The 72,089-nt window shown below is 45.9% G+C and overlaps 1 protein-coding gene and 2 pseudogenes across 1 annotated transcript in view; 1 reads left to right on the top strand and 2 right to left on the bottom strand.

Annotated features, from left to right (window-relative positions):
- Positions 1–33,123: 33,123 nt before the first annotated feature.
- Positions 33,124–51,751, top strand: LOC114690492 (annotated as a pseudogene).
- Positions 51,752–64,880: 13,129 nt separating this feature from the next.
- Positions 64,881–65,684, bottom strand: LOC114690493 (annotated as a pseudogene).
- Positions 65,685–65,736: 52 nt separating this feature from the next.
- Kpna2 (karyopherin subunit alpha 2) overlaps positions 65,737–72,089 on the bottom strand; it is a 13,410-nt gene continuing 7,057 nt past the window's right edge. The window contains exons 4-11 of the mRNA XM_028865207.2: positions 71,708–71,796; positions 70,822–71,090; positions 70,377–70,471; positions 70,012–70,275; positions 69,624–69,857; positions 68,703–68,885; positions 66,566–66,715; positions 65,737–66,074 (exon numbers count right to left, since the gene is read on the bottom strand). Coding sequence (XP_028721040.1) covers positions 65,982–66,074; positions 66,566–66,715; positions 68,703–68,885; positions 69,624–69,857; positions 70,012–70,275; positions 70,377–70,471; positions 70,822–71,090; positions 71,708–71,796 — 1,377 coding nt within the window. The 3' untranslated portion in view covers positions 65,737–65,981. The remainder of the gene's footprint in view (positions 66,075–66,565; positions 66,716–68,702; positions 68,886–69,623; positions 69,858–70,011; positions 70,276–70,376; positions 70,472–70,821; positions 71,091–71,707; positions 71,797–72,089) is intronic.

The following is a 72,089-nucleotide window of genomic DNA, read 5'->3' as shown; positions in this document are numbered from 1 at the left end:
GGCTGAGCTTCCCATCTCAGCTGGGCACACTCAGATCTCTCCGGTCAACTGAAAGGTCAACTGGGGACTACCTGGCCTAAGAAGGCCTCCGTTGGAATGGTCTGCCCATTGTTCTAAGAGGTCCCTCATCTTCTAACAGGCTAGCCTGGGCTTGTTCACATGCAGGCTGGGCAAGCTACCAAGACTAGAGGTGGAAAATACACATGTGGTCTAGACAGGCTCTAAGAAGAATGGCGAAAAAGAATTAAACTGAATAGTGGTTTTCTCCTTTCCCCTCCCTCCTAGAAAGACTGATGCTCTGACATACTACTGTGCAGTAGTAGCAAGTACCCCGCTCCCTTGGTGGCTAGGAAGACGGCTCAGTGGATAAAAGGGTTGATTACATAAGCATGGAGACTGGAGCTCAGATCCCCAGCAGTCACCAGAAAAGATGGTGGCTGTGGTGGCCAACCTCTAATGCCAGCAGTGGGCAAACAGAGGCAACAGATCCCCAGGACAAGCTGAAAAAGCCATCAGCGAGCTTCCAGGTTCAGGGAGAGACCCTGCCTCAACAAATAAAGAGACATCAAGGAAGGCATCTGAAGCCAGCCTCTGGCACACATGTGCACACACACATATACCTACATATGTACAACATTTATACGCACTTGTACGTACTACACATGAATTAAGAAAAAAAAAAGAACAGAAAACATTCCCACGTTTGCAGTTTAAGGCATATTCATCTGTCTAACCTAATTCACGGCCAACATCACCTCCACTCCTCCTTGAGGACAAGGACACTTAGCCAGAGCTGCGGACGAGGCCAAGTAGTGGTAGGGTTTGGATTCAATCCAGAGAGTTACAAAAACAGCACCATGATCAACAGATCAAGGCTGGGAACAGGCCACCAGAGAAGAGCATCTAAAAACCAAATATTTAGGACCAAAGACAAAATTCCACCCACTCTATTTGTGCCCTCCCCAAAATATGCTCCATATGGCAACCAACCAGGGCCATCCTTTCTTCTATGCTGGCAAAATAAACATAAGGTCCACATTCATTCAACAAATAGTTATTGAACAAACCCTGTAAACTTCAAAGAATGGGATTCCCTCTTAATTATCTAGTGGGTCTCTGTTAAAATACACTTCAGGGGGGCCTGGGGATGTAGCTCAGTTAGTAGAATGCCAGCCTAGTATGCAGGACACCTTGGGTTTGATTCCTAGTACTATGTAAACTGAGCAGAGTGGTACAGTTCTGTAATCTAAGCACTTGGGAGGTGGTGCCTAGAGGATCAGAAATTCGAAGATATCCTGGGCTACCTAACAAGTTGGAGGCCAGCCTGGGCTACACAAGACCCTGGATAAGAAAGAAAGAAAGAGCCGGGCGGTGGTGGCGCACGCCTTTAATTCCAGCACTTGGGAGGCAGAGGCAGGCGGATCTCTGTGAGTTCAAGGCCAGCCTGGTCTACCAAGTGAGTTCCAGGAAAGGCGCAAAGCTACACAAAGAAACCCTGTCTCGAAAAACCAAAAAAAAAAAAAAAAAAAAAAAAAGGAAGGAAGGAGGGGAAAGGAAAAACTCCTCCTTCAGAATGACTTATGATATCTTTATAGGGGCCAAGGGAGTTTCCTTTTAATATTCTTTACTTATACAATTATTAAAACAAATCTATAGGGGAGGATATAATTCAGTTGGCAGAGTGCTTGCCTAGCATGCTTGAAGCCCTGAGTTTTATCCCTAGTACCAACCACATAAACTAGGTATTGTGGGACACAGTAGGCAGAAGGATCAAGAGTTCAAGGCCATCTTCAGCTACATGTAAGTTTGAGCTACATGAAAACCTATTTAAAAAAAGAAAAAAGGGGGGGGGTATTGCTAGTTGTGGTAGCACACTCCTTCAGTCCCATCACTCGGGAGGCAGAGGCAGGTGAATTTCTCTGTGAGTTCAAGGCCAGCCTGGTCTATAAAGTGAGTTCCAGGACAGTGAGGACTGTTATACAGAGTGTTATACAGAGAAACCCTGTGTGTGTGTGTGTGTGTGTGTGTGTGTGTGTGTGTGTGCGCGTGTGCGTGTGCGTGTGCGCGTGCGTGTGCGCGCGCGCATGCGCGCACGCGCGTCTGCGTCTGCGTCTGTGTGCATGCCCACACACATGCATGCTAAAAAGATGACTCAGTAGTTAAAGTATGTACCGATCTTGGAGAGGACCCAAGATTGGTTCCCAGCACTCACTCTGGGCACATCAAAACAATCTATAACTCCAACTCTAGGGAAATCTGACACCCTCTTCTGGGTACAGCACTCAGGTACACAAACTCACATACAAACATACACATATACACATAGTTAAAAATAAAAATAAGGGACCGGAGAGATGGCTCAGAGGCCTCTGCTGCTCTTCCCAGCACCCATATGGCAGCTAACAACTGTCTGTAACTCCAAGATTTGACACCCTCACACAGACATATATGCAGGCAAAACACCAATGCACATAAAAATAAATAAATTATTGAAAAATTAAAATAAAATAAATCCAGAACTCTCGAGGCAAAGGCAGGTAGATACCTGTGAGTTTGAGAACACCCTGTTCTACACAGTGAGTTCCAGGGCAGCCAGGACTTCATAGTGAGGTCCTATTCAAAATATAAATCAATAAATAAATTTAAAAATCTCTTAAAATTATATTATTCTAATAAATCTGAAAAACCCTGATCAGTCTATTTTCATGAATTGATCTAAGCTTATTCAGTGCTATCACTCACACTTTACAGCTTTGTAGTTAGATGTTTGGAACATTCTGGAACTGATGTCTAACAAAAGCACAACGGAGCTGCATTCTATCTGATGAGCCCATTCAGAATTTACAGACTGTGGGTCTGAGCTTGAGCAGTGTAAAGCCTGCCCATAGCATTTCAGGACGTGGCATCTGGTTCCCGAGAATTCTCATAACAAATGAGGGTTGCCAACATAAGCAGCTCCCTCCAAATACAGGTGAAATAATAGTCTTGCTGAGCAAACTCTCGCGACAGGAAAACATACAGAGTTAGTTCACCCAGTGTTCTCAAAAAGCACTCTCCATAGGACCAAAGCCACAGAAAGCCAGCCAGCCAGTCAAGAATGTGGAGGGACTTCCCCTCCTGCTGAGCTGGCCAGGGACCCCATGTTTCTGGATAAACTAAAGTGACTGCCCACCCCAAGGGCAGAGTACCCAAAAAAAGCCAAGCTTCTGCAGTTTCCCTCGGCTTGTTCTTGGGAAGAGGCATGAGTATAGAGAATATGCATTGGATATGAATATAGAAAATATATAGACTGTAGAAGCTGGAGAGAAGGCTCCACAGTTAAGAGCACCCACATGACAGCTGACAACTGTCTGTAATACCAGTTCTAGGATATCTGAAACCTTCTTCTTCACGAACCAAGCCTGCAGGCGGTATACAGATATATGTGCAAGGGGAACACCCATACACACACACACACACACACACACACACACATACATACATATATACATACATGAAATAATACAACATAAAACGCAGAACTATCAGCTGCATTGCTTAGTGTTCACTGTGAATTCTTTTGTTGAAAAGAACAATTTCTAATATGCCATCTATGATGACATTAGAGCTAAGTAATCTCTATTTAATTTTCAGACTGTCATAGGGCTACTAAAAATACCATGCAGATAAACTATTAAGAATTAGCCTTAGCGGGCTGGCTGCAGACATGCTCACTGAGTCTGATGCCCAAGACCTGAATTCAAATCCCCAGGATCCACGCAAAATGCCAGGTACAGTGTGGCACACACACAGCTGTAATTGTTAGATTGGGAGGGAGTTAGAGACACATGGGTTCCTGGAGCTCACTGGCTAGCCAGACTAGCCAATCAGTGAGCTCCGGATTGCAAAGAAAAATAAGGTCAAGTAATGAAGGAAGATATCTGACATAGACCTCTGGTCTCTATATACATGTGCACACAATTGTACACACTCACTCGAACATTACAGATAACACATGGAGACAGAGATTAATACCAAGGGCTGAGGATAGAGCACAGCTGATAAAGGGCTTGCCTAGCAGGCGCTTCATGAACCCGGGCATCATGAGGCACACCTATATTCCAGCACTGAGAGGCAGGAGCAGGAGGATCAGGAGTTTATGATCATATTTGACTACATAGAAAGTACATGCTTGGGAGATGTATATGTCGGAATTGGGAGTTTAGGTCATCCTCAGCTATACAGCAAGTTCAAGGCCAACCTGGGCAATATAAACTCAGACACAGAGAGCAGAAATGGAGGCAGGACCATCAAGGAGCACAGTACAACCAAGGGCATACAACTGGTGGTAGAGGTGTGACATCTGCTCCTCCGGCCTCCAGCTCCCAAGGTTTGTAATTACATGCATGCACCCCATGCCTGCCTTACATGGTGCTGAAGAAAATAGAACTCGGGGCTTCATACATGCTAGGCAAAGCACTCTACTAACATAGCTATCTCCCCTGTTGCCTAGCATGCACAGGGCCCTGAGTTAGATATCCAGAATGAGGTAGGAACTAATTGAATGAAAAGCTACGTTATTACATTATCAGCAGTTTCTATAGTTTTTTTTTTTTTCTTTAAAAAAAATTGCCAGTGGCAGGATTCTAAATGAAGGAGAGAAAAGTATGATTTACAAGTTTCACTGACACCTTCCTCCAAGGTCCAAACGGTGAGGAGAAGATCCCTAACTCCACCCTCCCTCCCTGTGCCTCTCGGTTAATCAGGGAAATCCTTCCTCCAGCCCCTCACCATGGCAAATTGAGAGAGCCAGATCAACAGGGTCCAGAGAGTCTGCTGCTTGGGTAGAAGTCGAGGGAAACCTTCGTCAGCAGCAGCCGCAGTGGAAATGACTTCAGGCGTTCAGTTGACAGCGGGCTCAAGTCTGAATCATTCCAGTGGCATGGACCCCTGGCTGAAATCAGAGTATTCCAGGGAGGATAACGGACGTGGCATCGCCCCGCTATACTCACGGGTTCTGTGCAGAACCAACCCAGGACAGTATCGGTCCAAGCAACACGAAAATACTTTCAGGTCTGGGTACTGTAAAAGAGACACTGGGAGAGGAATCAGAACGCTGAGGGACTGAAGTCTCAGGTGCTATGAGGAGAGTTTGCAGATGCTGAGAACTAAGAACGCTTGAAAGGGAAGCCTTGAGATGAATCGCCCCTCCCATCCCAGCACCTGGGAGGAGGCAGGAGAACCCTGGAGTCAAGGTTATCCTCATTGTTAGCTACACAGTGAGTTCCAGGCGAGATGGGAAATTGCATTAAAAGAGTGGAGGGGCCGAAGAACTGGCTCAGTGGTTAGGAGTACTTGCTGCTCTTGCACAGGGTGGAAGTTGGGTTCCCAGCACTGACATCGGGCAGCTCACAGCCACCTATAGTTCCAGCTCCAGGGGGATCTGACATCTTCTTCTGCCTTCTGGGAGGGGAACCGATACACACGTGGCATACACGCACAGACTCAGACACATGAATAAAAAGGTGGAGAGGCTAGGTAGATAGCAGAGTCGGTAAGACGTTTGCTGTGTAAGTGGAAGGGCATGAGTTCAAGCCCAAGTTCCCATGTGAACATGGTGGGAGATATGTACTTGTCATCCCAGAGCCAGGTTATACCTGGGGCTTACTAGTGAGCCATCCTAGACTAATTGGAAAGCTCCTGATGAAAGACGCTGTTATTTTTAAATTAAAAGTTATAATACTAATGAAAAATTCAAGTGTTACAAATATTATGGAGATTGCTTTTGTAAATGTTTATCATCAAGTAGAGCTGGTGGTAGAGCAAGCCTTTAAATCCCAGCAGTCCCGTGGCAGAGAGGCAGGTGGATCTCTGTGAGTTCAAGGTCAGCCTGGTCTACAAAGCAAGTTCCAGGACAGTCAGGGGTACACAGAGATACCTGCTGTGGAACAACCTTTGTACACTGTAAATATGTATTGCTCTCATTGTTAATAAAAAGCTGATTGGCAATAGCTAGGAGGAAGAGATTGGGCGAGACAGCCTGACACAGAGAATGCTGGGAGGAGGAAGGGCAGGATTGAGAGAGTCGCAAGAGACAAAGATGGGCGTGGCATACTGAGAAAAGATACCAAGCTGCATGGCAAAGCATAGACAAGAAATATGGGTTAACATAAATGTAACAAGCCTGAGCTATTGACCAAACATTTATAATTAATGTTAAGTTTCCGAATTGGTTATTTGAGAAGAGGTGGGACAGAACCTTGTCTCAAAAAAAAAAAAAAAAATGTATTTTCTACCATTCCTAATGAGTTCTTATGGCTTTTTTTTTTTTTTTTTTTTTTTTTTTTTTTTTTTTTTTTTTTTTTGGTTTTTTCGAGACAGGGTTTCTCTGCATAGCTTTGCGCCTTTCCTGGAGCTCACTTGGTAGCCCAGGCTGGCCTCGAACTCACAGAGATCCGCCTGGCTCTGCCTCCCGAGTACTGGGATTAAAGGCGTGCGCCACCACCGCCCGGCGAGTTCTTATGGCTTTTATACATGTCCATTTGAATCTTATGTTATGCAAACTTACCTCTTTTAGTAATGTTTTTCTGATCAATGAGTAATACATGTCCAATTTAGGAAATCAGTAAAGTACAGAGGAGAAAATTTGAAATGCTCAAATACGACCACTGTTATATGTGCTCTCTACCCAACTTGTTTTAATGTCACATGTAAAAAATGACATCATTCATGATTATCCTGTAACATCAGTTTAATATCCAGATTTTTTCATTTAGCACAGGACTCTTCATTATCATTAAATAGTATGCAAATGTAAATGAGGCATGTATCCTATGTTATTCTATAAATGTGCATTTTATTGATCCCATTTAAATTGTTCAAAAGTTTTCACCAGCATATGTCTGTAATGATTATTCCTGCTCAAAACCGTTGGTTATTTGTTAGACTGAGCACTGGGACTGGGGTTGCCTGAGGTCAAAGGCATGAACTCTGTCAAAGTATAACCTTTTCAGGAGAAGAAGGATCTTTCCTCAGTGTATGCCCTCCAGCCTTCCCAGTATCCTTCTTGAAAGCCAACAGAACAGAATGGAAAATTCTCCAGACACAGATTTTCTCTGAACTAATTTTTTTAAAGACACCTTCAATTTCTTCCTCTGTGTGTGTGTGTGTGTGTGTGTGTGTGTGTGTGTGTATACAAACATTGGTAATTTAGATTTTCCCAGAAATTTTTCCATTTCTCAAAAAATCTGCAATTCATTAGAAGGAAATTTATTTTTAGTTCTGTTACTGTATATTTATTTATTTATTTATTTATTTATTTATTTATTTATGGCAAGCTCTCACCATGTTGCCCAGGTTTGCCCTGAACTCCTGGACTCAATACTCTTGCCTTGGCTTTCTCATATTTGCCAGAGTTTCATAAAATTAATTACCTCTTATTTAAAAAGAAAAGTAATGGTTTTATTGAGATATATCCCACACATCATTAAACATCCTTTTACATGTACAATTCAGGCCTGCAGGTGAGACTGAATGGTACAATGCTTGTTTAACATGCGTGAGATCCTAGGTTCAATTCCAGGTAACATAAAAATAAATAAACAGATGCCAGCAAGATGGTTAAATGGGTAGACTAACTTGCCACGTGGCTTGATGACTGAGTTCAGTACATGGAGCCTATGGCGAGAGAGGAGAACTGATGCCCTAAAGTTGCCCTCTGACCTACACGTGAGTACTGTGGCATGTATGTCATCTCCCATTTACATCATCCACACCCACACAATAATAAATAAATACAGTATGCAAGGGCTGGAGAGAAGGCTCAGCAGTTAAGAGCACTGGCTGCTTTTCCAGAGGACGCAGGTTCAATTCCCAATTACAACCAGGTATAACTGCACTTCCAGGTGATCTGATGCCTTCTTCTGGGCAACATAGGTGTTAAGCACACACATGGTACACAGATATGTATCAGGCAAAACATCCATACATAGAAAACAAATTAAAATGTACAAAATTCCATAGTTATAGTATTTGCAGTTATATAGCCATGTCACACTCTAATTTTATTCATATTTATTTATTTATTTTGAGACAGATTCTCACTCTGTAACTCTGGCTAGCATGGAACCTGATATATAGACCAGGAACCTGATATGACAGAGCACTTACCTATCATGTGTGAGACCCTAGGTCAAATCCCCAAGACCCAACTGTAGATGTAACCAACCATCTTATAAGAAACACAGAACCAATGTAAAGAAGAAAGCCAAGAGGTCAGAGCTCAGAGCTAAAACCTTACCCTTCCTCCTGCGGTGGTCCTACCTCTCCGAAAGAGACCTACTTCCTGTGTGTTTGTCTTCATATAGTCTTTCTGTTCTGCCTTCTCATTGGTTGTAAACCCAAACACATGACTGCCTGGTCACTGCCTGTATGTACAGCCCTCCAGGTCTTAAAGGCATGTGTCTCCAACGCTGGCTGTATCCCTGAACACACAGAGACTTACCTAGCTCTGCCTACCAAGTGCTAGGATTATAAGCGTACACCACCACCCCACCACCGCCCTGCTTTCCTATGGCTTGCTAATAGCTCTGACCCCCGGGCAACTTTATTTATTAACATACAATTAAAATCACATTTCAGTACAAATAAAATACCACCATACCTGACACAAAAAACAATATTTTAGCATTTTATGTACAGCTTTGTAATCATATTCATCTATTTATCCAGCAATGGGTAAAGCAGTTCTTCCTCATGAAAACATGTACACATGTCCATAGCAGCATTATTCAAAATAGCTAGAGATCAAAACAACTCAAAAATCCATTAACTGACAAGTCGATGAACAAAATATGCCAACTCCATTGGAATGATAGAGAATGTTCTTCTCAGCCATAAGAAGTGGAGGAGTACTGATTGGTGCTACAATATGGAAGGGCCTTGAAAACATGATGCTGAATGAAAGAAGCCATGCATAAAAGCCCACACTTGGCTGGATGTGGCGATGCATGCCTGTAATCTCAGTGTTTAGTGTGCTGAGGCAGAGGGATTGCAAGTTCTAGGCCAGGCTGAGATGCATTGCAACAATGTGTCTTCAAACAAAACAGCCGTATGTTGCATCATCCCACTCATGTAAATTGTTCAGAATCAGCAAATCCATAGAGCAGTGATTGTCAACCTTGCTAATGCAGTGACCCTTTAATACAGTTCCTCATGGTGTGGTAACCCCCACCATAATAATAAAAATAAATTTATTTTCTTTTTTTTTCCCCTGGAGGTGAGGATTGAACCCAGGGTCTTGCGCTTGCTAGGCAAGCGCTCTACCACTGAGCTAAATCCCAAACCCCAATTAAATTATTTTCATTGCTACTTCATAACTGTAATTTTGCTACTGTTATGAATCGTAGCCGGGTGGTGGTGGCGCAGGCCTTTAATCCCAGCACTCGGGAGGCAGAGGCAGATGGATCTCTGGGAGTTTTAGGCCAGCCTGGTCTACAGAGTGAGTTCCAGGAAAGGTGCAAAGCTACACAGAGAAACCCTGTTTCAAAAAACCAAAAAAATAAATAAATAAATAAATAAAAATAAACAACATAAAGATGGAAAATACACAGAGAATCTGAATACTCTATGTTATTGTGCTGTCTTTAAATTTTTGACTACTAATGAACAAATGATAACTGATAAGAGACATTTGATTATGAAAACTGCTAAGTTAAACCAACCAATATATTTTTAAAATATCTTAACTTCAAAATTTAAGCAAAAGATATGTTACTTTGGGAAAGAGGTTCTGCATTTATTTCCACAGGAAATAAGAGGCTGTGGATTCATTCTAGGTTAAGAAAAATCAGGTTTGATCAAGGAAGACTCCCTGAAAATCTCCAATGGGAACAGATGGTCCAGATGATCAAATGTTTCAAAGCACCTTTGTTGCAGTTTCCTCTGAGTTCTTCAGAAGAAGAAACTGTTTCAGAACAGCTTCAAAGCTAAGATGAGCCAGCCTCACAGAATACTACAGTCAGGACTTGACCATAATCCTAATTTTCTCAGGATCCTCCAAGGATTACCAGCACCCCAATCAACAAGAAGTAGTCTAAAGAACTATGCCCACATTCCCAAAAATAAATTATGGATATTTGTCATTATTTAGGGGGCTTGATTACAAATTATTATTGGTTATAATAAAAAAAAGCTAAACAAAATAGTTAAATTCAAAGATCTCTTTCTTTTTTCTTTTTTCTTTCTTTTTTTTTTCTTTTTTGAGACAGGGTTTCTCTGTGTAGCTTTGCGCCTTTCCTGGGACTCGCTTTGTAGACCAGGCTGGCCTCGAACTCACAGAGATCCGCCTGGCTCTGCCTCCCGAGCACTGGGATTAAAGGCGTGAGCCACCACCGCCCGGCCAAACATCTCTTTCTAAAGGAAAAAAGGGGGATAGGACATAGAAATGATAACATAAAAGAATAGAATATTGAATCTACTTTAGTCCAAAAAACAGCTATTAATCTCGGGATATTTTACATCGGTATGGATTTTAGTTTATTGATACAAATTTAAGGTTATTTCTGTTATGCTGTATGTATGTTTCTACTCTTATTTGGGATATTGTGCTTATATAGCTTGTATTAAAATATAATGTATAATTAAAAATACAGATTAATAATCAAACTTATAGTCATGTTTGATATGTTTCCAAGGTCATACAAAGATATATTTCATATAGATAGATAATCTTCAAACACTTCAAAGACCTATAGAATATGGCATTTAATATGTTTAATAACCTAAGGCTTTTCATGATAGTGAGACATGTCTTCTCCTGGCAGCATCAATCTACTTCAGAGAAGATGATGGGCATTAAAAAAACTCAATATGGATTTTGTTTTCTTTATGGCAAAAGTTAGTATGTGGGTAAAGAAACTGCCCTTGCCTCAATTGCTTACAATATATATATCCAAACTGGACCAGCAGGATGCAAGAAAGGTAACTGCTGAAATTTTCCAAGATAAGGTAGGACAGTCCTTCAGAATTTTCTGCTTCACAGGAAAGTCTGTCAGATATGCTAGGCCTGTAGGCCAGAGTTGGATGCCCCAACATTACAGAGGAACTTTGGGTGACTGTCCAGGCAGCCTGATGTCCCTGTCATTAGGTAACATTTCTTCCTTCTGGAGTCTTTGATGGAGCTGAAGATTAGATAGTTATAATTATAGTTTTCCTTAGTTATGATAAAAAAGGTAAATTAGATATAAAACTTTAGACTCACCAAGACAAGATAGACAGTAGAGTATTTTCTCTAATTTTGCCAAATACAAATGGACTGGATATTGTAACTATAATTCTTACTTAATAACTGTTTTGTTGTATTTAACCTTATGTTAAAGTTAAAACCTTCCCTTTTAATTAGACAAAAAGGGGGAAATGCTGTGAAATAATCCTGTACACTGTGAAGATTTGTCTTTGTGATTAGTTTAATAGAGAAGCTGACTTACCAATAGCTGAACAGGATAAAGTTAGGGAGGAAGGCCAAATTGAGAATGATGGGAAGGAGATGCCAGCCAGCCACCAAACAAGCAGGGCATGTAGAAGGAGGTAACAAGTCATGAGCCACACGGCAAAGCATAGACAGAAATATGTGTTAATTTAAGTGTAAGAGTTAGCTAATAACAAGCCTGAGCTATTGACTGAGCATTTATAATTCAGATTCAGCCTCTGAGTTGATTATTTGGACCCAGTGGTTGAGACAGGAAAACTCTGCTTACATATGCCTGTACACCAAATGTGTGCCTGGTGCCCACAGTGGCCATAAGAGGACATCATATCCTTTGAGGCTGGAGTTACAGCCAGTTGTGAGCCACCATGTGGGTGCTGGAAATCAAACTCAGGTCCTCTGGAAGAACAGCCAGTGCTCTTTACCAGAAATTGCTCAAAAACAGCCAGGCAGTGGTGGACCTTTAGTCCCAGCACTTGGTAGGCAGAGCCAAGTAGATCTCTGTTGGTTTGAGGCCAGCCTGGTCTACAGAATGAGATCCAGGACAGGCACCAAAACTACACAGAGAAACCCTGTCTCAGAAAAAAAAAAAAAAAGAAAGAAAGAAAGAAAGAAAAGAAAAAGAAGTTGCTCAAAAACAACTTGACCCATCTCTCCAGTCCCTGTGGCTTTTGTTGCTGAGACAAGATCTCTAGCCCAGGATGTCCCTAGTCTCATTATGTACCTGAGGTTGACTGTGAACTTATTCCCCACCCCCGCACCTGCCAAATGCTGCAATTATGAGCATCCAGCACCATATCAAATTTTTTTCAAGCCTCATATTTTTTTTAGCTCCATCTTCCCATTTCTCAAAATCTGACTCAAATAAATAAATAATATATAATGCAGGAAATCATTAAGCAGACAGTGGCTAATCCTATTATTTAAGCTTCTTTTTTTTTTTTTTTTTTCTGGTTTCTCCATTGAAAGAGGCAGAATAAGGACCAGGTTCCTTCATCATTAAAATTTCTCTAGAGACACCTTGCTATCTTTCTTTTCTCCGAAGAGAAAACCAGCCAGTCTCCAAAGGGGCCAGCGGGGTGACAGTTGCTGGGTGGTTCTCCCATCAGGTCACATTGGAAGGAGGCTGTCAGGCACCTGGCCACCTCTGCTCATTTCTCCAAAAAGGCAGGTGCAGGAGGCACTCGGGTGGTGCACAGCTGTATATGCAAGTAGAAACTCAAATACATGAGGTGAATTTAGAATCAGTAAAATAGCAAATACACTAAAATAAACAACACAGGTGGTACACAGAGAGCAGGGTTCCTCCCAAACTTATCCCAGGCCACTGTTAGAGACTAACCAGTATTGCTCTAAGGAAATGAATAGCATAGCATCTTACTATTATTTCTTTTTTAAGTTGTCATTCAATATCAGTACATAACATTCAATATCAGTAAGCATAAACATATAGCTGGGATATAGGATAACTCACTTTACATTTGTTTACATTTAATTATTTGTTGGTGTACATGCATGTATATGCCATGGAGTCTGGAGGTCAGAAGACAACTTCTGAGAGTTAGTTTTCTCTTTCCACTGTGAGTCTCAGGGATTCCTCAGGCTTGCGCAGCAGGTCACTGCGCATCGAGCCATCTTGTTGGCCCCAGGATAACTTAGGCATTTTTTTTTTTTAAACTATGCGTGACACTTCATTCGGTCATTGTGTTTACAACGGAAACTCCGGGAATTCAAAATTAACATCCTTCCCCGGGAGCTTCTTATACACATAACCAGGAAAGGTTTCGATCTTGTGGGCTTCGGTGTTCGGCTACACTCTGCCTAAATGAACGCCAGCTGCCATCCGGTTTCACCGTTATGCTCTAGAACCCACAGTTTCACTTGGGAGGACCAAGTCCTCAAGGATGGCCCGGCACCCCCGTCGGTCAGGGTGGGGCTACTGGGGCTCTTTCTGCTTAGGTTTTGTACAGGTTTTTCGGAGCTGGCTTCGGCAGAACCCTCCTCTGAGCTTTCTCCGATTCACAAACTAGCCAGGCCTGCTTGATAGCATCGTGACCACTACCAGCTTCAGTCACCTTGGCTGCGGTGATGCTGAGTCCAGCCTGAGAGATGCCGAACTCCAGGATGCAGCTTCTCCCCAATGGGCTTCACAATCTTGTCTTTTCAGAGCGCCTGCTTAGAAAGAGGCCCAGCTCTTGGGAGAACTGCTCGTATCATCTGGGGGGCCTAGTCAATCTTTCTCTTTAAGTCTTTTGCCAATTCATCAAGAATGTAATATATACACATTACAGGACTTGAAGGCAGGAGGCATACTGAATGAAATGGTATATAATATATACACTTTTTACATTTGGACAGTTTGGTCTCCACGGAGACTGACTTAGACTAGGGACCCACCCAGCGTATAGGAAATAGATCTGTGGTTCAAATCCAGGCAGGTCTTCTAGCCCCAAGTCCAGGATCTTAGCCACTAAAGCTAAACTGCTTTCTGTGGATTTGCTTTGGTTTTCTGACACAGGGTCTCACTATGTGGTCCCAGCTGGTCTGGGGCTAGATATAGAAAGTAGGCTGGCCTCTGGCGTGGGTCAGTCCTTCGGCCTCTGCCTCCCGGGGACTGGAATGACAGGTTTAAAGTACTGTTTGAACTTTGCCAGTCAGGGATATAATGGCTAAAACTGGCCAGTAGTTTTCATATGAATGCCCCTTATTATGACAGTGGGCACTTCCCATATGTTTACAGTGGTTTGTGTTTCCTTTTGGGGCTGGTCTGGCATAGTTTGGCCATTTCCCAGTGATTGGCTTGATTCCCTATCACTTTATGGGAGCCTTGTGTACATCAGTGAACCAGGTCCTTTCTGTGTTCAGAATTGAAAATATATTTCCCCATACTATTTTCTAACTTCACTTACTGTGATATCCACCATAAAGAAGTTACATTTGAATGTAATCATAATTTACCCATTTTTATTTTATGGATTCTGGCCTTAGTTACACACTTGGATGAAATCTCCATTTATTAAATAATAGGATATTCTCCGATTAATTTTTCAAGTATCTTTATAGGCTTCCTTTTTCTTTTCTCTCTTGTGATATCCAATTTATTTGGAATTCATGCCAAAGATAAAAATTGAAGTTTTCCCCCAGACAGTGACTCAGTTGTCCCTACACTATTCTTTAAAATTATCAATATTTTCCCATTAACTTATGATCTGTTAAATTCCACTGTCGATTTTCAAATGATATTTCTTTACAAAAACCAAAATGCACTGAATGTAGAATTCTATTTCATTTCATTTCCATACTGCATGTGTGAGCCAATACCAGGAACATTTTGACTATGCAGTAAGAGAGGCCAACTGTACAGTTCTGGTTAAAGTCTATTCTTGGTTTTTTCCCTTGATGGATATTGCACAGTAGAAGCTACAATTATAGGACCAGAGAGATGGTTCAGCCAGGAAAGGTGCTCGCTGCCAAACATTAGGACTCACACGGTGGAAAGAGAGAACCCATTCCTGAAGTTACTCTCTGCCCTCCACACAGACACAGTAGCGCACACACTGCAAATAAAGAAATGCAATCAAAACTTTCAAGCTACAGTTATGAAGAATATGTCAGGGCTGGAGAGGGGGCTCAGCTGTTAAGAGCACTGGCTGCTCTTCCAGAGGACCTGGGTTCAGGTCCCAGCACCCACATGGTGTGGTTCAAAACCATCCGTAACTCCAGTTCTAGGGCATCTGACTTCCTCCATCATCAGATGCGCACACAGTGTGCGTACATACCTGTAGGCAAAACACTCATTCACATAAAATAAATAAATCTAAAAACATTGTTTAGAGTTTGTCAAAACATGGAGGAAATACTTCCAGTGAAGTTTGGCCAGTGAAACAGGAAGGGTTTGAACTTCACGCAAACCAAGTCTATGACAACATTCGGCAAACATGCACAGAGGAGAGTCACATGGCCATACCCCAGAAGGCAGAGCGATTTTTCTGGAATGTGGGATGACTGATTCCTCCCACCTTCCCCCTTCCCCGACTTCTCTGTGGAATGGTGACATCAGCATAATTTTCAAATTTTTGCTTTTTAATAACGGCATTTTGCTCGTGTGTGTGTTTTTCTTTTCTGCCTCAGGAGACTTTTTGAAAATGATGGTCGAGAAATAAAAGCTTGTAAACCCACAAATATGGGGGAGGGGGACAAAGAAAAATATCTCATGGTTGGAAAATTCCAGACTGTTTTGGGAGGGAATGAGCAGTGGAGAAGTGGCAGCAGACACCACAGAGCTGTGAAGGGAAAGACCAGGAAGCCCAGGCGGGGTTGTGATTATGTGAAGTATGTCCCTTGTGGACAGGACAGGAGACTCTTCTTCTGGGAGACGGGGCTGACTCACTGTGTGTGCCCTTGGGCTGAGACACCTAAACATGCTCTTGCCTTCTTTTCTCCCAACAGAACAAGGGCCACTCTGTTTAACATCTCTAGCTACTACGCTGGAGGCTGTGGGAGAGTTGATAGCTGTTTGAGAAGGTATGTGAACGGCTGGAATACAAGATACAGCAGGATGGGAGAGGGTCATTGCCAGTCAAGAAACCCTTTAAAGCACCCAGGTACCAGTGTATGGCTGCAGGTGAACCTCAGGCAGGCGTGAGCCAAATGTTCCTGTCCCTATTCCCAAAACCAAAGAGACAACTATAGAGATAGCGCCATTTCCAATATTAAAAAAAAAAAGAAAAAAGAAAAGAAAAAGAAAGGAAGGAAGGGAGGGAGGAAGGAAGGAAGGAAGGAAGAGAAGAGAAGAGAAGAGAAGAGAAGAGAAGAGAAGAGAAGAGAAGAGAAGAGAAGAGAAGAGAAGTTTTTAACTGGAGCAGCGATGGCCCACTGTGTAGACAGGACTGGGGTCAGACTCCCAGACTCCCAGGTAGGTGTCTACCTGGGCAGCTACTTCCTCTGCCCCCCCTCACTAACTCCATTTTTCCTTAGTTCTGAAGCCCTATCTTAAGTGCTCACCCAGTGTCCCTCCCCACTCCATCTTGCTCCTATATGTGAAGTCCAGCTGCTGTTAAAAAAAAAAAAAAAAAAAAAAAAAAAAAAAGGAGCTCCAAGCCAGGCGGTGGTGGTGCACACCTTTATTCCCAGCACTTGGGAGGCCGAGGCAGGCAGGTCTCTGAGTTCAAGGCCAGGCTGGTCTACAGAGTGAGTTCCAGGACAGCCAGAGCTACAGAGAAAACCTGTCTTAGAAAGAAAAGGAGGAGAGAAAGAGAGAAAAGAGAGGGGGGGAGAGAGGAATTCCAGTGCCCTTAGCTCCTACTTGAATGAAATAAAGAGCTTCCCAAAACATAGAGTGGTGGGTCATTCCACAATCTCACCTGATCTGCTTGCTGGGTGTTCTCCGATTGGCTTTCAGGTTTGGTTTTTTCAGATCAAGTTTCATGTTGTCTAGTCTGGCCTCGGACTCGTAATGTAGCTGAGGATAACCCTTAATTACTGATCCCCTAGTCTCGAGTTCTCCAGTCCTGGGATTACAGGTGTGCACCACCACACCCAGTTTATGCCATGGTGGGGATTGACCCTGGGACTTTGTGTGTGCTCAGCTACCATTCCACCCACTGAACCGAATCCCCAGGCCCCAACTTCATGCATTTTGTTCTAGTTATGGGAAGCTGGCAACTAGTTTGCAATGTTCTTGTTGTTTGTGATACTGGGACATGAACCCAGGCACTCACATGTGGTAGGTAAACGCTCTACTATTGAACTACATTCCCAGCCCTCTTTATTTTTATATTACTTTATTTGCTGATTGTCTCTTTCATTTTGTTATATGTATTTATATACTTGTTATGTTTATTTATATTTATATATTTGCTATATGTTTATATGAATTCAGGAAGAGGGTGTGTGTGCCATGGTGTAAATGTGGAGGTCAGAAGACAGCTTTGGGAAACAGGTACTCTCCTCCCACCATGTGGGTCCTAAGGATCAAATTCAGGTCGCCAAGCTTGGCAGCAAGCAATTTTACCCCTGAGTCATCTCTCTTGCCCTTATTTACTGTTTCGGGGGACAGGGTCTCACTGCATCGCTTAAACTGGTCTGGGGCTCTCTATATAGCTTAGAATGGCTTCCACCATGTGATCCTCCTGCCTTGCCCTCCTAGGTGCTAAGATTACAGGCACGTGCCACCACACCTGGCCAAAACATTGGCGTTTATCTTCGCATCCTTGTACTTTCATGCACCCCACATTTCAACCTCTCAGCAGATCCTGTGACCCCTCCAATCCGCTGCCTGTCACTCCAGCCACCAATCTCTCCCTAGACACTAGAGTCTCCTCCTAAGTGGCCCCCAGCTTCCACATGCTGTCCTTACCCTCTTCAGGTAACTCACTGCAGCTCCCCAAGAACGCCTTTAAAGACATAAATCATATCCTCCCCTATGAAGAGCCAGTGGCTTCCTGTGTAATGTGGAATAAAAACCCAAGTCCGCACTACTGTGTCGAAGGCTCTCCGATTTCAATCCCTGCAACTTTCCCTCTTCAGTTAATCCACTCCAGCTCACTATCCTTCCTCTCATTCCTCAGCCTGTCCACACAGGACCATTTCCAACCTCAGGACCTTTGCACTTACTCTTCCCTTCACCCAGGAGGCTCTTGGCCTCCCAACCTCCCCACCTCCTCCAAATGTTGGTTCAAAATTCCCTTTAGCAGCAAAAGTGTCCCCAGCCACCTCATTTAATAATTTACACTCCCCTTGGACCCAGAATTCGTATTTGCTTTTCCAGCTTTGTCTTCTCTGCTTGGCATTTATCACCGTCTTGCATGCTATAATGTTTTATATTTGTATCTAGACTGCCAATTGTCCCTCCCAGTGGGACATAGTTGCTAGGAGGACACTGATGTCTAGGCTTTGTTTACACGGCCCAGCATCTTGAATAGGGCTTGGCACACAGTAGGCATTCAATAAATATTTATGAAATCAATGAATGAATGGACCCTTGCCCTAGATCTTTTCCTGATTACCTGTGCCCAAGAAGCCAGTGATCAAGAATGGTTGCTAAGCACCTGCCAAAGGTCAGAGTTGCAGATGGAAATATCTTCCTCTCTGCTCTCTGCCCCTGCTGGCATGCAGGGACCTGGGCAAAGCCGAGAAACGAGATGGCTATCTCTGACAGGGAAGGAAGATGGGATTAAGTACTAGGAGTAAGAGGAAGGATGTCTCCGCCCGTCTGCTCAGAGGCTGAGCTATGCCTGGCTGGCTGCCTGCTCCCAGAAACAGGAAGTATCCACAAGGGAAGTGACTGCAGACATGGAGAGGGATAAAATGCCCTGTGCCTGAGACAGAACACTTGAAGCTAGTCATTCTGGAGCCTTCCAAGAGTCCATTCCTGGGGGATGAGTAAAATCCGCTCCATGGTGCCTTCATGACTCATTTTGGATGGAGCAAACTGCAGCTCCAAGTCAGGGCGAGCAGGTGTTTCCTCTGCTGGGGTTCCCAGCTGGGGTGACTGGATGCTGAATGGGGGAGATGCGTGGTACCACTGGCCTGCTTCTGTGCCAGCATCTCCCACAGTGGAAAATATGCTCCCTGACAGGCCAGTCCTTATTGGTGCTGCACTGACCACGGCTTCTAGACACAGTTATGCAAGAAAGTATAGCTGTGATTAAGATCTAAGGACTTAATGGCAGACTTGAGGCAGACTGATAGCGCTGAGGCAAGTCACCTCACCAATGTTGTCTTCCTTGAGGCCAGAGATAACCTACGAAGCCATTGCCTGTCCCTTTGAAAACCTATTTTCTCTTTGTTCAACTACGCATTTTGAGACAGGCTCTTACTACTTAGCGCAAGCTATTCTGGAACATGGATCCCTTGCCTCAGCCTATGAAGTGTTGGGGTCACCAGGCAAGCGGCACCGTGCTTTTCTGGTATCATACTTTTCATTACCTGACAGTATGATAAAACACCCGGATAAAAGAGACTTAGGAAAGAAAGGGCTCATTTTTTTTAGCTCACAGTTCCAGATTACAGTCCATCATAGCAGAGAAGTTTGGGAAAACTGGTCAGTCACATATCTGTAGTCAGAAGACAGTGGTAAAGGCAGGCACAGCTACACTCAGCTTTCTTTCTCCTCTACACAGTTCAGGATCCCCTGTCTAGGGAAGGGTTCCACTGGCAGTGGAACCCCTTCTCACCTCCATTAACATAATCACGGGGCTGGAGCAATGGCTCCGCAGCCATTAAGAGCACTTGTCGCCCTTGAAGAGGACTGGGATTCAGTTCCTAACACCATACAGTGGCGCTCTGCTCCTGGTCCCGGGGAGTCGCTGTAGCTCTGATGGTTGGCCAAAGGGCAGTGAGGTCATAAAACACATACCAGGAAACCTGTGATGAAAACGAAGTCGGCCGGTTAAGGACAGAGCTCCAAACACAGTGCTCAGGTGGAAACAGGCAGAGACATCAATTCATTTCCAGAAGAGCAGAAAAACCACCCAGTGTAACCACAGTGATCTACCTCCAGACGAGCCCTGGGCTTTATGTTTATGATGAAGGGCAGTGGGCAGCTCAAAGCTGAGGATGTTATTATGAGCGGTTAAGTCATGCTAATAAAAGCTGAAGTTGTTTTTAATCACTCCCTGAAAACTAAAGCAGGCCATCTTTAAGCCTGCCCTTTGATAAAAGTTTAAAGATAGCAGGAGATGTCGTTCCCACGTGTGGCTTCTAACTTGCTTGTTTACAGAGCAGAGCTCACATGTTAAGAATTTCGGATTTCTCAGCCTGCTTTTTTCTTTTGTTTTGTTTTGCCTAAGCATTTGGTCTTGAACATCTCCCCAGTGGTCAGTGTATCTGTTTCTACATATTCTGGGTGCTTCCTGTCAGGCCATTTGGGGCTCCTCTGCAATGAAGTGGCCCCCAGATGGGTGTAGCCATAGGGACCCCTACAGCCAAAGCAGGTATCTGCTCTTTTCCTCCAGACGTTGCTGAGCAAGCCTGTCATAACCAGCTCTACTTCTTCATAGTCAGCACAAACTGATCCACCTTATAGGCACAGAACCCCACTTCTGGGGACCTGGGAAAATAGCTCGGTTAGTAGAGTACTTGTCTAGCATGCATGAGGCCCTGGGTTCAATCCCCAACACTGCATAAACCTGATGTGGTGGTGCACACCTGTAATCCCAGCATTTGGTAGGTAGAGGCAGGACGATGAGTTCAAGGTCATCCTCGGCTACATAGTGAATTCGGAGTCCAGACTCTGTCTCAAGGGAGGAGGGCAGGCACCCAGAAAAGTGGGGATGGAGTGCCGACTCTTGGCTGCCTTGAGCTCCCTCAGTTACTCCGGTTTCTCCTCATGTATCCCACAACTCACATCTTACTTTCTGGAACCTGGAGACATTCTCCCTCAGAGAGCCAACAATGCTCCCTATTTCCCTGGGACTAATGGTTTTCCCAGGAGGTGGACCTCAAGTTTAAAAAACAAGTCAGGACACTGTAGGAAACCCTGGACAGCTAGTTCCCAGTCAATCCTGACTGGGTTGCTGGGTACCCCCTTCTCAAAGTTTCACTGTGATCAGATTGGAAATTTCTAGAATGCATTTCTTCAGAGACTCCCATTGACTGGGCCTACTTAGGTAGTGGAAAGGCCGATGAGACCCCTCCACCTGGAAAACAGCTGGCTGAAAGCAGCAAGCGGCTTCCTCTGCAAACCCACCCCAAGCCCCAGAGCGGCCACAACCTCCTCCCAACGTTCTCCAGTTCATCCTCAAAAGATGTTCCCAGGCCCTTCTCATCTTTAGAGTCAGAGGGGGAGTCACTCTCACTCCCACCCGAGGGTCAGCATCCTCAGAGGATGGAAAGAAGACAGCCACCCTGAAAGGAGCCATGGCCGACGCCCAGGCTGGCTGAAACAAAAGCCACAGACCTTATTCCACTGCTGTGGGAGCCGCCATTGAGGAGCCTGAGACACAGTCAGCCAGGATCAGCACATGCCGAATAACACAGCAGTGACCTCCTCACATACCTGACTCGGGGCTGGAGAGACGGCACACACCGCTCTTTGCTTCCCGCACCCACATCGGGCAGCTCACAAGCACCCATGACTACAGCTCCAGGGGCTTCAGCATCTATGCTGTGTGAGAGCAGCGGCAAGCTCATGCACCATATCATTTTTAAAGATGTATTTATTTTTAGTTTCTCTGCGTGGGTGATTGTGTGTGTGTGTGTGTGTGTGTGTGTGTGTGTGTGTGCACCACCTGTGCGCCTGGTGTCTTCTAGGGCCAGAAGAGGATGTTGGATTCCCTGGAACTGGAGTTACAGATGGCAGTGAGCCACTGTGCGGTTGCTAGGAACTGAACCTAGTTAAGAGCTGCCAGTGCTCTTAAGCGCTGAGCCATCTCTCCAGTCCCCAACAGCACAGATTTTGAGAGGATAGATGGTTGAGGGCCTGCGGATGTAGTTCAATGGTAGAGTGTCTAAGGTTTGGCCCCCAGGTCATACAAAAACAAGATCAAACAAAGCAGAGGACGAAGGTCCCCTGTGGCAGAATTCTGAGCAATCTTCATATACGTGCTCCTCTCTGATCAGATCTCTGCACGGCCTTCTGGTGGAGAAACCTGCCAAACATCATCTTAGCCAGGTAATTTAAAAAGAGAGGCAGGCAAAGGTGCTTGCCACCAAGCCTGATGACCTGAGTTCCATCCCCAGAATCCACATGGCGGAAGGAGAGAACTGACTCCCACAAGATGTCCTCTCTCCCTCTCTCTCTCTCACTCTCTGTCACACACAACAAGTTTGTCCCATGCCTCCAGACTTTGTTGAAGTCCTACAGTAAGGCAAGAAGAAGGGATTGGCTCTGTCATGTTCAGTCCTATCTCTGTGTATTCTTGGGGCAGTCACTTGAACCTCACTGGGCCTCAGTTTTTCCACCTGCGAAGTGGCTACAATGCGGTGCCATTTCTCAGGACTCAGTGAGTACTGGCCAAATCTCCGTGGCATTTGAGAGAGCTGGACTGAAGGACAGAATAGCCCCGCAGAAGGAATCTGTGGTCACTGCCCCCTCGCCCTCCCCCACTCGTGTCCATCGGCCCTTCATCCAGTCTCTGCTAAAAGCAGCAGTTTCAAGGGCCTTTTAGACCCTCTTGGTCAGCTTGATTTTGTTAGCTTTCTGCAGCCCAGAGGGCATACTCTCTAGAACACAATGTTCATAGCAGCGCCTCTAACCGCAAACCCCAAGAGTCTGAACACTGAGACACTCAGGAAGTCTGAGGGTCCTCTCGGCTTCAGAGGCCCCGCCCGGCGCACATAGCATGGGAATTGCATGCATCAAAGGCAGGAAGTCCCTGACAAGCCTGTCCCATAAGCCACCAGACGCTGGTTACCTTCATGTGGCTGAGCAAGAAGAGGTCGTTCTCAGGGTGGGGCGAAGTGGTCTGGGGCCTTCGCAGCCAGGGTGGAGCCCAAGCCTGGGGAACTAGACCTGAGAAGCGAGGCCTGAGCTCCCCACCCCAGGAAGCCTGCCTCCTGGGGGCTAAAGAGAGGTTCACAGTTCGGCTCCCTCCTGGGATAAGTGGTATTTGAATTCCTGTTTCCTTTCCTGTTTTTCTTTTTTTTCCTATACATTCCCCCAAGGAAATATTAAGTATGTGCTGCAAATCCTAAGGATAAGATCCTAGAGAAACATGGAGAAGAGTGGGTGGCCTTCCCCGAAGATCCCATTTATCAAAGGTCTGGACAGTCCTGGCTAGCTCAGTGGCCCAGGGTGCCAGCTCCCGATCCTGGAGAGGAGAGGGAGGGTAGAGGAGGAGGAGGGGGCGGCGCGTTGAAGGGCTAGCCTGGCAGATCACAGAAGCCTGGCATAGTTGCCCGTGGAGATGTCCCTGACCCCAAAGGAGAGGAAAGGGGAGGATTGTTGGGGGCCAAAGGTTTGGGGGGGGGCGAGGAAGAAGAGTAAACACACCGTGGAGCCCTGGTAGCCTCCTGGAGGCAGCTGTATATTAAAACACCGAAGTCACACGGGTCAGGTTTAAAGAGCAAGCCGAGAAGAAAGCGAAAGTAAAGGACCGACTGTAAGAGATGGAGGAACAGAGGAAGAGAGGCAGAGGGTAGGGGGCAGTGGAGCGGAGGGAGCCGGCATGCCAGTTCCTGCTGGCGAGGCCAGGTTGTGGGCTACACAGCCCTTCTACACGATTTACTTATGATGCTCACCGCCTTCCGCAGCAAAGGAAGTTCGCAGCCCACCCTAGCTAATCATTGTAAATCAGAACCCGAACCCAGAGCAGCCTGATCCAACCCGCAAGGTTTTGTTTTGGTTTTGTTTTTTGTTTTTTTTTCCAATTTTATTTTATGTGTATGGTGGTTTGCCTGTATGTATGTCTGCGTACCACATGCATGCAGTGCTCTCAGAGGATGTCAGAACTGGGTTTACAGAAGTTGTGAGCTTCCATTTAGGTGCTGGGAATAGAACCAGATCCTCTGGAAGAGCAGCCAGTGCTCTAACCACTGGGCCATCTCTCCAGCCCCAACATATAAATTTGCGGGCTTGGTTTGGTTTTTCAAGACAGGCTGGTGTCTCACTCAAAGGTCCATCTGCCTCTGCCTTTTGAGTGTTGGGCCTACCACCTGGTCAACATGCAAGGTTTCAATGCAACTCTGTATATAGTTCATTAGCCATTTCCACAGAACTACAGGCCTTGGGCCATGTGCGACCATAACCGCTTTTCTTTGCCTGCAATTTTCTTTCTTTCTTTCTTTCTTTCTTTTTTTTTTGGGGGGGGGAGCGGTTTCGAGACAGGGTTTCTCTGTGCAGCTTTACACCTTTCATGGAATTCACTTTGTAGAGCAGGCTGGCCTCGAACTCAGAGAGATCCGCCTGCCTCTGCCTCCCAAATGCTGGGATCAAAGGCGTGCACCACCACTGCCCGGCTCTTTTTTGTTTTTTGTTTTTTGTTTTTTTTGTTTGTTTGTTTTTTTGTTTTTTTTTTTGTTTTTTGTTTTTTTTGTTTTTTTTGTTTTTTTTTGGTTTTTCGAGACAGGGTTTCTCTGCGTAGCTTTGCGCCTTTCCTGGAGCTCACTTGGTAGCCCAGGCTGGCCTCGAACTCACAGAGATCCGCCTGCCTCTGCCTCCCGAGTGCTGGGATTAAAGGCGTGCGCCACCACCACCTGGCTCTTTTTTGTTTTTTATGTGCATCTTTACAAGTGTGTGTGTGTGTGTGAGTGTGAGTGTGTGTGTTTATGTATGTGTGTGTGTGAGTGTGTGTGAGTGTGTGTGTGTTTATGTATGTGTATGTGTGTGTGTGTGTGTGTGTGTGTGTGTGTGTGTCTATCTGAGCATCTAGAATCCAGATGACAATCTCATCTGTCACCTCAGGCACTGTCTGCCTTGTGTTTTGAGACAAAGTCTCTCACTGGCCTAGAACAGAGTAGCCTGGGCTGACCAGACGGCAAGCCCCAGGACCTGCTGGTCCCTGCTGGTCCCTGCTGCCTCCAGCCCTAAGATTCCAATCAGGCCCCACCACTCCCCGCTCTTTTTTAAGCATGGGTTCTGAGGATCAAACCCAAGACCTCAGGTTGTGAGGCAAGCACTCTACCAACTGAGCCGCTGACTATCCAGCCCTTTCTTTTCAGATAGGGTCTCATGTAGCCCAGGCTCACCTGGAACTTCGTGAAGAGACAAAGATGACCTTGAACTCCCCCTTCCTCCCCCGCCCAAGGGCTGGCATTACAGGTATGTGTGTGCACCCACACCGAGAGTTTGCCTATAATTTTCAAAATGATTGTGTAGTTGGGTATGGTAGCATATACCTACAATCTTACCACGGCAGGGGTTGAAGTAGGAGAATTGTGAGTTGGGGGCCAACCTTGACTACTCCTAGGGCTTAAAAATCATGTAAAATAATATTTTAAGAGGGCTAGAGAGATGGCTCAGCATTTAAGAGCACTGGCTGCTCTTCCAGAGGTCCTGAGTTCAATTCCCAGCACCTACATGGCAGCTCACAACTGTCTGTAACTCCATTTCCAGGGGACCAAACACCCTCACACAGACATACACGCAGGCAAAACACTAATTGTACATGAAATAAAACTAAATAATTTTTTTAAAAAAAGAAAGCTAAATCAAAATGTGGTGGCATGAGGTATTAAATAGGAAATGGTTTGGGCTGCTAAACAGACTGGGTGTCATCAGTCCTAAGTGGCTGGCAGTGAATTTCCTTCTACTTTACTGCTTACCCATCCCAAAGTACAGCTCAGCCCTGCAGGGTCAGTGGCAGCCAGAAAGAAGGAGATAAAAGCGAGTGGCAGGAAAAGCGGCAAGGCCTGGAGGTGAACTCATCCTCTCCCCTTGAATTTTTACAAACCAGAGTACCATGATATTAGCCACATCCAGAGGCAGCTGGGTTGTTTAGTGAGCCGGAGAAGGTAACCCCATGGCTCTTCAGGCAGCAGGTGACTCTAAGCTGGGATTTCCAATGTAGAAGTCTCACTCCCCCAGCACATATGCTCAAGTGGCACCTTCTGTGTGTGCTTACGATGCCCCCAAGGTGGCATGCACAGCCTTGCAAAACTGTGGCCAGTTGGCCTAGAGGTCAGAAAACAGTGGGACTATGGCCAGATGTGCTGGCACACACCTGTAACCCCAACACTCTGGAGGTGGGGGCAGGAGGATCAAAAGTTCAAGGTCATCTTGGCTATATAGGGAGCTTGAGGCCAGCCTGGGCTTCATAAGACATTGTCATTTAAAAAAAAAATAGAAAAAGGAATGGGGGGGGTGTTGTCAAGGCCAAGAAAATTAGAACTCTCTCTCTCCCTCCTTCCTCCTTTAAAAACAATAAAATAAATCTTAAAACAAAATGAAATGAGCCAGGTGGTGGTGGTGCATGCCTTTAATTCCAGCCCTTGGGAGGCAGAGGCAAGAGGATCTCTGTAAATTTAAGGCCAGCCTGGTCTACAAAGTGAGTTCCAGGACAGCCAGGGCTACACAGAGGAAACCCTGGCTCAAAAAAATAACAACAACAAAATGATTGTCATGATATTTTCCTCAAAACTAATTAGAAATTGGGAAGCCCTTTGTAGTTAGCTAAAAGCAAAAAACAGAAAAATTTAGATCTTTATATAGGTATGTATTTATAAAGAGAGATCAGTACAGATATACAGATTGTTTTATTGTGTGTATTTCACTGTGTGTATGCATCTGTGTGTGGATATGTGCACCTGAGTGCAGGTGCCCTTGGAGGCCAGAAGGGGGGATTAGCTCCCCTGGAGCTGAAGTTACACGAGGTTGTGAGCCAGCTGATGAGGATTCTAGGAACTATAATCAGGTCCTCTGCAAGAGCAAAACATGCTCTTAACCACTGGGCCATCTCTCCAGCCTCAGATGTCTAGAATTTTAAGGTCCAAACAACATGTGATAACCCTAAGCACTTGTAATGAACATATGGCAAGTGACTTCATGGGGGAATAAAACAATAAAGTGATTACAAAGATTGATCTCAGAAATTCAAGGATTGCTAAATATCCAGAATTGGAATGATAATAAAAAAATAGCTTCCCTGGACATCCTGCCAGGATGTTCAGGTTGAGTTGCTGAAAATTCCCTGGCACATTAAGTGTGGAGGGAGAATTTGAAAGCTCAAAGAAATAGGAATGTTTAAATGGATCACATACTTATGACCTCTCAGCCAAACAAAACCTCCATCTCTCCTGGTCTTTTCCCTAAGGCCTAGAGGACATTGCCTTTACCAAGACTTTAAGAAAGCTAGGCATAGTGGCACACACATCTTTAATCCTAGCACTTGGGAGGCAGAAGCAGGTGGATGTCTATGAGTTCGAGGCCATCTTGGTCTACATAGTGAGTTCCAGGACAGCTAGAACTATGTAGTGAGACCCTGTCTTGGAAACAACAACAAAAGACTTTGAGAAAGGCACTGTGATGAGGGCATCAGTATCTGTGGTGGTTTGAATAGGTATGGTCCCCCATGGACTCATGTTTGAATGCGTGGCCCATAGGGAGTGGCACTGTTAGGAGGTGTGACCTTGTTGGAGTGGGTGCGTTCTTATTGGAGGAAATGTGTCTCTTATTGGAGGAAATGTGTCATTGTGAGGGTGAGCTTTGTGGTCTTATATGTTCAAGTTATGCCCAGTGTGGTACATAGTTTCTTTCTGTTCTGGCCTGTAAGGACACATGCAGGTAGAACAGAATACATAATAAATAAATCAATCTAAAAAAAAAGAGAAAGAATTAAATGTTTTCCTTTATAAGAGTTGCTGTGGTCATGGTGTCTCTTCACAGCAACAGAAACCCTAAGACAGTATACTTCAGCATCTCTGCCATGGCTGTTGGGAGTTAGAGATGAGGTCAGGGATGCTGCAAAGAGTTTGGGGCCCTTGTTATTTTTTCATGTGTGTGTATGTAGTAAGAGTGTGTGTGTGTGTGTGTGTGTGTGTGTGTTACTCTATGGGGGGTGTGAGTGTTTGAGTCTATGGGGCATGTGAGTGTTTGAGTGTGTGAGTGTGTGAGTGCGTGCGTGCGTGCGTGCGTGTGTGTACAGTGTGGAGACCAGAAGTTGATGTCAGGTGTTTTCTTCTGTCACTCTCCACCTTTTATTTCCCCCCTACTGTTTTGTTTTTTATTTTTAAGATTTATTTACATATTTTATATATGAATGCTCAATCTCCATGTATGCCTTTGTGCCAGAAGAGGGCATCAGATCCCACTTGAGGTGGTTGTGAGCCACCATGTGGTTGCTGGGAATTGAACTCAGGACCTCTGGAAGAGCAGCTGGTGCTCTTAACCTCTGAGCCATCTCTCTAGCCCTCCCCCTTTTCTGTATATTTTAAAGAACTATTTCAAGGGCTGGAGAGATGCTCAGAGCATGTACTTCCCTTCCAGAGGACCTGAGTTCAGTTCTCAGCACCCATGTCAGATGGCTCACAACCACCTGTGACTCCAGCTTCAGGGAACCTGATGCCTCTGGCCTCCTTAAACACCTGCACCCATTGTATATCCCCCAGCACACATATGCATACACCTAATTAAAAATTAATAAATAAATCTTTTCTTAAAGACTATTTCATGTATTTATTTTGTGTGTGTATGTTGGGGTGGGGGGAACTTACAGGTGTCATGGTTTGCATGTAGAGTTCAGAGCACAACTTGTGGGAGTCGGTTCTCTCTCTCAACTCTGTTGACCTAGGGATTGTCTTTAGGGCTGGCTGGCTCTCCACTCTCGTTTTTGAGGGAGGGTCTCTTACTGACTGGACCTGGAGCTCACAGGTTTGTGTGGGCTTAGGCTGGCTGGCCCATCATATACAAGGTATTCACCTCCTGATCCCCAGGACCTGTGGCCACATTGTGTCATGTGGCAAAGAGGAATGAATGGAGGATGCTAGCAGAATTGAGTTTGCTGCTCAGTACCTTAAAATAAAGAGATAAGCCAGGGGTGTTTAGTCCCATAACTATCCTTAAACACAGCCAAGAAAGGCAAGAGCTGTGTCCAAGCAGAGCCATAGAGAGATTCACACAATTATGGCTGACTTGGAGAGGAAGGGGTCATGAGCAGAGGAATACATGAAGCCTCTAAAAGCTGGAGAAGAAAAGGCCTTCTCCCCCAGAACCCCAGGAAGAGACACAGCCCTGTGGGTTCTTTGATTAGCTTAGTAGGTCCCACTTCAAAGTGATTGCCTTAATAGTAAGATTGTGTGTGTGTGTGTGTGTGTGTGTGTGTATGTGTGTGTGTGTATATGTGTGTATGTGTGTGTATGTGTGTGTATGTGTGTTATGTGTGTGTGTATGTGTGTGTGTGTATGTGTGTATGTGTATGTGTGTGTATGTGTGTGTATGTGTGTGTATGTGTGTGTGTGTGTGTGTGTGTGTGTGTGTGTGTGTGTGTGTGGCGTTTTGTGGCCCTGGATGGTCTGGAGCCCATAACGTAGTCCAGTATTTGCTACAATCCTCCTGCCCATGCCCCCGAATGCTGGATTTACCAGCACACACCATCACGGCTGTGAGGAATATGTTGTTAAAGGTACTAAGTCTGACAGTTTGTCACAGCAGCCCATAGAACATTAATGCACCCCACGGTGGAGTTCCAAACCAAGGAGTGAGAAGATGGCAGGAATGACTGAGAAGAAACGAAAGAACTCCTCCAACCCCCAGGAAACCCAAACAGCAAACCAACCCGGCATGGGGGCTACAGAGCAATCCCAGGGCGGAAGGCTGCAGGAGGAAGACGGCTATGAGTTTTAGGCTAACTCAGAGAGTTCCAGGCCAACCTGAGCTACAGCCTAGGACTCTGTCTCAAAAACAAAACAAACAAACCAACTCTCAGGGAACCTTTTGAGAGTCCTGTGACCATCAAACCTGAAAGATGCAGGGGAATCCATTCCTATTTGAAAGATGTAAGCCCCAGATATGAGATATAAAAATGACAAGAGGGGCTGGGGAATTGGCTCAGCGGGTGAGAGCTTGCTGCATGAATCTGAATCCTCAGCACCCACCTGAGAAGCTAGGTGTGGCTGCATACGTGCCCAGAATCCCAGCCATTCTGGAAGACAGAGACAAGAGAATCCCTGGGCTTGCTGTCCACCAGCCCAGCTCTAGGTTCAGTGAGAGACTCTGTCCCAAGAGAATGAGGTGGAAACTGATGGAGCAGGACACCCGATGTCCCCTCCATGAGTGCAGGGGTGGACATTCACACATACCAGAGAACCAGGGTTGGTTCTAAGCACCCACATGGCAGCTCACAATCATCTGTATCTCCAGTTCCAGGGGATCTGATGACTTTTTTTTGGCTTCTGTGGGCATCAGGCGTGCACATGGTGAATACACATACATGCAAGCAAAACACCCATACACACAAAGGAAAAATGAATGGAAGAAAATTAAATACACAAACACACATGAATAATAATAATAAATATTTTTTTAAAGTACCATGTGGTAACACATGCTTGAAGTCCCAGTGCGGGGAAGACAGAGACAGGTGAGTCCCTGGGGATTGCTGGCCAGCCAGCCTAGAATAATTGGTGAGCCTCAGGTCCCAAGAAGAAACCCTGTCTCAAAAAACAAGGTGAATGGCTTGTGAGGAATGATACCCAAGATTGACCTCCGGTCTACACACACACACACACACACACACACACACACACACACACACACACAACTTGTTGGCTAGGATGGAATCTATGCATGGACCAGACTGCACAGACTGTTCCCTGTGTAGGCTGATCTGGGCACAGACATTGCTAAGGACCTTTCTTCCCTGCAAAGGCTGTCAGTACTGGAATTTCAATACGGTATTACTTCCAGTGAAACCAGCCAGCCACCTGGTCAGCTGTTAGTGCCATAGGACTTCTTCCAACATAGAGATTTGCCTCAGTGTCACGAAAAAGATGTAGTTCCTTATTTCCACTTTTGAGTTCTCCAGCCAAACATTTGCAGGGCTGGGGATGTAGCTCAGTTGGTAGAGCATTCCCCTATTGTGCATGGGATGCTGGGTGGATCCCCAGCACTGCATAAACCAGGGATGGTGGCACGTGGGAGTAGAAGCCAGAGGATCAGAAGTTCAAGGTCATCCTTAGCTATATAACAAATTCGAGGCCATCCTGGAGTACACAAGACTCTCTCAATATCCCACCCTCTTGCCCATCACTGGATAATTCATACAGCACCAACTCCAGCCAATGAACACAGTGAGGGTTGTTTGTTGTTGCTCTCATTTTTCTTTTTGTTTTGTTTGAGACAGGGTTTCTCTGTGTAGTCCTGGCTGTCCTGGGTCTCACTCTGTAGACCAGGCTGGCCTTGAACTCAGAGATCTGCCTGCCTCTGCCTCCCAGGTGCCGGGATTAAGATGTGCATGCCACCACCCCGCTAGACACATCTTTTTGTTTGTTTGTTTGTTTTGCTTTGTTTTAATCAAAGTTTCACCCAGTTCAGGCTGATCTCTAACTCACTATGTAGCCAAAGATGACCCTGAACTTGTGATCTTTCTGCTCTTATCTCCTGAGTTATGGGTGCACTACAACACTGTTTTATATGATGCTGGAAGATTGAACCCAGACCCTTGCAAGCACTCTAAGTGCTCTAACTAAGCAATTCCCAGGCCAAGGATCCAGCTTCTCAAGTCAACTCTTCCCAGTCAAGCCAAAAGAGCAATGTACAAGAAACTGATGAAGGCAACCTGGATAGCAACAGTGACCTGATGATGACCCGTCACCACAGCTCAGTCTGGAGCATCACAGCTCTCTCCCTGGCTTGAACAAAGGACACTGGTGCTGGCTAATGTTTTAGGACTCAACAGTGCTGTGGGTCTGTATGTCAAATTGCTCTGATTGGTCAATAAATAAAACACTGATTGGCCAGGGGCCAGGCAGGAAGTATAGGTGGGACTAATAGAGAGGAGAATTGAGGGAACAGGAAGAGAGAGAGAGACACTGCCAGCCGCCACCATGACAAGCAGCATGTGAAGATGCTAGTAAGCCATGAGCTGCTGTGGGATGGTCTATATGTCAAATTGCTCTGATTGGTCAATAAAAAAAACACCGATTGGCCAGTGGCCAGGCAGGAAGTAGGTGGGACAAGGAGAGAGGAGAATTCTGGGAAGCGGAAGGCTGAGGCAGGGAGACACTGCCAGCCGCCGCCATGACCAGCAGCATGTGAAGATGCCGGTAAGCCACCAGCCACGTGGCAAGGTATAGATTTGTGGAAATGGATTAATTTAAGCTATAAGAACAGTTAGCAAGAAGCCTGCCACGGCCATACAGTTTGGAAGCAATATAAGTCTCTGTGTTTACTTGGTTGGGTCTGAGCGGCTGTGGGACTGGCGGGTGACAGATTTGTCCTGACCGTGGGCCAGGCAGGAGAACTCTAGCTATACCACAGGAAGTGGTAAACTGCCCTTACTGTGCAATGACGTCACATGAGCCTCTGTGATCCCTCCCACCAAGCTATGCATCGGCAGTGGTTGAAGGGAGCTTCTCTGCTGAAAGTCAAGTGTCTGCCTGAGTTTCGCATCTCACCCCCTCATGCCCTGCCCTGTGTCACTGGTGCAGAGACTGTGAGACCAAAATAAAGGGGGCTTTTTGCCTCTGGGTCCCAGTTAGGTGGGAATATGGTACCCACAAGAGACAGGACAGTAAATTCACAAGCTCGTTCCCTTTGTGCATCCCTGCAAGGTCACCACAGTTTAGGCTTATCTCTTAACTAAATGGCCCACTAAGGAGCTCTCTCTACAGAGCCTTCTCTAGGCCTAGATCCTACTGATAGCCTCTCCTGCTCTTTCCAGTCTATGGGAGGGGCTCCCTGCTGTTACTAACCCTGGGGTACTCCGCGATTGATCCACACCTTTGCAAATGAGCCCAGTATAAACCCAGAACCCCCATTTGAGCACCATCTATTTCCTGGGAGGGTCCTAATATGTGACCCCTAAAAACACTGTGCTAAATGAAATGAACCAGACACAAAGATCATGTCTATGATTTCATGTGTGAATATCAAACGTCCAGATAGCCTGGTGGTGGTGGTGCATGTCTTTAATCCCAGCACAAAGGAGGCAGAGGCAGGAGAATCTCTGTGAGTTTGAGGTCAGCTTGGGCTACAGAGTGAGTTCTAGACAGTAGGGCTACACACAAAGAAACCCTGTCTCAAAAAGCTGCAAGGGGCTTCTTCTTCTTCGGGAAGACACCAAATGGCGGACAACGCCGGTGCAGCGGGAGGGCCCAGAGGACCCGGGGACCCAGGACTAGGAGGCCGCGGCGGCTTCCGCGAAGGATTCGGCAGCGGTCTTAGGGGCCGCGGTCGTGGTTGAGGCCGTGGCCGTGGTCGAGGCCGCGGGGCTTGTGGAGGTAAAGCTGAAGACAAGGAGTGGATCCCCGTCACCAAGCTGGGCTGCCTGGTTAAGGACATGAAGATCAAGTCCCTGGAGGCGATCTACCTGTTCTCCCTTCCCATTAAGGAATCCGAGATCATTGAATTTTTCCTGGGCGCATCCCTAAAGGATGAGGTTCTAAAGATCATGCCAGTGCAGAAGCAGACTCTGGCTGGCCAGCGGACCAGGTTCAAGGCTTTTGTCGCTATTGGGGACTACAATGGTCATGTTGGTCTTGGTGTTAAGTGCTCCAAGGAAGTAGCCACTGCCATCCGAGGGATGATGGAGAGATGGTGGGAAGTGACTTCTAATGGATGCAGAGTCTGTGTGTATGTGTGTATGAGTCTGTACATATGAGCATGTATGTACGTATACATATGAAGGCCAGAGGTCAACACTCTGTGCCGTCCTCTATTTCTTTCGTATATGACACACGTGTATAGGCACCCACAGAGGCCAGAAGAGGGTGTCAATTCCCCCGGAGCTGGAGTTACAGATGATTATGAGCTGCCTGATGTGGATACCGGAAAGTAAACTCTGGCCCTCTGGAAGAGCAGCAAGCGCTCTTACCCACGGAGCCATCTCTCCAGTCTCCCACTTCTTTTTTGAAATAGGGTCTCTCACTGAAGCTGGAGCTTTCCATTTTGACTAGATTGGCTGGCTAGCGAGCTTTCTCCCCTTTACCCAGCGCCAGGATTATAGGTCCATGCTGCTGTGTCTGGCTTTCACGTGGCTGCTGGAGAATCCAAACTCAGGTCCTCATTCTTGTGTGGCAAGTACTGTGCTCACTGAGTCATCTCCTGGGCCCCCGAGTTTCTTGGCACTGACTAAAGGCTCTGAACTCATATATAGTCATGGTAGCTGCAAAACTGTGAATTTACTAAAGGTATATATGACCTATATGCTTGTGAAGACTCAACTCAATGATCCATGAATTACACACCTCCATTTAAAACCTTGAAGAACCAAGTGGTGATGGTACATGCCTTTAATTCCAGCACTCCAGAGGCAGGGGGGAATCTCTGAGTTCAAGGCCAGCCTGGTCTACAAGGTGAGTTCCAGAACTGCCAGGATTGTTATACAGAGAAACCCTGCCTCGAAAAACCTAGATAGATAGATAGATAGATAGATAGATAGATAGATAAGACCTTGAAGAACCTACAGTAGAGTTTGTGACCTGTTCTGCTCATCCTCATCCTTTCCAGACTCACCCATGGGAGGAGATTCAGGGCAGCTGAATGATGGAAGCTCCATCATGCCCTCCTACAAAGACCCTGAGGAAGTGAGACTGAAACCCTGTACTGGAAATCCAGTTTTTTACGCTGTAGTACAGTCATCCAAGGTGATACCACCTGATCCCAGAACCCAGCAAACTGTAGGAAAGAAATGAGCTCTAAGCAAACGACGACTTAAAATGCAGCTCCATGTCTTAGCCCTACATCATGATCTTGGAGGTATTTATAAGACTGAAGTCCTTAGGTCGGCACAGAGCATGCTCATTCTTTGGTAGGTAGTCATATTTCAAACGTTGAAAGGGTTTGTAAATGGTAAATAAAAATGCACAGGGTTCATGTGTGTGTGTTTATTTTTCTATCCAACACACAGAAGCTCCTGAGTGAACCCCTCTGACTGCCAGGCACTATTCTGGTCACCGTGACAAGATGAATGTGATAGAAAGAAATACGTTGGGAACACAGAGGTCCTTGTGCTCACAGATAACACTAGGAAAGCCAGGGATTTTAAACACCCTGGGGTCTCTTCAAGGGAAAAGATAGATAACATGTCTTCTGCTCAGAGGCTGGAACTGGACGTGGCTAACTGCCTCGGTGATCTGTGTGTTATCTGTAGGGCCAGGCCATACCTGGCTCCCCATGCTCCCACAACCAGGATGGTGCTAGCTACATGACAGAGACCACACCAGATCCTTCCCCTGGGGCCTTAAGGTAACATCTGTAGCCTATCTTTACAACCCATCCTCATGGAAGAGGTGACATGTAGTGTGAGAAGAGTTTCGATGTCATTATACCTCCTTGTGCACATGGGATTATGTTACACCAGGAAACTCTTTCCCAAATTGTATTCTACTTAAATATGCCTAAAAGAAACTGCCCAGTGTCAGACTCCAGAAGTTTGAACCAGTACCAGCAATTGAGGTTGTGTTGAACCAGACTTCCTTCTTGCCTCATGTGGATCGTTAACTTTGCTGGCCATGGCATCTGCAGAGACCCCTACAGAAGCAGTCTTATTCAGATGGAGAGCTAAGGAGACCAAAAATGAGCAGGCTGCAAACAAGGGCCAGGGATGGCATTTATACTATACTGACAAAGAAAGCTGGAATAGTGAATCAGATCCTTGGATAAGCCTCTAGGACAGCATTTCTCAACCTGTGGGTCATGACCCCTTTGGGGGTGAAACAACCCCTTCACAGGGGTCACCTAAAACCATCGGAAAACACAAATATTTACAATTCATTACAGTTATGAGGTAGCAATGAAAATAATTTATGGTTGGGGGTCACCACAACCTGAGGAACTCTATTTAAAGGTTGAGAGCCATTGCTCTAGGACATCCTTGGGAAGCTTTTCTGAGAAGGTGCTGTTGGCCCAGGGATCTGATGGAGGCAGGGATAAGGAGTGAGATACATCCAGACCTGCAGATGCACCACACACAAACAACCTCTCTCTCTCTCTCTCTCTCTCTCTCTCTCTCTCTCTCTCTCTGTGTGTGTGTGTGTGTGTGTGTGTGTGTGTGTGTGTGTGTGTGTGTGTGTGTGTGAGAACATGACTGCAGTGTCTGAAGAGTCCTGAAGAGGGTATCAGATTCAATGGAGCTGGAGTTACAGGGTAGTTGTGAGTGGCCTGACCTGGGTGTTGGGAACAAAACTCAGTTCTTCTGCAAGAACAGTATTTGTTCTTAACTCAGAAGGGCTGAGCTATCTCTCCAGCCTCAAACTTGGTTTTGTTTGTTTGTATGATTTTTTTTAAGTCATTACTTTTTTACATTGATTTATTTGGTGTGTGTGTGTGTGTGTGTGTGTGTGTGTGTGTGTGTGTGTGTGTGTGCCCACACATGCTACAGTGGACATGTGGAGGTCAGAGGACAGCTTGTGGGAGTCAGTTCTCTCATTTCACCAAGTGGGTCCTGGAGATCGAACTCAGTTCATCAGGCTTGAGAGCAATCTTTACCTGCTGAGCCATCTTGACAACATGTTTGGTGTTTTTTTGAGACAGGATTTCATGCAGCCCAGAGTGACTGAACACTCCTTCTGTAGCAGAGGATGGCCTTGAACTCTCAATCTTTCTACCTCTGCCTCCCCAGTGCTGGGATTACAGGCCTGTTCTGCCACACCCAGTTACTAGTTATTGAACTTGGGGCCTCATGCATACTAAGCAGGCACTCTATTAACTGAGCCACATCCGTGGCCATGGCCCAGCTTAGTCGGTTTGAACACTATCAAGGAAGCTTGTGTGGCTGTGTAAGAACAACTGAGGATGGGGAAGGGAGAGATGCAGTCTAGGAAGTGACATCCAGTCTACTGTCTGAACTTGGCATTGATACAAGGGAAAAAATGGGAGGTCCTAGGCAGGTTCCAGTCAAGGAAGCAGAGTTCTGCTTTGTATCAAGAAGCCCACTATGGCCGGGCGGTAGTGGCGCACGCCTTTCATCCCAGCACTCGGGAGGCAGAGCCAGGCAGATCATTGTGAGTTCGAGGCCAGCCTGGTCTACAGAGCGAGATCCAGGAAAGGCACCAAAGCTACACAGAGAAACCCCGTCTCAGGGAAAAAAGAAGCAGCAGCAGCAGCCCACTGTGACGGGGGCCCACAGAGGATGGGGCATAGCAGCAAGAATGAAAGCTGGAAGACACAACCTGCTTGTACAAGAACAGAAAACCATCAAACAGACATAGCCAGTGCTCAGTAGAGTTGCCTCCAACTAACTTCAGATTCTTTGGTACCATTTTTTGTGTTTGATGTAAGGGGTATGCATTCGCTTGGCACGCAGATGTTTCAAAGGATAACTGAAGTGAAGATAACTGATCATTCAGAACACACGTACACTGCCAGGAGGCATGTCAATGGTACAGGCACTCTGGTTCCCAAAAGTAAGGCATAAAATTACCATACGGTCCAGCAAGTCTGCAGCTGGTACAATAGAGGCCTAAGAATTGAAAGGAAGGGGCGGGCAGAATGGCTCATCAGCTAAAAATGCTTTACACAGAACCCTCAAAACCATGCGTGGTGGTGCATGCTGTAATCCCAGCACTCAGGAAGCAGAGCCAGGTGGATCTCTGTGAGTTCGAGGCCAGCCTGGTCTACAGAGTGAGTTCCAGGATAGGCTCCAAAGCTACACAGAGAAACTCTGTCTCGAAAAACCAAGAACCTGAGTTGGATCCCAAGACCCACACAAAAAGAGACAGATGTGGTGGCTCGCATTTATAATCCCAGCCTGCATGTGATGGCGGTGGAAGATGGGAGGCTTGGCACTCGGAGCTTGCGCAGTGCAGCAGCAGAAATGACAAGAGACATAAGCAGAGAGACCCTGCCTCAGAAACCAGGAGGAGGGAGAAAACTGACTCCCAGAAAAGTCCTCGGCAGATATCTATACATCCATATTCATAGCAGCACTTTTCCCAACAGCCAAAGGTGGAATCAACATAAATATCTTCCAACAGATGACCAAGTAAACAAAATGGAGTCTAGACATGCATTGGAATATTATTTAACCTTTAAGAGGAATGAGCTTTTTATGTATTCATTTTTTTTGTATATATGTGTGTGTGTGTGTGTGTGTGTGTGTGTGTGTGTGTGTGTGTGTGTGTGTGTGAAATTGCTGGATGTGTGGTGCATGCACAATCATGTGTACCAATGTGCATGCCCATGTATGTGGAAGCCAGAGGAGGCTTCACGTGTTGTAGAATGTTATTTTACGGTGTGTTACTTTTGTTGGTTGCATTTGTTTAACTCTGTGAAGCTGTGTTACTTTGCCTGTCTAAAACACCTAAATGGCCAATAGCGAGGCAGGAGAAAGGATAGGGGGGCTGGCAGGCAGAGAGAATATATAGAAGGAGAAAAGAGAAAGAGATGGAAGAGAAAAAGGAAGTAGTCAGAGGAGGAGGAAGACTCCAGGAGCCAGCCACACAGCCAGCCACGGAGTAAGAGTAAGATTTACAGAAGTAAGAAAAAGGGAAATGCCCAGAGGCAAAAGGTAGATGGGATAATTTAAGAAAACCTGGCAAGAAACTAAGCCAAGCTAAGGCCAGGAGTTCATAATTAAGAATAAGCCTCTGGGGCTGGAGAGATGGCTCAGTGGTTAAGAGCACTGTCTGCTCTTCCAGAGGTCCTGAGTTCAATTCCCAGCAACCACATGGTGGCTCACAACCATCTATAATGAGGGGACACATGCAGGCAGAACACTGTATACATAATAAATAAATAAAACTTTAAAAAAAAAAAAAAGAATAAGCCTCTGTCAGTGATTTATTTTGGAGCTGAGTGGCAGACTTCCAAAAAGAGTAAAAAACAGCTTACAACAATCAGGTGTACTTCTCTGTCACTCTCCACCTTATTCCCTGAACCTGGAGCTAGACTGGCAGCCAGAAATCCCCAGGGCTACCCCTGTCTTCACCCCTCACAGCACTTGGATTACAGGTTTGCACACAATTGCATCCAGCCTTTTACATGGGTGCTGAAGATTTGAACTCAGGTCCTCATGCTCACATAGCAAGTACTCAGACCTACCGAGCCCTCTCCCTAGCCAAGGAATGAGCTTTTGACACACGTTACAACAAAATGAACTACATATTATAGTTCTATATAATAGATATTATATTATATATAATATTCTGTAGTGCTATATGTTTCCTTGTCTTGGAAAACCAGAAAAAAAAAAAAGAAAAAGAAAGCAAAACAAAGAATGGCCCCATAGGTTCATATATTTGAATGCCTAGTCATCAGGGAGTGGCACTCCTGGAGAAGGATTCGAGGGTGTGGCCTTGTTGGAGGAAGTGTGTCACTAGGGGTGGGCTGTGAGGTTTCAAAAGCCCAGGGTAGGCCCACTGTCTTTTCCTCTTCCTTCTCTCTGCAGATCCAGTTGGGTAACTCTCAGCTCCTTCTCCAGCACCATGGCTGCCTGTGAGCCTCCATAATGATTATGGACTAAACCTCTGAAACTGTAAGCCAGCCCCAATTAAATGCTTTCTTTTGTAAAGGTTGGTCATGGTGTCTCTTCACAGCAATAGAACAGTGACCAAGACAATGGGTTGAAGTCCTTGGACTCAATCAAAAGGAGAAATCAAGTGAAAATCAGCATTCATCGATCTCTGTTTCCTGACTATGGGTACGGTGTGGCCAGCCGCCACACACCCCTGCACGTGGCTTCCCTACCAAGATAAGCTGCCCTGAATCCATGAGCCAACATAGGCCTTTCCTTCCTTTCACAGCTTCGTTAGTTTGTTAAACTGCATTCTGTCACAGCAATGAAAATAAAGCAACTAGTACAGGTTGACGCTGTATCCAGGAAAAACAATAATCACACAGCAACCTCTTCCCCAAAACTTGTCTGAGAAAGGCAACCTGAAAGCTGGTGGGGAGTGGGAGCTGAGAGGCGGTTCCAAGGTTAAAGTATGTCCTGCTTTTAGAGGGGCTGGAAAGATGGCTCAGTAGCTAAAGGTCACTTGCCACTCCTCCAGAGGACCCAGGTTCAGTTCCCAGCACCCAATGGTGCTTACAACCACCTGTAACTACAGTTCCAGGGGATCTGCCACCTTTTCCTAGCTTGCTTGGGCATGTGGTATACACACAGTGCGTGGTCATACTTGCAGGCAAAACACTCATACACACAAAATAAAAATAAGTAAATATATATTTTTTAAAAAGTGTGTGTACTGCTTTTACAGAGGACTAGACTTGGGTTCCCAACACTCATCTCAGCCCACAGTTTCTAGCTCCATGGAATCCTATGCTCTCTTCTGGCTTCTATGGTCATGGACTCACAGACACAAATCTACACAGAGACACATAAACACATTAAAAAATATAATTAAATTAAAAAGCTAGATGTGGAGCCGGGCGGTGGTGGCGCACGCCTTTAATCCCAGCACTCAGGAGGCAGAGGCAGGCGGATCTCTGTGAGTTCGAGGCCAGCCTGGGCTACCAAGTGAGTCCCAGGAAAGGCGCAAAGCTACACAGAGAAACCCTGTCTTGAAAAACCAAAAAAAAAAAAAAAAAAAAGCTAGATGTGGTGTCTATTCTTGGTTGTCAACTTGACTACATCTGGAATTAACTAAAATTCAGAAATAGAGGGCACACCAGTGAGGGATTTTTGCTTAATTTGAAGTAGATAGATCTACTTCTAATCTGGATCTTGAGGTGGGAAGACACATACCTTTAATTGCCTTTAATCTAGATTTTGAGGCTGGAAGAGACCTTTAATCTGGGCCACACCTTCTGCTGGAAGCCTATGTCAGGACATGGAAGAAGGAAGCTTTTGCTCTTTGCCTGCTCTTTCTCACCTTGCTAGGACTTCCTTTCCTTCACTGGCATTAGAGCCTACTACTTTGGGATTCCAACATATACCGAAAACCAGCTGATACATATAGCCTCATGGACTACTGGATTCTTGGAGTTTCTATTCACAGCCAGTCATTATTGAATTAGCTGGACCACAGACTGGGAATCATTCCAATAAATCCCCTTTGTGTGTGTGTGTGTGTGTGTGTGTGTGTCTACACAGTGAAAGAGATTCATTCTATTAATCTAGAGAACTCTGACTAATACACTGGGCATTATGTGCACACCTTTAATCCCAGCACTCAGGAGGCAAAGGCAGGTAGATCTTTGTGAGTTCAAAGCCAGCCTGGTCTACATAGTAAGTTCTAGGCCAACCAGGGATATATAGTAAGACTGTTTCAAACTAATTAAAAACAAATAAAATGGTAGATAGGAATCCGAATGGATGTTGTTATCCATAAAGAGGACTCACGGGGGGAAAAAAAACACTTTTCTAAGATAATGTAATCATGCTGGGTGGTAGTTGCGCACATCTTTAATCCCAGCACTTGGGAGGCAGAGGCAGATAGATCACTGTGAGTTCAAGACTAGTCTGGTTTACAGAGCAAGTTCCAGGACAGCTAGAGCAACACAGAGAAACCCTGTCTTGAAATCCCCCCGACAAAAAAAGATAATGTAATCATATATCTAAATTATATATCTAAAACTGTCTTGTTTTGTTTTTTGTTTTTTCCAAGACAGGGTTTCTCTGTGCAACAGCTCTGGCTGTCCAAGAACTTGCTTCGTAGAGTAGGCTGACCTGAAAGTCACAGAGATTCACCTGCCTCTACCTCCCAAGCACTAGGATTAAAGGCATGAGCCACCACAGCCCAGCTTTTTGTGGTCTAGAACAGGGCTGTCCAATATGGAAGACATATGACTTTACATTTCCTGTAGTCGTATTTTAATCAGATAGCTATGTTTTTTTGTTTGTTTGTTTGTTTTTGTTGTTTGATTTCCGGTTGTTGATTTTTTTTTTCTTTGTGATGAGATCTCATGAAGAACAGGCTGGCCTGGAACTCACAATGTAGCTGAGGATGATCTTGAACTCTTAATCCTCTTGCCTCCACCTTCTGCTGAGATTTTGGCTGTGTGGGTGTGCATGTGTGAGCATGCAAAGTATACCTAGGTAATGTGGTTCTAGAGGGTGAATCCAGGGCTTTGTGCATGTACATGCTACTAGGTATCATAGTGAATGTTCTATTGTTGTGAAGAGACACCATGACCATGGCAACTCATAAAGGAAAAAATTAATTGGGGATTACATACAGTTTCAGAGATTTAGTTCAATATCCTTTTTATTATTATTATTATTATTATTATTATTATTATTATTATTTTCGAGACAGGGTTTCTCTGTGTAGTTTTGGTGCCTGTCCTGGATCTCACTCTGTAGCCCAGGCTGGCCTTGAACTCACAGAGATCCTCCTGGCTCTGCCTCCTGAGTGCTGGCATTAAAGGTGTGTACTACTACCGCCTGGCCCCCATTATCCTAACATAGAAGGGCATGGCAGCATGCAGGCAAACATGGTAGTTGAGAGTTCTACATCCAGATCTACAGGCAGCAGGAAGGAGCATTTGGGACCCCAGTGACTCACTTCCTCCAGCAAGGCCACACCTCCTAATCCTTCTCAATTAGAACCACTCCCTAATGATCAAGTGTAACTCGAATTGCTAAATGTTTTTTTGTTTTTGTTTTTGTTTTGTTTTTCAAGACAGGGTTTCTCTGTGTAGCTTTTGAAGCCTATCCTGGAACTCACACTGTAGACCAGACTGGCCTCGAACTCACAGAGATCCACCTGCCTCTGCCTCCCAAGCGCTGGGATTAAAGGCGTGTGCCACCACCGCCCGGCCACTAAATGGTCTTTTAATGAAAACTAGGTGCCAGATATTGGGTTAAATGCTGAAAGATCAGAGAGACAAAGAACAAGCCACTGCCACGTCTCACCTCACCAACTCCATGAATCCTCTGACTGAATGCCCCTGAGTCCTCACCCAAAAGGCTTCCTCAGCCAAAAAGCTTTCTAGCCAAAAAGCCCTTAGTTCCTGTCTCCTCATGCCTTATATACCTTTCTCAGCCCAGCCATTTCACTTCCTGGGATTAAAGGTGTGTGCCACCACTGCCTGGCTCTGTTTTCTCTCCTAGAATGAGTCAATTTCATGTAGTCCAGTGTGGCTTTGAACTCACAGAGATCCAGATGGATCTCTGCCTCCTGAGTGCTAGGATTAAAGGTGTGGCCTCTATGTTTAATTTAGTGCCTTGTTCTGTTCTCTGATCTTCAGATAAATTTTATTAAGGTACACAATATATCACCCCAACCAAGCATTCACATATACGAGCCAATGGGGCCTTTTGTTTTGTTTTGTTTTGTTTTCTGAGACAGGGTTTCTCTGTGTAGTTTTGGTGCCTGTCCTGAAGCTCAGATCTGTAGACCAGGCTGGCCTCAAACTCAGAGAGATCCGTCTGGCTCTGCCTCCTGAGTACTGGGATTAAAGGTGTGTGTATTTTTTTTAAAGATTGATTTTATTGCTGAATTTGTGTGTGTGCGTGGGTATGTGCCCATGAGTGCAGGTACCCTCAGAGGCCAGAAGAAAGCATCAGACCCCCTGGAGTTGCAGTTATAGGCAGTTGTAGACTGCTCAACATGGGCGCTGGGAACTGAGCTTGAGTCCCCAAAAGAGCAATACACACTCTTAACTACTAAGCCATCTCTCCAGGCCTCCAAAGTGTAAATTGTACTTACAGAACATCTCAATTTGGACCCACCACACCTCATGCACACACGTGACTGTGTACTACTAGTGACCTACACACAGACAACTTCCATTAGAACGAGGGGCAAGTTATGGGACCAGTGCTAGATCACCTCTCTTCCAAGCCACAATGGAAAATGATTTAATAGTGCTGAATTTATCTTCTAGTCTTGAGAGGCTCTAATAAAATGGTGTTCCCAGTCCACTTGCTTATGATATGGAGTCATTGGGAGATTTAAGTGAAATTATGGGAAATTGGGGCTGGAAAGATGGCTCAGTGGTTAAGAGCACTGACTGTTCTTCTAGATGACCCTGGTTCAATTCCCAGAACCCACGTGGCAGCTTACACCGGTCTGTAACTCAAGTTCCAGTGGTTCTGACTCTCTCACACAGATATACATGCAGACCAAACACCAACACATATGAAATAAAAATACATACTTTTTTTAAATTATGTGAAGCTATAGGACTTGTACCACTGTGGAAGCCACTGAATCTATTTATCAACATGGATGTAATGCATTAAAAAAGTACAGTGTTAAGACTGAGGCAGTAGCTTCATTGGTAGAGAGCTTGCCTGGCATTCACGAAGTCCTAGGTTCAATCCCCAGTGCTGCCAAAAATTGGCCATGGTGACATATGCCTGTAACCCCAGAACTGGGGAGGTAGAGGAAGGAGGATCAGAAGTTCAGGGTCATTTTAGCTATATAGCAAGTCCAAAGGCCATCCTGAAATATATGAGACCTTGTCACCAAAACACAACCACAAACTATAATGTTAGTTATTAATGAATAAATAAATGAAGGGTGCATGGCACACCTTCATAATCCCGGCTCTCAGAAGCAGGAAGATTGCAAAATCCAGGCCAGTCTGGGATATAGCAAGATTCAGTCTTAAACAAATCAACAACAATAATAATAACCAAAGGCAAGGTTAAAAAGTCAGTTCTGGGGACTGGAGAGATGGCTCAGTGGTTAAGAGCACTGGCTGTTCTTCCAGAGGTCCTGAGTTCAATTCCCAGCCACCACATGGTGGCTCACAACCATCTGTAATGAGATCTGGCGCCCTCTTCTGCCCGGCAGGCAGAACACTGTATACAATATAAATAAAAAGTCAGTTCTGTAGGCTTCGGATGCTGTAGCCCCATGATAGAGCACTTGCATATTATGTATGAGGTCCAGGGCACAATCCCAACACTATCAAAAATAAACAAAAACAAATGAAAAAGCACAGTTGTGCACATGTTAACTTCCGGGGGAAGGGTACAAGAAGGGTGAGGAAGAGATCACAACACCATTATGCATCCCAAGCATCTACAGAAAATCCCATAGTAGGGGGTGGAGAGATAGCTCAGTGGTTAGAGCACTGGCTGATTTTACAGATAACCCAGGCTTGGTGCTCAGCATCCACACGACAGCTCACAAGCATCTGTAACTCCAGTTCCATGGGCTCCACTGCTCTCTCCTGGCCTCCGAGGGCATCAAGCATGCATGCAGTGCACACACAGATGCGCAAGCAGAACACTCACACACACAGATGAACCTTAATAAACAAACAAACAAACAAAAAACGCTACAGTAGTCTTCTCCAGGGAGACACCCCAGAGCCACATACCACCAATACAAATGTGGGAGCCTGAAGGACACACAGCCACCATTATTCCGAAAATAATCTTAATCCAGGCTATCAGATGCTATTTCTCAAAGGAAGGAGTTTGGAGCTATCTTGCTTATAAATTTATTTTTCAGGGGTGGATCGATTAAAGAGCCTGGACTGTTTCCTGGCAGTGTACACTGAGCCAGCCTGGAAGCCTCGGGCCCCAGTCTGGCTGACCAGGAGCCAGAGTCAGCTTCGTCCCACGCTTCCTGTTGGGTCCAAGCAGCCCGAGTTTCCTGGTGACCCTTCCCTGCACTCAACTGATTCAAAGGCCTGGCAGGACCCGGCGCCAACCTGAAAATCAGAGGTGGCCAGGTCTAACTCAGGTCACTGAAGAAACAGACTAGTCAGTACTTGGCTTCTATGTGTGAGTGTTAAAAACAAGCACGTGCGTGACAAACAGGGAAAAGCACCTTCGTTTCAGCATTTCAGATGACGACCCATTCTAAGTTAACTAACAACTTAACCAGTGCCCTCAGAACAAAAAGCAGACAAACCAACCAAAAAGGCCAGTGGTGGGGATGTAAAACGGTTCGGCCATCCTCCATCCGTGCCTGGTTTTTTAAGACAAGGTCTCATGTAGCCCAGGCTGGCCCTAAGCTTGTTACATAATGACCTTGAACTCCTAATCCTCTTGCCTCAGCCTCCCAAGTCCGCTACACCCAGCGAAACAGAAAAGGGTTCCATGGCTTCCTACACAGTTAAACATGTACTTCCCATTAAGAGCCCACAATGGCATTCCTGGGTATTTATGTCACAGAATAAAAATGCCTTCATTCTAAAGAAGCTTAGCCAGGGGGGGTGGCATGCACTTGTAGCCCTCTCTCTAGGGAAGCTGAGGAGAAGGGATCCCCTGAGCCCACAAGCTTGCAACCCACCTGGGCAACACAGTGAATATCCTACTTCAGAAATATAAAATATAGGGCTGGAGGGTTGGCTCAGTGGTTAAGGGCACTTCTTATTGCTGTGGAACACCCAGGTTCGATTCCCAGTCAACCACAGGGAGGCTCCCCACCTCCTCTGACACCAAGCACACATAGGGTGCACAGGCACAGACAAAAAGTAATAAAAGTAAATCTTGGCCAGGTGGCGGCGGCGGCGGCGGCAGCAGCAGCAGCAGCAGCAGCAGCAGCAGCAGCGGCGGCGGCAGCGCATGCCTTTAATCCCAGCACTTGGGAGGCAGAGCCAGGCGGATCTCTGTGAGTTCGAGGCCAGCCTACTTAGAGAAACCCTGTCTTGAAAAAACCAAAAAAAAAAAAAAGAGTAAATCTTAAAAGAATTTTAAATATTTTAAATATTTTTAAACATACATATGATAGGCAATTTTAAAATTACAGATTATATATATATATAAAATCCCAGAACTTTGAACACTAAGGTTGGAGAACTGTGAGTCTGAGGCCAGTGTAGGCAACGTAGGCTTGGGAGAAGAGTGTGGCTAAGAAGTGACAGGAAGATTCTCTTAGTGGCAGTGGTCACTTGACTCTATGCCTGTGACAGTTTCATAGTACATACCCCCTCCCCAGACAATGACGAGAGGTAATTTGGTGAGCATCTGTTATGCTGCAAACATTGCTCTTCTCCCCCCACCCCCACCCCAGCCCCAGGAATTGAACCTATGGCCTAAGAATGTTAACTCTCCCACTGAGTTACACTACCCACCCAGTGCAGCTCTTCAAACCTGATGCACCATCCTGGTTGGCTTTTACTGTCAACTAAACACAACTAGAGTCCCCTGGAAAGAGGGAACCTCAGTTGAGGAATTGCTCATATCAGACTGGCCTATGTCAGTGTCTACACAAGACTGTCTTCATTTTTTTTTCCAAGATAGGATCTCTCTCTGTGGCCCTGGCTGTCCTGGAACTTGCTCTGTAGCCCAGGCTGGCCTCGAACCCAGAGATCCACCTGCCTCTGCCTCCTGAGTGCTGGGAGTAAAGGCGTGCGCCACCACCACCCAGCCCAAGCTGCTTTTTTGTAAGGTGTTTTTTTATCACATCAACAGAAAGCAACAGACACATGACACATGATGCTGACAGTAGTCTTATAAATACACAATACTACTCCCATTTTCTAGACAAAGACACGCTCAGAGAATATAATAATAATATAATAATAGTTGGTCACATGGAGGGTAATCGGTAGAACCGGGGCTTCCGCTACATCATCTGACCCCAAGATTTTGGTCCTTTCTTACCTCACCTCCTACTACAGCCACAGACTGCAAAGAATGGAGACTCCATGCTTCCTGTGAGAGATCATCAGAGACATCACTGGGCCCTGATGTCATCTCATACCACAGTCGAGCCTTCTCCGCTTGTCCCCACCCATGCCCTGACCACAGAGAGTGGCTGCCCAGGGCCCAAGACAAACACGAAGATCTGTTCTTGGAAGAGGTAGTAAGAATTAATAGAAGGGTGAGAATGAACAGGTATGGTGGTGCACATCTGGGACACCAGCACTTGGGAGGTAGAAGCAGGAGGACCAGGAGTTCAAGGTCATCCTCTGCTCTAGAGCACCCACCCTGGATTACATGAGTCCCTGTCTCAAAAAGTGGGGAGCAAGATAGTGAGTTCCGGGCCAGCCAGGCTACCTAGCAAGAGACATTGTCTCAAAGCAAACAGGAAAACAAAAAGATAAAGAGGAAATGGGGACTGGAGGCATGCTCAGCAGTTAAGAGCCTGCACTGTTCACTCCCCAGCTGTAACTCCAGCTCAGGGAGATCCAGTCCCTCAAGTCACCATGGGTACCTGCACTCGTGTGCACATAGACTCACACACATGTTCATAATTTAAAATAATCAAAATGGAAAATGGAGGCCGGGAGGTAATTTGGTGGAGTGTTTGCCTGGCGTACACAAGGTCCTGAACTGACCTCCAGGAGAGAACAGATGAAGCATTGAGAAGTAGATGACAGACAGGCTCAGCCAGGACCAGAGGCACCTGAGACAGAGTTCGAGACCATTCTTCCTCACTCCTGTATTAGCGGAGCAAGCTTCCTCATGACCGTCACATACAGTTCGAGAGTCAACTGTAGACTCTAAATTGATCTGGAGTTGATCTGGAGCCTAGAACTTGGCCAGGGAAGAGGCTTAATGTTTGTCGAGTGAATAAATGTACATCAAGTTGTGTACTTAAACACTTTAGAATGCCAGGCAGTCCATGGCATTGAGAAGCTGGGTACAGTGAGGACCTATGTCATAGCTAAGGGGACAGCCACTTTTCAGCTCTGGACATGGGAAAGAGGGCCACTTATTGCTACATCTGATTTTTTCCCGAGAAGCCAAACTCTAGACTTTTTATGAGGCGCTCTTGATTTTTTTCGTGTTGTGAACTAATTTTTAAAAATTCTTTTAATTAAGTGAGGGCCAAATGAAACACACATGCTGGATGAATGCCCCTCAGAGACAAGGCTTGGAACTTTGAAACTGCAGGATTATCTGGAGTTTCAGATGTGGAGCAGTGGGGTTTGTTTTTACCTGCTAGGCAGAGAAGTCCACAGCCATTGAAGGAGACTCTGGCTCTCCAGCAGCCATGAGCCAACTCCATCTGGATGCTCCCTTAGGAGAGGTCTCATCCAGTGAGGCCCTGGGGCCACTGGCTGTTTTGGTGATGTGACTCACAGAACTCAGTAAAAAAAATGTGTCTCTTTGTGAATGATCAGATTACTGTCGTGCTGGAGCTAGAGGCACAAAGACCAGACAACCCCAAATGGGCAACAGACGGTCCTGCCAGGTCTAAGGAGAAGTCAAGTTGCTGCACGTGTCAGATGGAGAGAATTGAAGACTAGGCTTACAGAGACAGCACAATGAAGCCCTAATGTGAAGGTAACAAGACTCCACCTCTCATCCTCCAATCCAATACCAGGGATCTCCCTCACTAGCATGTTATCTGTCTCCAACGGACAAAGCAAAGCTCAGAGGGGCCCAGGTTCAAATCTAACTCCTCCCACGGCTGTGGGACTTCAATCAGATGTCAGCTGTGGAATCCCACGGTCCCTGGCCTCAGACATGGCTAATAGGTGCTATTGTGCAATGAGACGGGTAATTCATCCCAGTCCCGCCTCAAGGATCTGCTTCCTTGGTCTAATCTGGAGAGGACACCAGAAAAGAAGAGGTGATCTTACTGACTCAGAGACCTGGGTACTCGATAAAACACGGTGACTGTGTCCTGGTTCCGATACCGGAGTGGGAAAGGAGGACGCTGGGGACCTAAGCAGAGGCTGAGGTGTAGTTTACACACTGTGGGCAGCCAGCCTGCATCACACACCTATAATCCAGGGCTTGTGAAGTGGAGGCAGGGGGATGTGGAGTTCAAGATCACTCTTGGCTACATAAGCTTGAAGGAGAAGGGAGAGGGGAGGGGGAAAGAAAGATGGAGGGCTGGAGAGATGGCTCAGTGGTTAAGAGCACCGACTGCTCTCCCAGAGGTCCCGAGTTCAATTTCCAGCAACCACATGGTGGCTCACAGCCATCTGTAATGAGATCTGGCGCCCTCTTCTGGCCTGCAGGGACACATGCAGGCAGAGCACCATATACATGATAAATAAATCTTTAAAAAAAAAAAAAAAGATGGAGAGAGGGAGAGAGAGAGGAAAATGGAACCAGAATTCACTATGTTAAGCAAAATAATCCAGGTTCAGAAAGACAAATATCACTTTTTCTCACATGTGCAGAATCTAGATTTAAAAAAAAAAAAAAAAGACATGAAAGAAAAGGGATCTATTTGTGGGGGAGGAAAGGGATGAAGGAGTTAGGAGACCAAGAGGGTAATTAGAGAGTGAATACGACCAAAATTCATTATAAATGGACCATCGAAGAGTCTGACAGCCTGAGTTCAATCTTCAGAACCCACTGTAAGGGGAAAGAACTGACTTGTCTCAAAAGTTGTCCTTTGAGCCAGGAGGTGGTGATGCACCTCCCAGCACTCAGGAGGCAGAGGCAGGTGGATCTCTGTGAGTTTGAGGCCAGCCTGGTCTACAGAGTGAGTTCCAGGACAGCCAGGGCTACAGAGAAACCCTGTCTTGAAAAACAAACCAACAAACAAAAAGAATATAAAGCCAGGCATGCTGGCAACAGCGTGTAATTACAGGATTTGAGAGGCAGAGGCAGGAAGATCTCTGTGAATTCAGCCCAGTCTACCCAGGCTAGCTGGGGCTATGTAGTGAGAGCCTGTTTGGAAAAAGAGTTCAGTGGTTAAGAGCACTTACTATTCCTTTCCCAGCCCCCACATGGTGGCTAACCATATTTGTAACTCTAGTTTCAGGGGATCTGATGCCCTCTTCTGGCCTCCTTGGGCATTAGGCACACACATAGTACACAGATGTACAAAATACCCATTCACATAAAATAAAAATAAATAAATCTCAAAAAAAATTAAAAGGTAATAAAGAATTTCAGGGTAAAGAAATCAAAGACAGAGATAGTGGTAGATAGATGACAGGTAGGTGGGTAGATAGATAGATGATAGATAACAGGCATTATTTGCAGGGGTGCATACGTGTATTCCCAGATACTCAGGAGGCTGAAGCAGGAGAATTGCAAGTTCAAGATCAGCATGGGCAATTTAGCAAGATCCTATCTAAAAAAAAAAACTTGGGAGAGCCAGGGGGACCTTAGTGGTAGAGTGTATACTTAGCATCCAAATCCTAATGCCAAAAAACAGAGTGTGTGTGTGTGTTTGTGTGTGTGTGTGTGTGTGTGTTTGTGTGTTATCTTAACTTTTCTCCCCAATCTTTTTGTGTAAGTGATGTGTGTTTGTGAATGATGATAATGATGATGATGTGTGTATCTCTGTGTATGGTGTCATCTGAACTTCTCCCAATTTTTTGTGAGTGATGTGTGTTTGTAAATGGTGTATGTGTGTGTATATATATGTATGTGTGGGTGTGTGGGTGTGGGTGTCATGATGTGAACATGGAAGTTAAAGGACAATTTTTTTTCTCTTTTTTTGAGACAGGGTTTCTCTGGAAGACCAGCTCTGTAGACCAGGCTGGCCTCCAACTCACCTGCCTCTGCCTCCTGAGTGCTAGGATTAAACAAGGGCACCACCACTGCCCAACTCAATTTTTTAAAAAGAGTCTCTATATGTAGCCCTGCTGGGGTGGAGTTCTCAATGTAGACCAGGCCAACATCAAACTCATGGCAATCCTCCAGCCTCAGCCTCCTGGGATTACTAATGTGACCCAAAACGCCCTGTTTCCCCTGGAACTGTTAAAAATAGAATAACACAGGCATGAAGGACTGTGCACACGCACATGCGTCCACGCATCTGTTGGCCCTGGCCCAGGCTGCAGAGGACAGGGAGCCGTTCATCCCGGCAGCTGAGAACGTATTCAGCCACCAGGACTTGGCTTCCAAACACCGCTCTCACCAAACGGAACCAGAGTCCTTGGAGAGAACAGAGCGATTCCGTGGCCAGGGCAGAAAAAAGACAGAGGAGCCCGGGACAGCTTGTGTTAGAAAAGTCCAGGAACGATGGGTCATGGCAAAATAGGCCTAACAACCAGCCTGAACAGGTTTCCACTGGCCAAAACGGGAAGAACCCAATTGCTAAAGTAAACAGTGAGAATAACCGGGTTATAGCCCATGGAATCCACGAGGCACTCAGCAGGCAGTCTCTGGTTTAAGGGCCCAGGCTGAGGTGGAGCCACAGATGATGGGTAGTCAGCCTTCATTCTGCTTTCGAGTCTTCATTTCTTTCTTTATTTTTCTTTTTTTCCAGGTATCATGAGTGGGAAGGACATGACACATGGACCAAGCTAGCATCCCAAAAATTCCTAGACAGACCGTCCAGGACATATGGACTTTGGACATTTGTCCAGTGTCTTTTCCAGCTTTCTCTCCCATGGAGAGATGCAGGGGTGTCCGTGAAGACCAGCTTTGAGGGTGAGGCAGGCCGAGGGCTAGGGGAGGCCAGTCAGCCACCGCTGCCTCCCGTGAGCTGTGGCCAGCGCTGAGGGCTGGGCACGGAGCCTCCTACAGAGCGAGGTGCCCCACATCTGGTTCACATTGCAGGATAAAAACAAACAGGTGTGTCAGTTGGCCAAAGCCCAATGGACTTGGCCCAGCCATGGAGCTCGGACACCAGGGCACAGCGTCACCTCTTCCATGGGTCACCAGGCCTGGCTGGCTCCCAGGGGGTTTGCAGAGGGAATGCAATTGGAAAGGAGGCTGACTTTCTGCGTAGAACTACATTCTGTGGACCCGGCTCCCGCCTAACGTATAAACCAGCTTCAGGTGCCATATGACCAGACAGGCTGGTTCTTTGACTGGTGGGTGAGTCATTTCAGCGTGAGGCCCATCCGCTCTTGTCCACCCAGAGTGCCTCGTCTGGTGTGGCAGGGCAGCTCGTTGCTGTGGAGTCTTAGGCAGCTAGCTAAGTGTCTCTGAGGCCGTTTCCCCGGCAATAAGGGGGTAGACTCCTTCTTCCCAGGGCCATGGGAAGTCTGTTCAAGTGTTGGCGCACAAGGCACAGCTCTGAATCAGAAAGCTCTCAGGCATGTCCGCCATTCCTACTGGTCACTTGGTTACCAGTCCTATGTCCCCTATTGGCTCTGAAAATTTTCAGGAAATAACACAAGAGAAAGACCTTTTCTTCTAAGCTTTATACCCTGGTAGTTTTAGTTTTTTGAGACACGGTTCCCTGGCAGAACAGGATAGGGGGTGGACAGGTAGTAAGTAGCTCACCTTGCCAGTCTTGCTGTGTGATTGTAGGAGGCTTTGTTAATCTCTCTGAGCCTGTTTCTTCTTGTTCCTGCCTCCCAGGTGCTCATGGGAATTGAGAGGAAGTATATGCCAGAGAGGGGCATGGTTTGGGGTGAATACTATTTTCCTTCCCAGCCTCATACCGAAGACCCAGAGAAAACTGTTGTAAAGGGACTGTACCTTAAAAACATCATTGGCGGCTGGGTGGTGGCGGCTCACGCCTTTAGTCTCAGCATTTGGCAGGCAGAGACAGGTGGATCTCTGTGAGTTTGAGGCCAGCCTGGGCTACAGATGGAGTTCCAGGAGAGCCAGGGCTGTTACACAGAGAAACCGTGTCTCAAAAAACTAAAACCAACCAACAAAACAAACAAACAAAAAAACTAAAAACCTGGCGTTGGCCCTTCAGTAAATCAGGAGCGGACAGGCTTAAGCTAGGTTGACTGTGGGATAGACCAAAGCCCTGGGGCTGTGGACACCCCTCTGTGGCCTTACTCTCCCTGTCCTCTCTGGCCTTTTGCTGTCTTTAGATCAAAGCCACGCCACTACCCTTTGGCAAGATGAAACCAGCTTGTTCCCCAGGCTCTGCAGAGTATTGGGGTTTCTGTTTCTGTGGCTGTATCTATTCTTTATCAAAAGTCAAAAACTAGGAACCCCTTTATGGATAAGATCCAGAACACCGCTTCCCTGGGGATTTGAGAATGTCGGAAAGCTGGCTACCCTTCAGCAAATCATCTGGCCTCGTAATGGTCTGTGTGTGTGTGTGTGTGTGTGTGTGTGTGTGTGTGTGTACACATGTGGGTACAAGTGTACCTGTGCATCCTCAGGGGCCAGAGGAAGAGCCCTCAGAACTGGGGTTACAGGGATTCACACTCAGCCTGTCACATGGGTGCTGGGATCTCAACTTAGGTCCTCAGGATCCGCTGCTAATGCTCTGACCCACTGAGCTGTCTCTGCAGCCCCATTTGCAATTTTTACATGGGTGTTAGGGATCCAACCCAGGTCCTCACGTTTGCAAATGGAGCACTTTACCTGCTGAGCCGTCTCCCTGCCCCCCACCTTGATTTTCTCACCGGAAGAAGGGCTTCCAGACACCACTCACCGTACAGTGCTGCTTAGAGCAACGCGTCTCCCCAGAGATGGTGCGAAAGGCCTGCACAGAACGGCGTCCGGAACAGAGCAAGGGCTTGCTACCTGCTCAGTGTTATGAGGCTGGCTGCCATGCGCAGCTCTCTGGCCACAGAAATCCCTGCTGACACCGAGAGAGTATGGGTTCCCCTCTGATTCCCTGGAACCACCAGGGATAGAGGTCACCAACCATTGACTTCCCACAGGAAAGGAGGAGTAGGAGCTGGGTATGGTGGCCCAAAAGATACCAGCAGGGAAAGTGGGGGTTCAAGGTCATCCTCAGCTCCCTAGGGAGTCTGAGGCCAGCCTAAGCTACCCACACTCAGAACAGCAAAACAAAAGAAGAAAGTAAGGGGGGGGGGGCGGGCCACCACCTGCACTCAATCTGCTTTTCTGAATGCAACAGCCAGTACACCTGAACCACAGTCAAATGTGGTTAATGCCTCCCACCTGACCTCCTGGTTCTGCTGACACATATGCAACACTCCTGCTCAAAATACTGTGTCAAGGGCTGGAGAGATGGCTCAGAGGTTAAGAGCACTCGCTGCTCTTCCAGAGGACCTGGGTTCAATTCCCAGCACCCACATGGCAGCTCACAACTGTCTGTAACCCCAGTTCCAGGGCATCTGACACCCTCACACCAATGCACATAAAATAAAGATAAATAAATTTTAAAAAAATTGTATCAAACCAGGTATGTGTGGTGATCTACGCCTTTAGAATCCCAGCACCCAGGAGGCAGAGGCAGGTGGATGTCTGTAGGTTCCAGGCTAGCCTGGTCTACATAGCAAGTTCTAGGCCAGCCCTAGTGAGATCCTGTCTCAAAAAAAAAAAAAAAGGGGGAGGGAGGCTGAAGAGATGTCTCAGAGGTTAAGAGTACTTGCTGCTCTAGAAGAGGACCCAGGTTCAGTTCCTAGCACCCACATGGTGGTTTCCAACCTTTGTGATACTAGTTCCAGGGAATCTAATGCCTTCTCCTGGCATCCATAGGCATGAAACATGCATGTGGGGCACATACATACAGGCAAACAAACATTTGTGCACATAAAATTAAATTTTTTTTTTTTTTTTTTTAGACAGGGCCTCATTATGTAGACCAGACTGACCTCAGATTGATAAAGATCTGCCTGACTCTGCATTATGAGTTTTGAAATTAAGGCATTTGGTTAGGCCTGCCTAACCAAAATAAACACATATATATTTAAATTTTATGGAAAATATAAACACCTCTTTCTGCCTGTGGAGGCCTGCTGGGAACAGAACTTCCAAAGGCAATATGTCTGGAAGGCCGTGATGCAAGGCTGTTTCTGTAGTCTATAAATGGGTCCCTGAACCAAAGAAAAAGGATGGCTTTTTTTTTTTAGGTATTCATGCCCAAGCTGAAACCAAATCCTACTGGGACAAGAGATGTGCTTATATGTATGAAGCAAAAAATGGCAGTTTGTAGAGAACCCTCAGTTAAGAGTTCTTATTGTCCTTGCAAACAACCTGAATTAGGTTCCCAGCTGTCACATGGGGCACTAGAACTCAGATCTGGTGCCTCTGGACTCCTCAAGGCCCCTGAACACGTGTACATACTCACACACAAACATACACATGGTGTTGTTTTTTTTTTTTTTTTTTTTTTCCCAAGACAGGGTTTCTCTGTGTAGCCCTGGCTGTCCTGGAACTCATTTTATAGACCAGGCTGGCCTTGAACTCATGGAGATCTGCCTGCCTCTGCCTCCTGTGTGCTGGAATTAAAGGCATTCACCACCACCCACGACTTTTCTTTCTATACTTTTTCTTTCTTTTCCTTTTGCATGATTTTTAAAATAATAAAAATAAATCTTTAAAAAGAAGACCCGCAGTGACTCCCGGTGGCAAACTGGGCAAAACCAGCACACATGATGATGACACATAGTCAGTCATCTGTGCGTCCAGTTCAGGGAGATCTGGTGCCTTCTTCTGTGGGCAAGAGGCACAGTATACATACATATGCCTGGTACACATACATGTATGAAGGTAAACACTCAAGAGTGGTGGTGCACGCCTTTAAATCCAGCATCCAGAGGCAGAGACAGGAGGATCTCTGTGAGCTCCAGGCCAGCCTACAGTCAGAAGAAAGGTAATGGGCCCATAGGAACAGTGGTGTGGTCTAGCCCAAACTGCTAAGAAACCTCTCTATGATGGCCACTGGATGCAGAATCTATGTGATTTCTATTAAATGCACACTGGGGTGCATTAAGCTAATAGAAATGATTTGTTGAGAGAGAAAAGGACAGGAAGGAAGGAAGAAAAGAAATAAGGAAGGAAGGAAGGAAGGAGGACCTAACACAGTGTGCACACTTGTAACCCCAGTATATTGGAGATGGATGCATGGAGGTCAGGAATCCAGTGTTATTCTCAGCTACATAGTGAATTTGAATCCAAGGTGTTGCACCTCCCCGCTTCCTTGGCTTTTTCTTTTTTTTTTTTTTTTTTAACATAACACTAAGTGAGAGCTGGTATCGTTTATAACTTCATTAGTAAGTGGGTACTAGGTTTTTTGCTTTGTTTTGTTTCAGATTTACTTATTTTTATTTTATGTGCATTGGTGTTTTGCCTGCATGTATACCTGTGTGAGGATGTCAGATCCCTTGGAACTGGAGTTACAGACAGTTGTGAGCTGCCATGTGGGTGCTGGGGATTGAACCCAGGTCCTCTGGAAGAGCAGTGGTGCTCTTAACTGCTGAGCCGTCTCTCCAGCTCCCTTGGGTACTAGTTTTATCTCTAGTTTGCAGAAGCCATGATGCACAGAACAGTTAAACAACTTGTTAAAGGCCACACAGCAGTCAGGTGTCCAGCTGTAACTCAACTGTGATTCAAGAGCAGGCTCTGAAGCCCTAAACTCTACTGCCTCCCTGTGGTCATTTTTCTAGTTGCAAAGGAACATCCCTCCCTAGCTAAGAGTACACAGGTTAGTGAGCCCTTGCCTCCAACAGACAGATCGAATAAGGAGATAAACAAATCTCCAGGTGTCCTTAGGGGCTGCGCTCCCCAGTGGCTGACTCTGGCTCAGTCCGGGGTACCTCACGAATCTTGAAACCAAACTTGAAGCCACCTCTTGAATCTTGAAACCAGACTTTCAGGCTTAATGTGGTGACTCACACGGATAACCCCAGCACTTGGGAAGCTGAGGCAGGAGGATCACTGTGATTTCCTGCCCAGCCTGGGCTACAGAGTGAAGGCTAGCACTCAACAATGAACAACAACACAGGGTTTGTAACCGTCAAGCTATTGGCATTTCTGGACTGGCCGGCTCTTTACTCGGGGGCATTATGGCTGTTAAGTGGCAGTAACATGGCCCTGCCCCACATATGACAACCATAAAAACGTCTCCACACGGTGACATGTCCCCTGGGGGAGAGGAAACTTCAAAATCTGCCTTTAGAACCAATCCTTTAGAGAAACTAAAATCTAGGCCTCGTCTTTTTATTTTATTTTTTTTTTGTTTGTTTTTCCTTTTGCCATTCCCTGGAAGCTTGCTCCAACGCTTCAGTGACCCAGTTAGAAACGCCAGTCATCTGAGACCCGCTGCAGCCTGAGGCAAGAAGGGGGCGATTAATTACACATTGTCTAACGCGCTTCTTCCTCGAAACTGCTTTGGGCCTCTGGCTTCCCATCTGGCCACTGTTTGAATTGTTGTGCGTGGTGGCCAGTCTACCTCAGAGCTGGCTGCCCTTCAATAATGGCAGGGTGGACTTTCCAGGCTTAATTAGCTCAGATTTGTAAGGTTCCTTAGGAAGCCAGGATACAATGGAAGTCCAAGGTACCAGGATTCTCACAGCCACTCTTAAAAATAACATTCCCACACCGCACAGTGTGTGTGAACTGTGAAGGGCCCTTGTGAACTGCATTTGAGGCCAGAGAGACAGACAGAGATAGACAAAGATAGACACAGATAGACAGAGACAGAGAGATAGACAGAGAAAGAGAGAGACAGAGAGACAGAGAGAGAGAGAGAACTCCTTCCCAGTGTACTGGTCCCCCCTCCCCCCCCAACCCTAGTCACTGCAGCAGGAATTATTTAAAGTATTTCCTGAACAGCTGAAGTATGCCAGAAACCTGCTAGCTTCTCCCACATTAGCTCCAGGAAATAGATGTTGAATAATTTCTCTGCACAAGGAACTGTCTGAGCCCTGTTCCCGCATTTTACCTGAAAGTAACAGAATAGATTGTCACCGTGGAAAGTATCCAAGCTGAAGGCTTTTTTTTGTTTTGTTTTTTCGAGACAGGGTTTCTCTGTGTAGCTTTGGCGCCTTTCCTGGAACTCACTCTATAGCCCAGGCTGGCTTCGAACACAGAGATCTGCCTGCCTCTGTTTCCCGAGTGCTGTGTTCAAAGACATGCGCCACCACTGCCCGGCTTTTTTTTTTTTTTTTAAGACAGGGTATTGTGAAGCTCAGGCTGGCTTCTTGTTGTGTGGTCAAGAATGACCTTGAACTTCTGATCTCCCCTTTCCGGGAGACAGAGGTGGGTAGGTGGATCGCTGCCAGTTCAAGGCCATCCTGGTCTACATAGTGAGTCCAGGCCAGTCAGAACCATCTTCAGTTGGGGTAAAAATGAAGTTAACCTCTTCTGTTTTAGGCAGAATTCTAGAACAAGTCACAAAAAGAAACTGTGGCCCTGTCCTATCTGTAGAGACTGATTCTCTCCGTGCCTGTCTATAAATCTCCAGTGTGGGGGTTGGTAAGCATTGCGCTCCAGCAAGTGTGAAACACAACACACACACACACACACACACACACACACACACACACACACACACCTTGCCCAAGCAAACCTGTACTGGGGTGTTGCTGGGGCTGAGGCACCTGGGAGCCAGCTGTGACCTTAGCTAGCAAATTCCCCCAGTATGATGACCACAGCAGAGTAATCACTACAGGGTGAGGGCCAAGAGCAGGGCCTCAGGAGAGAGAACTCCTGGTCCAGGCTGCTTCTGCAGTTCCTACAGTTAGGAATCTTCCTCCCAGGCAGTGCAGCTCAGTAACTGAGGAAGGTGCAGCTGCCTCTGAGGGACCTGGCTGTCAGCGGAGGATGAGGAACCAGATGCTTTCCCGTGCGTGACCTTCCCACCCGCTGTAAGCTGCACGTGGGGTGGGGGTGGGGGTGGGGGGCGTGGGTGGGGTGCTGAACCTGAAGCCAATCCCTACACCTCCTCTTTCTAGGGAGACAAAGGCGGCTCAGAGCTCCAGCCTTCCATCAAGCTTTTGGAATGAACGTCAGCTGTCACTCTGACAAAGCAACCAAGGCGAGTTAAGTTATAAAGCGTTTGCTTTGGCTCGTGGTTTGGGGCCTCTGGTAGGGATGCTGGATGGCAAGGGAAGGGGTTGTGTAGCAGAGAAAACTGCTTCCACCATAGCCAGCAAGCAAAGAGATCAGAGCCAAGAAGCTCCCAGGCAAGCCATCGGCAAACTGGACGTCGGTATCTCAAGCAGCTGTTCTAACGGCCAGTAAGGAGTTAGGTAAAGAAAAACTCCGATTATTCCGTCCAGCGGGACTGAAATAGGACTGAACATTGAGGTCACCTGGGGAGGCTGCAAAGCCAGCCATTGGGGTGGTGGGCCTTCCACCCCGGGAGTAGGGCCAGCTTGTCAGTCACTTTGGTGACCAGTGCTCGGGTTTCCTTAAGTTGCCACTGGCCATGTTATGGCACTAAGCCAAGGTTGAGGTGGTTCCCCTGGTCCCTGCTGTGATCCCTAATTGATTCAGAGCCTGGGGAAAGTGTCCACAGTGCTCAAATTGGTAGCTGCCAACAATTCAGTTAAGGAAGCTGTGCTGAACCAGGCGTGGTGGCCACATATTTATAATCCCAGCACTTCGGGGTGGGGATTGAGTGGTCAGGAGGAAAGCACCAAAAGCCAATAACATTCACCATTTGGGTAAAATACTATTGAGCATACAGCCTGGTGTGTTAGTGTGCTCCAAGGAAGTCAAATTTTCAAATTTAAGGTCTCAAGAATACCAGGCAAGTCCCTTACCACTGAGCTACTGAGTTCCTTCATTTTTTTTTGTTTGGTTTTGTTTGTTGTTTTTGAGACAGGGTTTCTCTTCTGCATAGCCCTGGCTGTCCTGGAACTGTTTCTGTAGACCAGGCTGGCCTCCAACTCAGAGATCTGCCTGCCTCTGTCTCCCAAACACTGGGATTAAAAACTCCCACACCTGGCTGATTTTTTTTTTTAAAATGGTCATTGGTAGTACTTTCCTCATGAGAGTTGTATTCCACTGAAGACCGTGAACTTAGGCAGACATGGCTACCATATACCAGTCCATCCCACAACAACACAGTGCTGGGGCAGACGCCCTCCACTGAGACCTGGAAGCAATGTGTGATCTCATCAGCTCAGAGGGCTTGGTGCATGCAACTTATACAGTGTTAGGAAGTTGTCCCAAGTAATTAGGAGGAACTGGGGTTTGCAGACATTAGAATGATACTTTCAAACTATGCCAAAAGCATGCCATTTACCACACAATGCTCAGAATTAAACTCCCCTCCCAACACCCTACTTGATAGCCTGGGTGGTTTTTATCATTTTTATGAGCTGAGGTTATAAAAGTTGTTTAACCCTTGATGTTGTTAGAACACTTTTCGATGGGCGGTGGTGGCACACATCTTTAATCCCAGCACTCGGGAGGCAGAGCCAGGCAGATCTCTGTGAGTTCGAGGCCAGCCTGAGCTACCAAGTGAGTTCCAGGAAAGGTGCAAAGCTACACAGAGAAACCCTGTCTCGAAAAACCAAAAAAAAAAAAAAAAAAAGAACACTTTTCACTGACACTTAGGGGGATACTGAGAGGGAGGATGACATGATTTGGCCAGGTTTTTGTTCATCACAAATTAGGTCAACAGCCCAATTTCGAAAGAAGGCCCCACTAACGACATGATCCAAAGGCTTCCCAAAATCAGCCAGCTGGCTTTAGGCAAACTCCTGCCAGGGCGGAGGGAGGGAAGAGCCAGCTACAGCCCCTAGTGCCTCTGAACTCGGTCCTCCAGACCACTAGGTTTCCAGGCTTTATATAAACCAAACCCAAGATCTTGGTGGGATGGGAAGGAATCTAACACCATCTCAGTGAACAGTTTTGGTTTTGATTTACTTGGTTCTGGGAAGCTTAAAAAAAGGGGGTGGGGGCAAGAAATGAAAAGCTAAATTGAAAAAAACAAAAAACAAAAAACTTTGAGACAAGGCTGACAGCTTGTTACATATCAGAGGATGACCACAAACCCTTCCTTGGTCCTCCTGCCTCCAATCCCAAGGAGGGTCACAGTGCGCCACTGTCATAGTCAGCCAGCCACAGTTGTCAACCTGACACAGCTGAGGAGACCTCAACTGAGCAGCTGCCTCCATCAGATTATGTCTGGGACATTTTCTTGATGGCTCATTGTCACAGGTGGGCCCAGCCCACTGTGGTCCTGTGTGAGGACTGTTGAGCAAGCCAGAGAGAACAAGCCAGTTACCAGTGTTCCTCTACTTCAGGTTGTCTCCAGGTCCCTGACCTGGCTTCCCTGTAACCTAAAAACTTAATAAACCCTTTCCTCCCCAAATTGCTTTGGTCACAGAAAACACACTAGATCCACCACCATGTCTAGTTTACATGGTACTGGTAATCAAACCCAGGACTGACTTCACTCACACTAGTCAATGAGCTACATTCCCCCTGCCCAGCTTGGCATGTTTGTTTTGAGACAGGGTCTTACCATGTAACTCTGGCTGTCCTGGAACTGAGAAATCCACTTGTTTCTTCCTCCCAAGTGTTGGAAGCAATATCCTTTTTCTTAACAACTAATATTTACGGGGATGGCAAGATGGCTCTTTGGCTAAGAACACTGGCTTCTCTTCCAGAGGACCTGGGTTCAATTCCCAGTACCCCACACAGCAGTTGGTAAATATAACACCAGTCACAAGGGATCCCCTCTTCTGGCCTCCAAAGGCACTGCATGCATATGGTGCACAGACTGGCAAAACACACATAAAATAAAAATAAAGCTTGAAAATTTTTAAAAAATAAAGATTTGCAAGAAAGGCCAGATGTGGTGGTGGTGCACACCTTTAATTTCAACTCTTGGAAGGCAGAGGTGGGATGATCTCTGTGACTTCAAGACCAGTCAGGACTACACAGAGAGACCCTGTCTCAAAAATAACCAGAAGATTGGCAAGAAACCAGGGCTGGGAAGATGGCTATGGTTGAGAACACTTGCTGTTCTTGCAGAGGACCTGGGTTAATTCCCAGAACCCACACCTGGCAGTCCCTTCTGGGCTCTGGAGCACCAGGCATTCCAATGATGGACAAAACACATTCATAAAACAGGATTGGTAGCGAACAACCAATTATGATACAGCAGTAAACCTGTAGTGATTTAGACCCTGACTGAGAGAGAAGTTAGGGACTCTGAGAGCTTCTGTGGGTAGAAAACTCAGTGGGTATGAAAAAGTCATTCTAACATACAGAATTTGGCCCACAGAGACGTTACACAACAACATGCTTCTGTGGACATCTGAGGAAAGTCCCTAAGAATTTAATCTGGAGAGATGACTCAGCGGTTAAGATCACTAGCTGCTCTTTCTTCCAGAGGACCTGAATTCCCAGCAACCACACGGTGGCTCACAACCATCTATAATGGGATCTGATACCCTCTTCTGGCATGTAGGCATTCATGCAGACAGAACACTCACACCTAAAAAAATACATAAATAAAAAAAATGAATTTAATCTTATACAAAGCAATGTTTTTTAGGTACTCATTACTTCCCTGTGGGGTTATACCTGTACCACACCCAGACCTCACATTTTCAAAAGGGCTGCTACATTCACCCCCGCTGAAGCCATTAAGCTTAAAACAAAAACTTAAGAGTCAAGACTTGTACATTATTTTCCCTAGGTGAGGATTTCCAGACCCAGTATTCCAGAAGTCGAGACAAGGGAGAGGAGAGGGGCAGGCGGAGGTTTGAAAGCAGGTCTTCAGCTTTGTTTCATCCACTGCCCCACCCCCAGGTCTCTGCCCAGGAAAGGCTTAGTGACTCAGGGATCCAAGCAAAGTGCCCTTGGCTTAAGCACCAGGGCTTATTGTTCCGTTAGGCACTTGTCTGTAGAGTGCACCAGACAAACGTTAGCCTGTGTTCTCCAGTTCTGTACCCACACTACCATGGAAGGAAGGGACTTTAAACCCTGTAACCTACCAAATGCAAAGTCTATGGAGCACCTGCTATTCAAATGAACAGAAATTGATTATAGTACTTCAAAGACACATTAAGGGCTACAAGAAGGGTCAGTGAGGACAGGTGCTTGCCACCAAGACTCAAGACTTGAGTTGGAAAGCTGGAAACTCAGAGAAAAGAACCATCTGACCACACAAAGACGGGGAGCTTGGAGCAATGGTTCAGCACTGGCTGCTCTTCCAGAGGACCTGGGTTTGAGTTCCAGCCTTTAAATGGTGGCTTACAACTCTGACCCCAGTTCCAGAGGATCTGACTCCCTCTTCTGGCCTCAGGTGGCACCAGAGGTCAGCATACATGAAAGCAAAACACCAATACACAGAACATAGTATTTTTGGTTTTGTTTTGTTTTTCTTCGAGACAGGGTAGTTCTCTGTGTAGCCTTGGCTGTCCTGGAACTCACTCTGTAGCCCAGGCTGGCTTGGAACTCAAGAGATCCACCTGCCTCTGCCTCCCCAGTGCTGGGATTAAAGGCATGCGTCACCACTGCCCAGCTCAGAACACAGTATTTTTATTTTATTTATTTATTGGTTTTTCGAGACAGGGTTTCTCTGTGTAGCTTTGCGCCTTTCCTGGAAGGCACTTGGTAGCCCAGGCTGGCCTCGAACTCAGAGATCTGCCAGCCTCTGCCTCCTGAGTGCTGGGATTAAAGGCGTGCGCCACCATTACCTGGCAGAACATAGTATTTTTAAGAAATGAACTAAGTTCATAAATATAGTAATGCACACACACTGTCTTCTACAAAGGACTTGAAATTTAACACTGATTTGTCTCCTCTCGTCCAAGAGAACCATACTTGTGCTTAGAGTAGCGGTCAGTAACCCATACTCTGCAGGCTCCTGAAAGACAAAACTTTTTTTTTGAAAGGCAAGACAAAGTTTTTAAATGATTACAAGCACACCAAATAACATTGAACACATTCTTGAGTCCTAGTATCTAGTAATTTGGGTTAAGATACATTAATAGCAGCCTGAACAAGCATATTCACTGTCCTAAATTAGCCAGAATGGACTACTGTTAAGGGTGGCTGCTGCTTCATAGTTACAAATGCTGTATACTACTTCTTCATAAATAATGCCCCTGACCCTTTAAGAAAGTGGAAGGGAACAATTTATTCCCTTTTTTTTTTTTTTTTTTTTTTGGTTTTTCGAGACAGGGTTTCTCTGTGTAGCTTTGTGCCTTTCCTGGAACTCACTTGGTAGCCCAGGCTGGCCTCGAACTCAGAGATCCACCTGGCTCTGCCTCCCGAGTGCTGGGATTAAAGGCGTGCGCCACCACCGCCCGGCCCTTTTTTTCTTCAAAGAATTGTTTTTTTTTTTCCTACTAGACTGATAAAAGAAAAATCAACAGTGATACCTACTGCTAGCACAAACACCCAGGGAACATATACTCCTTAAAGACACGCAAGGTAAAAAGATGAAAATTCAGGTACTTACTAAGATGTAAAAAAAGCTAGATTTAATACTCTTAGAAAGTGAAGGGATCACTGGGCAGTGGTGGCGCACACCTTTAATCCCAGCACTCGGGAGGCAGAGGCAGGCGGATGGATCTCTGAGTTCCAGACTAGCCTGGTCTGCAGAGCCTTCTGGAACAGAACTCTGGGAGGTTTTCCTGCCTGGTTCGGGCATCTCCCATGCCAACCCACAAGGCAGGTGCTTCCACCTCCCATCCGTTTATGCGCTAGTGTTCATGGATTTCTGGCCGGATGTCACACCCAAAGGCCAAGAGGTTATCCAGGACTTCATTACTGTTCTGCTGAAGTAGTTCTGGAGGACGGTCATCTTCTCCTGGGTCTCCCTCTCCACCTCACTACCACAACTGCCATGGGACCCCAGTGCCGCAGCTTCCTTGGCCTTGAACTCCTTTGGCATGCTTCAGCCTCCAATTCTTTTGCTTTCGAACTGCAGACACCTTGGCCCCCTGCTTCTTGGCCTGCAGCGGCTGCTGGACGCCCTGCGACTGACTGGCCATCGCTGCGAGAACTCTCCCCCCGAAAGAACAGCCTAAATTAACAGCTTAAACACAGCCCTGGGTCAAGCGACCCGCCACCCACCACCAACTCTTTTTCCTAATCACAAACTCTTATCACACAGGTAACTTGCCCAGGGGTGAATCTGCAGCCAGGCTCAAGATGAGAGGAGTAAATTCCACTTGAATCAGAAGATCTGTCACTGAATTTAGGCTTTAATTGGAACTCCTCTGGATTAAACTGGCACTGGCTGCCAGTCCTGCGGGGGATAGGAAGGCTGTTCCAGCCAGCCCAGGGTCTGAAGTGCCCACTCCACTTCCTTGGTGATAACAACCTTACATCAAAGTGTTTGCAAGCAGGGCCACCTCTGGTCAGCCACTGCAGATAACTTAGGTCACCCTTCATTCCCAACAGTAATGGCCTAAAGTAAGAAAACAGCAAAGCACAGAGTAAAGAAGACTGGAACCTAATCTTTATTTACAGGACACTGCAGGATACGAAATTCCACATAGAAATAAGAAACTCAGGACAGTTTTATATAGTATGTACAGTTCACAACTGTTCAAGTATAGTTTCTTTGTAAAAAGTGCTACAATAACAAACCACATTTAAAAAGAGTTCTTAGTAGAGAAACAGTAAGACAAATTTATGAAGAACACAGCACATAGCTAGCAACTTTGTGCCTCAGCTGGACATTAGAAGTTAAAGGTCCCGGGAGCCCCATCTTGAACTTGGAAGGCAAAGCCTTCAGAGGTAGTATCTGGTACCACATTCTGATCTTCCTCCTCCTGGAAACAGAATAAGATATAACTGTAAACATGGTACATCTTTAGCAGTATACAAAACCTGCACTTCTAAGACAGTGACTTTGCAAGGAGGCGAAAAAGAGGGCCAGTGAAAAGCTTAGCTTTAGTGCCTGGGAGAAGGTTCTGGATATCAACAAAAACAGACAACTGTCTGTCTACCCAAACTGTACCACAGGAGACCTATCAAGCAGAGTAAGGCCCTGGGGTTGGCCCACTTCTCCATAACCCTCACAATGACACCCATAAACTTTCAGTCTCAGGATATTGGAGGTGTCCTAGGCTGGCCATACACCATCAAAGCCAATACCTGAGGAGCAAACACACACGCAGAGCAAGTCCTGGCTGCACTGACTGTTCTGTGTAAGGTACCAGGTCATGTAAGAACCATACACAAAGACTGAAATCTAATGGGCCTGGGGATGCCTGTGAATTCTTGTATACTTCCCAAGTGAACAAGGACAGCCATTACTCACCTCCACTGAGAAGTACTTCTCAATCAAGTTTAATGAGGCCTTGTACACAGACTCATTTTCATGGCTCTGTAGTGCTTCAATTTTGTCCAAGCCTCCACACTCTTCAATCATTATACTGAGTTTCTCTGTCTCACCTAGTTTCTCAGCAGCCTTAAAACAAAACACAATTCAAGGTTACTATCCTAACCCTCATCTATTTGACTAAAAACATCCACATGGGTTAATATCTATCAGACATAAATACCAGCCTGCTCCAATGAGGTGTTTTTAGTTGTTTTGTATATTTATTTTGAGCTATTTTTGTCTGGTTTTGGTTTCTGAGACAGGGTCTATCTATGTAGCTGGGGCTGGCCTGGAATTTGCCATGTAGACCAGGTTGGTCTCAGACTCAAGAGATCTGCCAGCCTCTGCCTCTCCTGCACCACGCCTAGCTATTTTTGTTTTTCAAGACAATGTTTCACTACGTAGCTTTTAGAAACACTGCAGCCCAGTCTGGCCTCAAACTCCTCGGGCAACTTCAAAGCAGCACTACTTCCCAGTTCACAGGTCTGTGATAGGAACAGGAAATTCTTTTGTGAAAGCACTACCTCAGACCATCTGAGTGGTCAAGGTGGAGAAGTATACAGAAGATGGCCAACTCTGTGACACTGAAACATGCTGTTCTTATCCACAAAGTTCATCACACTCAAAAACTGCACAACGGAAGCACAAAATAACAGTTTCTTTAAAAAGCAACCAGGCAAAAGGATGCTCTCCTTTAATCCCAGTGACTGGGAGTTAGAGCCAGGTAGATGTCTAGAAATAGCTCAGCACTTCAGAGCACTTGTTCTTGCAGAGGACCTGGGTTCGGTTCCCAGCCCCCACTGCAGTTCACAACTGTCTAACTCTAGTCCCAGGGGTCCAATGGCCTCTCTTAAACTCCTCAAATATCAGGTGTGCATGCATATGGCACACTTACACACATGCAGGCAAAACTTCACACACATAAAACAAAACAAAAAAAATTAGTCATAAATTATGTAAAGTAAAATTCCACTTGGTGCCTTTAATCCCAGCACTCTGAGAGGCAGAGACAGGTGGATCTCTGTGAGTTCGAGACCAGCCTGGTCTATAGATTGAGTTCCGGGACAGCCTCCAAAGCTACACAGAGAAACCCTGTTTCGGAACAAACAAAAAAGTGTGTAAAGAACATCTAAGGGCTGGAGAGATGGCTCAGCGGTTAAGAGCACTGGCTGTTCTTCCAGAGGTCCTGAGTTCAATTCCCAGCAACCACATGGTGGCTCACAACCATCTGTAGTGAGATCTGGTGCCCTCTTCTGGCCTGCAGGGATATGTGCAGACAGAACACTGTATACATAATAAATAAATAAATCTTTAAAAAAAAAAAAAGTGTGTAAAGAACATCTAAGGGCTGGAGAGATGGCTCAGAGATGAAGAGCACTGGTTGCTCTTCCAGAGGTCCTGAGTTCAATTCCCGTCAACCACATGGTGGCTCACAACCATCTGTAATGAGATCTGGTGCCCTCTTCTGGCATGCAGGCATACATGCAGGCAGAACACTGTATATATAATAAATAAATAAATCTAAAAAAAAAAGAACATCTAAGGTGGAAACAGTAGGATCAGAAAGAAGTTCAAGGTCATCTTCTGCTACATAGGGAGTTCAAACCAGCCTAGGCTACTTGATACCCTGTCATAAAGGATACCCTCCATCCTTAAAGGGAGCTACAGAAGTGGTTCAGTGATTATAGCATTTGTTCTAGAATGGTGGGTCCAGGTTCGATTCCCACCCAGCTGACAACTATGTATAACTCCTGTTCCCACCCATACACACAAAAGGAATAAATGTAAAGAATTTCTTGTTTTTGAGACAGGGTTTCTCTGTTTAGCTCTGTAGCCCAGGCTGGCCTCGAACTCAGAGATCCACCTGCCTCTGCCTCCCAAGTGCTGGGATTGAAGGCATGTACCACCACTGCCCAGCTAAGGATTCATTAGTAAATTAGTAAAGTAAGGCTGTACACAAACAACTTTCTGATTCTGTGGACTATTAGTAATCAAACTTATCTGTCCCCTCCCCAGTCCTAAATAGTAACTATCAATCCCAAATTCAAGCAAACATAGCCTTGTTAGGACTTACCTGAAAGATATTAGAAATGGCATCAAGAATAACCAAAATAATTTTGGTATCTTTTGCACTTAAGAGGTTCATCAAAGGTTCTATTATGCCACAATGAACAAGATATACAATCTGTTCAACAGTCCCACCACTGGTGTAGTTGGTTACAGCCCACACAGCTTCCTTCTGTGTCTTAAAGTCTGCCTGATAAACAAGAAGAAAATGATTTTACTTCAGAAGTCCTAACGGTGAGACTCCAAAAGGTCGAGTTCCACAAACACCGACTCAACTACTTGCTGGTCCTATCCAACATTAGGAGGTGCTGTCTGTTACCTAACAAAGGGCTGGAGAGAGCAGGCATTGACCTTCTTTTAGACTCGTTAGTAGTTATTGTTGTTTTTTTTTTAAATGATTTATTTGCTCTTATTTTGTATGCATTGGTGTTTTGCTTGCATGTATGTCTGTATGAAGACGTCAGATCCTCTGGAACTAGAATTACAGACAGTTGTGAACTGCCATGTGGGTGCTGGGAATTGAACTCAGGTCCTCTGGAAGAATAGCCAGTGCTCTTAACCACTGAGCCATCTCACCAGCCCTGTTTTTTTTTTGGGGGGGGGGTTTTCGAGACAGGGTTTCTCTGTGTAGCTTTGTGCCTTTCCTGGAACTCGCTTTGTAGACCAGGCTGGCCTCGAACTCACAGAGATCCGCCTGGCTCTGCCTCCCGAGGGTTGGGATTAAAGGCGTGCGCCACCACTGCCCGGCCTATTGTTGGTTTTTAAGACGGTCTCTCTATGTAGTCCTGGCTATCCTGAAGCCTGAAATGTAGATTATGCTGGCCTTGAACTCAGAGATCCTCCTCCTGCTTCTGCCTCCCACGCCCAGGGATTAAAGGCATATAGGTTGTCATGAATAGCATCTGACTAAATCCTACATTCTCGTTACCTTAGAGAGGACCCCAACAAGAAATGGGACTAAGCCATGATTCACAACTTGCTGTATCTGGTCCTGGCGTCCAGCTGTGATGTTGGACATTGTCCACGTGGCCTCCTTCTGAATATTAGTTTTGGGGTTTGTGAGCAGGTTGGGAAAGACTGCAAGTGCTCCTGCATCTATCACAATCTGAGTCTGTTCATCAGTTCCAGTGACAATATTCCCTATGGCTCTTAGTGCAGGAGTCTAAATAGAAAAAAAAGTTGATGCAGATTAGTTACGCTGTATTCTTTTCCAGTACTGCTAAAAAATTCTCTATTCTAAAACTTCTGCAAAAATCATAGGCAGTATCTGTATGCTCCTACACTACTCAAACTCATAATAAAAGGTCAGCACTCACCACAATTGGCAATTCAACAGCTCCTAGAAGCTTCACAAGTTGGGGCACAACTCCCGTCTTCACCACCATCTCAATGCGCTCGTTTGGACCATCGGTCAGGTAGGAAATAGCCCAGCAGGAATCTGCTAATACTTCTGGATCATTGTGATGCAGGAGACGAACTAAAGTAGGAAGAATCTGCTCCACGGCATCTAAGGGGGGGGCGGGATTCTTGTTCCGACAGAGGTTTGAAAGTGTCCAGGTAAGATTACGTAAGTAACCACACTGGGGGAAAGAAACACTATAATTAGAGGCTCGCCTTCGAGTAGATGGGGAAAGTAAGAACCCAGCACTAAGTGACTTCACCTATGATATTATTAACTTACTGCCAAGGAAGACAGGTCAGGAATCGCAAGAAGTGCCAACAATGGGTCGACTGCACCATATTTGATAACCAAGTCCCGGAAAACAGAACCATCACCTGAAAGAGAGCAAGATTAGCTGGGCATGACAGCAAAAACCTTTAATCCTAGGATCTATTTCTGTCAATTTCCAAGCTGGCCTGGTCTACAGCCAGTGTACACAGTGAGACCCAGTTTCAAAAAATAAAAAAAGCAAGAGGAATGAATCTACTTATCTAGTACAGCCATGTTCAGCTGCTGATTGCAGTCAGACATGCTCTAACACAGTAGCCATGCTAGATGGCTCTTCCACTCTGCAAAGGCCTAAAGCAAGCTCAAAGCTTGACACAAAAGTCATTTCGACCTTTAACACAGTCCTTCTTTAATCACAATGGACACATTCAGTCCAAAGAATTTTAAGTGCAAGTACCTGCAATGTTTCCAAGAGCCCATACAGCTTGCTCGCTGATGTGAGCATGGGGAGATGCCAGGAGAGAAATGAATGCTGGGATAGCGCCTCCATCCACCACAGCCTTGGTCTGTTCAGATGTTCCAGAAGCAATGTTAGTAAGTGCCCAAGCAGATTCAAACTGAATGGGACTACAATCAGTTTTGCCCAAGAAGGACACAAATTTTGGGATCAAACCAGCCCGGATGATGTTGTCTATAGGAGGCTGTTTCTCCCTAGAAAGCAGTTTCCTAGGAGGAAACAAAAAGAAATCCAAAAGTTAAAGCTGATTTCCAACGTGCCTTGAAAGATGTCTAAAAACCTGTACACAGTGCCCGACACATATAGTCTAAACATGGGCAACACTGAGGCAAAAGGATTGTATGCTCAAGGTCAGCCTAGGCTACATGAAATCCTGTTTCACACTTTTGTTTTTGTTTTTTTTTGTTTTTCGAGACAGGGTTTCTCTGTGTAGCTTTGCGCCTTTCCTGGAACTCACTTGGTAGCCCAGGCTGGCCTCGAACTCACAGAGATCCGCCTGGCTCTGCCTCCCGAGTGCTGGGATTAAAGGCGTGCGCCACCACCGCCCGGCCTGTTTCACACTTTTTAAAGAGGGAAGGAGATGGTGAGATGGTTTAAGTGGTAAAGGTGCTTGTCACTAAGCCTGACAACTGAGTTCGATCCCCAGGACTCAGAGGTGGAGAGAACAGCAAGCTGTCCTCGGATTTCCACAAAAATGAAGTAAATTCACCTAAGATAAATTCTCACGGAAGCAGGACTGGATGGCTTTACTTTATTCAGGACCCCCACCCATCTAAGAGGGTTCATTTCTTAGGTTAGCCATGCATGCCAGAGCCTGCAGACTTACCGAGCAGCTTGAGTAGCTTGAAGCTGGCTTTCCAAATTGTTGCTGTTTATGCCTTTAACAATGTCTTCAACAGACCAATTTACAGTGCCCTAAAAGAAATGTAGTATTTTATGTATTATTATTAATAATACAAATTATATGCCTTATACCTGCTCTGCTGTTTAGTTTCTATTGTCAGCTGGACAAACCTAGTCTAGCATAAAATATAGAATCAACATGAAGAATTGCTTTGTTCCGATTAGCCAGTGAACATGTCTGAAATTATCTGGATGACTGATGTGGGAGAGTCCAGACTACTACAGGTAGCCCCACTCCCAGGCAGGTGGGTCTGGGTTGTACAGAAAACCAGCTGAGCCAGAGAGCCAGTCAGAAAGCAGCAACA

This window comes from Peromyscus leucopus, chromosome 8b (assembly GCF_004664715.2).
Source record: "Peromyscus leucopus breed LL Stock chromosome 8b, UCI_PerLeu_2.1, whole genome shotgun sequence".
NCBI classification, from domain to species: domain Eukaryota; kingdom Metazoa; phylum Chordata; class Mammalia; order Rodentia; family Cricetidae; genus Peromyscus; species Peromyscus leucopus.
The sequence above is the reverse complement of the archived record's forward strand: the minus strand, read 5'-3'. Positions and strand labels throughout refer to the sequence as shown.